The 70,999-nt window shown below is 45.4% G+C and overlaps 2 protein-coding genes across 12 annotated transcripts; both read left to right on the forward strand.

The window, feature by feature from the left end:
• The first annotated feature begins 11,005 nt into the window (after nt 1-11,005).
• Nucleotides 11,006-17,804, forward strand: LOC143270360 (CD209 antigen-like protein A). Of its 3 annotated transcripts, XM_076560122.1 has the most exons (7): nt 11,006-11,137; nt 11,218-11,304; nt 11,569-11,658; nt 12,346-12,432; nt 13,024-13,175; nt 14,417-14,526; nt 16,311-17,804. In XM_076560122.1, the coding sequence occupies exons 1-7, from the start codon at nt 11,092-11,094 to the stop codon at nt 16,459-16,461; spliced, it is 723 nt and encodes a 240-aa protein (XP_076416237.1). In that variant the 5' UTR covers nt 11,006-11,091; the 3' UTR covers nt 16,462-17,804. The 3 variants fall into 3 exon arrangements, with proteins under 3 accessions (XP_076416237.1, XP_076416238.1, XP_076416239.1); XM_076560123.1 differs by lacking the exon at nt 11,218-11,304 and having other exon boundaries at nt 11,025-11,137; XM_076560124.1 differs by lacking the exons at nt 11,218-11,304; nt 11,569-11,658 and having other exon boundaries at nt 11,068-11,137; nt 16,311-16,667.
• Nucleotides 17,805-39,203: 21,399 nt separating this feature from the next.
• Nucleotides 39,204-46,140, forward strand: Clec4g (C-type lectin domain family 4 member G). 9 transcript variants are annotated; one of them, XR_013047822.1, is made up of 10 exons: nt 39,251-39,320; nt 39,708-39,813; nt 40,434-40,537; nt 40,662-40,724; nt 40,867-40,971; nt 41,439-41,528; nt 41,713-41,861; nt 41,966-42,081; nt 42,721-42,942; nt 43,301-43,434. XR_013047822.1 is itself a non-coding variant. In XM_076561141.1 (10 exons), the coding sequence occupies exons 1-9, from the start codon at nt 39,266-39,268 to the stop codon at nt 42,857-42,859; spliced, it is 927 nt and encodes a 308-aa protein (XP_076417256.1). In that variant the 5' UTR covers nt 39,251-39,265; the 3' UTR covers nt 42,860-42,898; nt 43,301-43,439. The 9 variants fall into 9 exon arrangements, 8 of the variants coding, with proteins under 8 accessions (XP_006970228.2, XP_015864524.2, XP_076417259.1 ...); XM_076561141.1 differs by having other exon boundaries at nt 42,721-42,898; nt 43,301-43,439; XM_006970166.4 differs by lacking the exon at nt 43,301-43,434 and having other exon boundaries at nt 39,204-39,320; nt 39,703-39,813; nt 40,434-40,487; nt 42,721-43,219.
• Nucleotides 46,141-70,999: the final 24,859 nt, after the last annotated feature.

Below are 70,999 nucleotides of genomic sequence, written 5' to 3' on the forward strand. Positions count from 1 at the left end.
CCCTCATCAAGGAAACTTCTCTTTGCAACAGATGGAGACCACTTCAGGAAACCACAACCAATCAAAATGCAGAGTTGTGGAGTCCAGTCCCAGTGGATACATCTACAACATAACTCCTGCATCTAATACTTGGGGAACACTGCAGAAGATGAAGCAGAGAGATTTTAAGAACCAGAGAATCAGGGAGTTTGAAGTAAAATTGTGACTTATAGGAATGCCAGGAACTACACCCTTGAAGTCTCATCAACATGACCATCTAAACTTGAGGCAAGCAAGGAAGACACCAGTTTTTCCTGGGGGGATGAACAAGGAAGACACCAAGAACTCAGCAAGAAAAACAAGCCAGAGTGGGCTGGGGAAAGACTTCAAGGTCTCAATGCTATACAAAAAAATTTAAAAGCAACCAGGCAGTTGTGGCACAGGCCTTTAATCCCAGCATTTGAGAGACAGAGCCAGGAGAATCTCTGTGAGTCTGAGGCCAGCCAAGTCTACAGATTGTGTTCCAAGACAGGTAGGGTTACACAGAGAAACCCTGTCTCAGGAAAAAAAAAAAAAAAAGAATTAAAGGTTTTCAACTAAGGAATGCTGAGAGTGAGAGAAATTGTCTTATCCGTGGGAGAGCACAGCAATTAGTTGTCCAATAACCAAGTGGTCAGCCCTGAAAGCAATGCCTCCAAACATTCGCAAAATGTATTGTAAGCAACATGGAGGTGACTTTGTGTGCTCTTCTGAGTCAGGAAGGCTCATGAAACCTGATGTGCTGTCCAGCAAAAAGAGAGGATGGCCTTTGTTTAGGAGTACTTCCTAGATTAGACTCTCTTAGAATACATCTATGAAATTGCCAAGAGCAAAATTTAAAAAACAAATAAAATTAGCCAACTATGAAAAACAATAAGGTGCAGAGCAATTGAGGACACCAGGGTCAAGCCCGGCCTGAGAGTGCACTAGTACCTGCACACACGTGCTGTGGTGGTTTGAGTGAGGGTTTCCCACAAGGGCCTGTGTTTTTCTAACACTTGATCCCCACTTGGTGGCTTGGTTAGGGCTGGGAGTGTGGCCTTGCTCCCTCTGTTTCATGCTTGCAGTCCAAGATGAGTTATCTGCATTGTGCTCCAGCCACCATGCTGCCTCTGCCTTACCGTCATGGACTCTAACCCTCTGGAGCTATAGGCCAAAATAAATTCTTTCTTCCATAAGTTGCCTTTGTTGTGGGGTTTTCACAGTGACAGGAGAGTAACTAATCTATATGCACACACATATACATAGCAAGTACAGAAACACAGTGTTACTTGGCATGTTTGTGCTCCTTAAGGACAAGCAGCTGAACTTGGCTCACTGGGACCCAGGCTAAGGTCCTAGAAGCCAACAAGAGAGAATGAGGAGAATCATTAGTTCTTCACCTGCAGTTACAGCCGTTTCCATATATGCCCTTTCCAGCTGTTCGTAATTCTGCCCCAAGTTGCACATGGTCTTGGGGGTGCTAGAGTATGTACAGTGTTGAAGGCCAACTAAAAGGAAGATCTATCAATGTAGCTGTGGAGGAGCCTTTATCCATGGTGGGGTGAGACTTTTCAGTAATGTGGTGACCTAGTGGTCACCCATGCTCTTGTAACACTTCACTCACGGTCCTGTAAGTGGCCCAGTAAACTCCTTGGTTCACTAAGGCAGACTCGTGCGGAATCATTTCTGTGATCTGCCATTGTTACCATATTTGAGGTGAACAGATGTGTGCTCATATCTCCTCGAGAAAAAGTCATGCAACAGTGTGTGATGAGTCTCTTTTTTTCATACATAATGAGGTGACTCAGGGTATGTGTTAGTATTAATTATTTATCTTACTGTTGTGACGAAAATACTTGAAGAAAGCAACTTAAGGAAGGATTTATTCATTTATTATTTTTGGCTCAGTTTGAGGATAAAGCCCATCGTGGAGGGGAAGTGTGGTGGCAGGAGCAGGAGGCAGCTGGTCACGTTGCATTTACAGTCAGGAAGCAGAGAGCAATGGATGCTATGCTCGGCCATCTTTCCCTTTTTCATTCAGAACTCCAGCACATATAGCGATTGATGCCCACCACAGTTAGGTATCACACCTCAACGAACCTAATCTGGATACTCCCTCCCAGCCATGCCCAGAGACTTGTCTACTAGATGATGAGTCTAGATCTTGTTAAGTTGACTATATTAGGTATCACATTATTGATTCCTTATCTCGCCATTGTGACCAAACCTAACCAGAAGCCACTTATGATGGTTGGTGTTCATTATCAATTTGACAGAATCTGAATCACCTGGGAGATGGGCCTCAGGATAAGAAATTATCTTGATTGTGTTCATTTATGTGGGACAACTCGCTTTAATTGTGAGTAAGACCATCTTCTGGACAGGGGATTCTGACCTGTAAAAAGTGGAGAAAGTGAGCTGAATACCAACATTTGTTCCTTCCTCTCTATTTCTCGACTGCGGAGGCAATGTGAGCAGTTGCTCCAAGCTCCTGCTGCCTTGGGTCCCCTCCAATGATGACTCGTACCTTGAACCTTTCCTTCCTTAAATTGCTTTGTCAGACTATTTTATCATAGCAAAGGAAAAGCCTTAGTTACTGTCCTGTGCCTGTGAAGAGACACCATTGTAGACGAATTTCTAAACAGTCTTATTAAATAAAAAACACAGAGCCAAATACAGGGGTGAAAGCCGTAGAGATCAAAGAAATATTGATAGTCACCAGCTAACCTTACTCACCACGCCGCCATAGCTTTCCCCGAGAGAACCAGCTTCTTCCTGTCTAACCTGCGCCTTTATTGTTTTGATGTTCTGCCTTCTCATTGGCTCTTAGCCTAGCCACCTCTCTTCCTTGTCACTCACTGTCTATACAGACCTCCAGGTCTCTATGGTTGATACTGGGATTAAAGATGTGTGTCACCATGCTTGGCTGTGTCCTTGAATACACAGAGACTCTGCCTACCGTGTGATCGGATTAAGGGTGTGTGCTACCACCACCTGACTTCTGTTTATGGCTGGCTGTGACCTCTGATCTCCAGGCAAACTTTATTTATTAACATATAAATAAAATATCACCACATTTCAGCACAGATAAAATATCACCATACACCATGACCAAGGCACCTCTTATAAAAGAAAGCATTTAATGGGGGCTTGTTTATAGTTTCAGAGATCTAGTCCATTATCGTCATGGGAGGGGGAGCATGGTGCTGTAGATATACTTAAGGGCTACATCCTGATCCATAGGCTAAGAAAGAGACTCTGGACTTGGCTTGGGCTTTTAAAAATTCAAAGCCCAACCCCAATGACACACTTCCTCCAACAAGGCCATGTTTCTTACTTCTTTTTAAATAGTACCCCTCCCTGATGACTAAGCATTCAAATATATGAGCCTATGGGGGCCATTCTTATTCAAACCTTCACAGAAAAAGAAACTAAGAAATAAATTGATACCAAAAAAGGGGGACTGTTACTGTGAGAAAACTGACCATAGGGTTCTTTAGCCTTTAGAACTAGTTTGAAAATGAATGTGGAATATTTTGGAGCTTTAGACCAAGCCCTTCTAGAAGATTAAAGGACAGGGGTGCTTAGAGAGGCATGGACAGTGGAGGTCTGACTCTGCTTTCAGAGGAGGATGAGCAAAGACTCCATCAGAAATCAAGTTAGAAACCATCCATTTGACATTTTGGTCACAAATGTGGCTTTATTCTACTCATGCCCTGAAAACTTGAGTGAAGTTGAATTTAAAGATAATAAACTAATTTATTTTAAGGAAGAAAGTTGCATGAAAAAATTTTGGACAAGAAAGATTGAAGACAACAAAGCAGCTTTAACTAGTGGAGAGATTAACACAATTAAAGAGAACTCTGACATCCTGAACTGAGACAACAGGAATGTGTTTGTTTCCTCCTAATCAATTCACACAAGCTGATAGAGCAGTGGTCAAAGAGCCTGGGCTGTCTTGAGCTGGCAAATATTGAGAGCATCATTCACATGGTGCTGGTTTTGGAAACAAGAAAGATGAAAGACTTGGCGGTGGGCAGGGGTGGTTGTCGTGGAGAACATCTGAGAAAGGCCAGCACTGAGTGGCAAGACAGAGTCTCTGCTAAGAAGCCCTGAGATGCCATTGTGTGAGGCTGTGATGATGGAGTCTAAGTTGCCATGGAGACCCCAAGATACTGGAAATGTCAAGACTGTGGGTTATCTGCCAAGGAACTTGAAGACATGGAGTAGAGCCAGCCTAAGAGAGAATCTACGTTGCTGGCAGCAGAGCTGGAGGGATCAGGCTGCCTAAGCATTTTGGAGCCCAGCCAGCTTCATCACAAGCTCCAGATACCGCACATGGACCTACAGAATTTAGAGTTTTCCCTGCCGGATTTTGATCTTGCCTTGGTCTGATTCCTTCTTAAGATGCCTCAGTTCTTTTATTTTGGAATGAAAATGTTTATTCTTGTAAAATGTATATATCTTGGATTTTATTTTATCTTATAGAAGCTCATAGTGACGAGACTTTGGGCTTTTAAAATGTTGCAACTGTTAAAGACTTTGGGCACTTTTAAAGCTGGACTGAATGTATTTTACATTATAAGATGGCCGATCTTGCCTGGAACTCATGACCTTAAATGTATGACCCTCCTCCTAAGACCTGTGCTTACAATCATGTATCACCAATATCTAGATCCTAACAGGGATTTTCTACATTAAATTAATGCAGTACAGCAATAGATTTTTCTGATCATGAAAAATCTTCATGTTTTTGTCATAAAAACAGATATGGTCATTGGTGCAATAATGGCGTGAATATTATAGGGGTAACCAACCTTTTTGATTGTATTTAAGGCCACCCCACAGAATGGAACTAACAACTAATACTGCAAACCTGGGCAACACCTCCAGCTGGTGAGGTCAAAGATCCTAGGGGAGAACTATGTCTATTATTTTGTATTTTATTTTGTACTTTAATTATAATATAGTATCAAACTGCCTTCTAAATGTTTACCTTTATTCCCATAGATTAGTGCAGCTTTTCAGCTGTCATCAAAGAAGCCTATTCTGTGAAAGGGCTGGTAGTTAATACAGACGTTTATAACCGGTCAAACTGCAGTGAAGAAGTGATGGTGAAGAGCCCAGCCATAAATGGTCCATAAATAAAACTCCACATCTCCCAAGGGTTCTTGGAGCATCATAGAAAAGGCGGCAGAAACCGTGTAAGAGCCAGAGGTGGAAGGGGACTGCCGCAAACCAGTGTCTTCCGTGACAAATCTAAGGCACTCATGAACACACAGCGGCTGTGGTCATCGAAGAAAATCAAACCAGGAAACACTACAGTAAGTATGGGAGAGACATTCCCAAGGTCCTACCCCAGGCTAAAGCGCTATTGGCCCCTGATGTTTATTGTGAGAGGGAGAGCATTTTCTTTGTGATTACGCCCCTTGATAGGTTGCTCACGCTCCACTGGATGGTCCCAACCACATTCACAGCTGATGTTTATTGAGGGAGGCAGAGCATTTTCTTTGTGATTACTCCCCTTGATAGGTTGCTCACGCTCCACTGGATGGTCCCAACCACATTCACATATTGGCAGCACAAACTGGATTCCACAGGCTATAAAAAAAAAGTACACAAGGTTCGTAAAGAAGCATGTGCAACAGCTCCAGAGAGGCTAGCTAACAGGGAAAGACCCTAGGAGGGACACATGCATGACCCAGAGAAGGAGAAGTGGATGAGATCTACATGAGCAGACTGGATGTGGAGGGGTGGTGGAGGTCGAACAGTGGGGGGTGAGAACATAGGGAGATGGGAATGTCGAGCTGGAACAGGGACAGAGTGGGAGGGCAGGGAGGGAGATACCATGATAAATGAGGACATCATGGAAATAAGAAGAGGCAGGGTGTAGCTAGAGTTTTCCTGCCTTGCCCACAGTCAGGACAAATCTTTGTCACCCACCAGTCCCACAGCCGCTCAGACCCAACCAAGTAAACACAGAGACTTATATTGCTTACAAACTGTATGGCCGTGGCAGGCTTCTTGCTAACTGTTCTTATAGCTTAAATTAATCCATTTCCACAAATCTATACCCTGCCATGCGGCTCATGGCTTACCGGCATCTTCTCATGCTGCTTATCCTGGCGGGAAGCTGGCAGTGACTCCTTCTGCCTTCCTGTTCTTTTATTTCTCCTCTCTGTTAGTCCCACCTATACTTCCTGCCTATCCATGGCCAATCAGGTTTTATTTATTAACCAATCAGAGCAACTTGACATACAGACCATCCCCCAGCACAGCCAAATGCAGACCATCTCAGACACCTGCACTCAGGCCTATGGTCCTAATCATCCTCTATGCAGACCTGCTGGGTAAAGCCATGAGGAACCCGAGAACGGGCTCCCACAGGACATACAGTACATCCCACAGCACTTCCCCCCCCCCTCTTTTTTTTTTCAAAAAGAAAGGTTTTAACCTTAACAAAGTAAAATTACATATAATTTGGGAATTTGGACATAGCTTCTCTTACTACTTCCTGCTTGGGGGTGGGGCACTGTATCTTATGCGGATACAAAGAAAATTTTAGGATTATGGAATAGTCCATGAGGCTGTATTGTCTGAGCCAGTTGCCTTGAATCCAATCTGGACATTGGATCATCTGGGCCATGGTGTCATCAGAGACCTTTCAGGGGGTCTTGGCTGGTCAAACCTGATATATCTTAATCTGGAACAAATCCATAGCCTCTGGCTTTCTGTGAAAACAAAAGCAAAGCCTCTTTTCCAAAGTAACACATCCTTATATCCAAATTTTAAAGTTAAGGTATCTTTAATATATACATATTGGTTTAACTCAACATCTTTTATGATCAAATGTTTTTCTGCAGTTAAAAATCCCAAAGACAACACAATCCAGATTCTCTGTGTAATATTCATCTTTATGTGGCTTATTTTTTATATTAATTTTACTTTCTCTTTAAATACTTTATTTTTTAAAACTTTCTATTTCTTTATATATATATATATATATATATATATATATATATATATATATATATATATATTCCTTTTTCTCTCTCTTCCAAGCCTATGTACATTTTTACACACATTGTAAAGCATTTAAAGTCTTGTTCCATCTGAATCTGTCTTATTGTGAATCTATTGCTTTAAACTGCAGCATTTGTAAGCTGAAATGGCACTATGGCTGCTGGCTCTGCCCACCTCAGCTTCCCAACATGGCGGCGGTACGTTTACAGCCAGCTCTGGGAGCTATCGTGGGTCTATGCTTTTATCCAAGCAGCATGTAGCCCAGAAACCTTTTTTGTTTTGTACTAGCAAAGGCTAAATCCACCATGCAGCTTAATGTGCCACTTGCAGAGGCCTCATTCCCGCCATACTGCACGTCGAGCGCATACGCCAGAAACACACCAGTAGCTCAAACCGGCAAGCTGCAGCTCATTTGAGAGAGATAATTAGGAAGCTGTTTTTAGCTCTGTTCTAGAATCTTTTCTCAGGTTTTAGGTAGAAACTCTTGCCAACACGTTGGGCGCCATTTGTAGCTAGAGTTTTCCTGCCTTGCCCACAGTCAGGACAAATCTTTGTCACCCACCAGTCCCACAGCTGCTCAGACCCAACCAAGTAAACACAGAGACTTATATTGCTTACAAACTGTATGGCCATGGCAGGCTTCTTGCTAACTGTTCTTATAGCTTAAATTAATCCATTTCCACAAATCTATACCCTGCCATGCGGCTCATGGCTTACCGGCATCTTCTCATGCTGCTTATCCTGGCGGGAAGCTGGCAGTGACTCCTTCTGCCTTCCTGTTCTTTTATTTCTCTTCTCTGTTAGTCCCACCTATACTTCCTGCCTATCCATGGCCAATCAGGTTTTATTTATTGACCAATCAGAGCAACTTGACATACAGACCATCCCCCAGCACAGCCAAATGCAGACCATCTCAGACACCTGCACTCAGGCCCGTGGTCCTAATCATCCTCTATGCAGACCTGCTGGGTAAAGCCATGAGGAACCCGAGAACGGGCTCCCACAGGACATACAGAACATCCCACAGCAGCAGAGTGCTGGGGAAGCTCTCAGGAATCCACAAGGATGACCCCACCTTGGACTGCTGGCAGTGGTCCAGAGGGTGCCTGGACTGGTCTGCTCTGATGACCAGTCTAGTGAATACCCTAACCATCATCATAGCCAGGCACCAGGCTGAGCTCTGGGAATCCAATCAATGAGAGAGAAGAAGGATTCTGCAGGCAGGGGATGTGGAGATCATGATGGGAGAACGTGCAGAGATGACCGGCCACACTAGTGGAAGCCCATGAACTGTGGACTGGTGGGTGTGGAGCTCCCATGGGACTGGACTAGGCCCTCTGGATACAGAAGATGGTTGTTTGGCCCTAACTGTTTGGGGAACACCCAGGCAGGGGGATCAGGATCTGTCCCTGGTGCATGGGCAGGCTTTTGGGAATCTGGTGCCTGTGGTGTGATGCCTTGCACAGCCTTGGTGCAGTGGGAAGGGGCTTGGACCTGCCTAGGCTCAGTGTGCTGGGCTCTGCTGACGCCCCATGGGAGACCTTGATTTGGGGGATGTGGGGATGTGGGGTGGCTTGGGGAAAAGGGCTGAGGGGTGGGAGGAAGGAGGAGGGGGGAATCTGTGGGTGGTATGTAGAGTGAGTAGAAAATTTCTTAATAAAGAAAAATCTTTAAAAAGCATGTGCAGAGTGTCTGGGATGAGGCAGAGGCAAGGCAGTGAAGGGGTGGATATGATCCAAATACATTGTATAATCCATGAAATTCTCAAAGAATAAATACAAACATTTTAAAACATGTTTGATCCTGATGTGCATAGAGCATGACAGATTGCACACCTGTGAAGTCACCTAACTCCACCTCCTCAAGGACAGGTCACCTTAGTGCATTTACCCTAAATCAGAAAAAGCAACAAGAATGGGTCTTGTATTGGGTATTTTCTGTTGCTGTGGTAAATGCCATGACCAAAAAGCAACCTGGAGAGGAAAGGATTTACTTGGCTTACAGGTTACAGTCAATCTTGCTCCCTTCAATCTTGTGGGAAATCAAGACAGGAACTCAAAGAGGAGCAGACCATAGAGGAACACTGCTTACTGGCTCACTCTCATGGCTTGCTCAGCTTAGTCTCTTGTACTCCAGGCCCATCTGCCCAGGGTGGTACCACCCATGGCTTCCTGGGTCCCCCCACATCAATCATTATTCAAGAAAATCCCAGACAGACATGCCCAGAGGCAAATCTGATGAAAACAATTCTTCAGTTGAGTCCCTTCTTCTTCAGTGATTCTAGTCCATGTCAAGTGGACAAAAATTAACCAGCACCAGTGTGGTGGTTTGAACGAGAATGTTCCACATAGACTTAAGATATTCGAACACTTGGTTCCTAGTTGGCAGTGCTGTTTGGATAGGTTTAAGAGGTGTGGCCTTGCTGAAGGAAGGATATCACTAGAAGAAGGCTTTGAAAGTTAAAGGACCTGTGTTATTTCTAATTCACTCTCTGCTTCTTGCCTGGATTTAAGATGTGAACTCTCAGTTTCCTGCTCCCGCAGCCTTACCTTTACACCACCATCATGAACTCTAACCCTCTGGAACCATCAGCCCGAATAAACTCCTCCCTCTCTAAGTTACCTTGGTCATGGTGTTTTATCATAGCAACAGAAAAGTAATAATAATACAGTTGTTGGTACCAGGAGTGTGATATTGCTGTAACAGACCTGACCATCCTGTATTTTGGAGAAAAGTGGATGAACTCTGTAAGTGGGGTACAACGGGCCAGCCTAGTTGGAAGACGGAAGTACAGAGAACTGTGTGCACTGTGGAGGCCGGTATCAAGGTTTCCGAGGGGAGCAATATTAGCAAAGGGGCTGCTTTCTGCCCTTGTCCTCACAACTTGCCTGGTGCTAGATTTAAAGGAATGGACCAACGTCTTTGGTTTAGGAGATTTCAAAACAGCTCAATAGCGTTAGAGATTAAGACGAGGCCTGACTGGAAGGGGGCCCTCAGGAAAAGACCCCACCGAGCTAAGCTTCCAAGTTGTAAAAGTCTCTTAAACCCCTTACCACCTGCCAGTGAGGGGCTGGGTAGAATTCAAGAACGAGCACAAATAGAAGATTCTAGGGCCGGAAATCCCACTCTGAGGCCCAGGGTGCAGAGAATGCAAGAATCAAAGGATGGAACTGGAGGGACGGAGGGGTAGGGGAGTGGGGGGCGGGCTGCAACACTCTGTCTTCTGGACCTGACCCAGCCGTTGCAATCACGGACTCACAGCGACTGTGATCACCTACATACTAGCACACCAAAGAGAAGACATAAAAGTAGGAGGGAGACTGGCCAGGAAGAAGGGCGGGTCAACAACATGGGAGGGATACAAGGAAAGGACATAGCAGAGGAGAATACGATCACAGTGTATTTGTACAATTAAGAAATGGTCGAAGTATTTTAAAGGGCATTAAATAAAGCGTAGTGAGATCCAAATAATTTGTACAGTTTAATGACTGCACTGGAATCGACGCTGCGGGAGGGGATGCGGCTCAGTCAGTCCCAGCACTCGGGAGAAGAAGGGATGAGGCAGTTCAAGTCATCCCCTGCTGCACGTGGAGTTTGAGGCCAGCTTGGACTACATAAAACCCTGCCTCAAAAACAGGGGGAAAAAAGAGATCATGTGAGTGAGGCCATCAGTAAACCAATACCGCAACGCCTGGCATCCGTGGGGTGGTGTTTCTGGGAAGAAGACATGGTGTTACTAGCCCACACCCCATCATCCGTGAAAAAGACACAATGGTGTCACTTTATTTTACAAGTCACTGGTTTTTATGGAAGACGTTTCTGAACTGGCCATACTGGGAATGAATCAGCTCTCCCCACTGCGAAGCCCAGACCCTCTCACCCGCTCTGAAATTCCTGGAACATGCATCTCCCGCCTGGTGTGTCAGATGCTCAGCCCCCTCCCTCTGACTCTTCCGGCACCAGTACCCACTTCCCAGTTTCTCTTCCTAAGTAAGACTACGTTCAGGGAGGTGGTGAATAAAAGCTGCTGTCCCCGCCAGCTTCTGCACTGAGAAGTGGCTGTGAACCATGAGTGACTCCAAGGAAATGGGGAAGAAGCAGCTTGGCCCTCTGGGTGAGACTGGGCTGGTACTCTGGGAGCTTGGGGAAGGGGCAGCAGATGGGCAGTGTGTGACCCATGCTCTGTCCACTCAGATGAGGACCAACTGATAGCCAGCCCCACCAGGTACTCCATCAAAGGCTTTGGCTTCCAACCCAATTCTGGATTCGGTAGTTTCACTGGTAAGATAGGATGAGGGGCTGTGGAATGGACAGCTCCTGGCAGAAACTTGGGTTCCTGGGGAGGTGGAGGTTGGGACTCTGGCCACTGAGGTCCAGAGAGTTGGAAGTTCAGATCCTGCATCTGGGCCCTGGGCTCCCGGGAACTTAGAGGCTAGGATCTGGAATCCCGTACCTTGGGAATGAGGCTGTTGTATTTATCACCTGTTTGGGGCTACATTGAGTCAGGGACGCCAAGGTGCTGAAATTCCATCCTTGCCCCCACAGGGCACCTGGGCCTCGGCCATGTCCCCTTGGCACTGCAGGTTTTCTTCCTGGTTGTCTTCTCGGTGCTGCTGCTGGTCGTCCTTGTCAAAGGTCAGGCAGGACTGAGCTTTGGGGTCTGCAGGTCTGGTTCTTCAGCCAAAGGGATCTGGGAGGGAGGAGCGACTGACTGAGACTGTGTCCTCACGGTCCTCTGAGTAGACTGGGGAGACGCTGGCTGCACTCGCCTTAGAAACCCAACCTCCCTTGGGTGTTAGATCTCTTCATCATCAAACAGCACTAAGCAAGACCTTGGGCCTTGGAAATGGTGGTCCCTGGACTGGAGATGTCACCCGAGCGGTAGAACGCTAGCCTAGCAAACTCAAAATCCTGTGTTCCATCCCAGCACTGCATAAAAGTGGGTGTGGCTGTGCATGCCTAGAACCCCAATACTCAGGAGGCTGAGGCAGGAGAATTGGGAGTTCAAGGTCAACCTCAGCTACATAGAAATTTTGATGCAGCCTGAACTATATGAGACTCTGTCTAGAAAATAAAGGAAGGAAGGAAGGAAGGAAGGAAGGAAGGAAGGAAGGAAGGAAGGAAGGAAGGAAGGAAGGAAGGAAGGAAGGAGAGGGAAAGAAGAGAGGGAGGGAGGGAGGGAGGGAGGGAGGGAGGGAGGGAGGGAGGGAGGGAGGAGGAAATTGGAGAGAAAAAACGGATGTTTTGGTCCTAGGGGTCCAGTATAGGCCAAGAAATACAGTAAGCATCTAATAGTTACACTGACCCTTTCTCTTGTCACAGTGTTCAAGATCCCCAGTTCTCCAGGACAGGAGCAATCCAGCCAAGAGAAGGTCTACCAGGAACTGACCCAGCTGAAGGCTGGGGTAGGTGAGTAACTAGAAATGAGGGGTCTCACATTTCCTGAGGTTTCCAGAATCACTTTGCTTAAATAACTGCTTTTTGCTGAGCCTCGGTTTCCTCACCTGTGGAATGGGCATGCAGGGTAATACTAAGGAAGGCATCCATTGGTGTTGACTTGAGTCCACGCACATAATAGGCAGTCAGTGTTCACAGGGATTGTGGACAAAATAGGCACTCAAGATTTACAGGAGCCTGGACAGATTAGGCACTCAATGTTCACAAGAGTATGGACACAGTAAGCACTCAATATAAGCATATAATGTTCACACAATAGACACACAATGTCACAGGGGTTTTATGCACATTAGGCACTCAGTGTTCACAGAGGTAAACCTGTCGCCTGGCCTCCATTCTGAGCTCTAAGCTGCAACTTCTTCCAGTCTGGAAAAGACCAGGCTAGGACTCCTGGGTTCTCCTGGGTATAGAAGGGACTCAAGAAGTGGGGTAGGGAATGGTTCCCCATGGTGCTGAGTCAAGGCAGGGGGCCTGACTCTGGAGAGCTTGAAGGGTGGTCAGTCACAGGAACATGCATCCATCCTGACCTGCCTCCCCCAACAGATCGCCTGTGCCGCCCCTGTCCCTGGGACTGGACGCCCTTCCAAGAAAGCTGCTACTTTTTCTCTGTGTCCCAGAAGACCTGGAATGATTCTGCCACGGCCTGCCAGAATGTGGGGGCTCAACTTGTAGTCATCAAGAGTGATGAAGAGCAGGTATGCCTGGTGGGCCCCGGTCCTCATCTGTGGATGCATCTGGCCACTGGCTGAGGGGAAGAGGTATTGGGCTGGATTCAATGTTCTAGAACAGAGGCTGCTTGCCTGGAGAGGGAGGATAAGAAGATCATGAATAAGGCCAGGGCAGCTGCAAAAAGACACTCTAGGGCTGGAGAGAAGTCTCAGTGGGAAATGCACTTGCCAGGCACACATGAGGACCTGAGTTGGCACCCCTCAAACCCACACAAAGCCCAGCTTGAGAATACACACCTGTAATCCCAGTGTTCCTGTGGTAAAATGGAGGGGGCGGGGTAAGAGACTCCATGGAAGCTGGTAGGCAGCTCTCCTGGCGTACACAGTGGTAAACAAGATCTCCTGTCTCACACAAGAATCAATCTAACGTTATCCTCTGACGTACACACACTCATACATGCGTGCGCATGTGGAGGCAGAGCCCAGCCTTGAGTGTCATCCCCCGGGTGCTGTCCACCTTCTTTAAGGCAGGGTCTCTCATTGACCTGGAATTCACTGTTTAGGCTGAGCTGGCTGGCCAACAAGTCCCAGGATCCTCCTGCCTTTGCCTCCTCAGTGCTGGGATTACAAATGTGGACAATCACAGCTGGCTTTCCACATGCTTGCTAGGGGGTCGAACTCAGGTCCTCACACTTGTGTGGCACACACTTAACTGACTGAGCCATGTTCTCAGCCTCACTACTATAGTTTTTAATGTGATTGATGCTTTAGGGGAACACCTAAAATTTGTGGCCAGCACTCAACAACTTCCTCTGTTGGATTCAAAAAGAGTCCTTGTGTGTGTCTTTTGCTAATTGTCCTAGTATAAATATCACCAGCCTTGCTGGTTTGAAGCATCAATGAGACACAGCTCAGATCAGAGCTGAGCACAGGTCACTAACACATTCAGTAATCATGAACTTGTTTGATCTGGTGCAGCCAATTAAACCCAGTCATGAGTAAATTCATATGGACGTGTGCATAACTTTCAGATGGACAAGTGTGCGACGTTGCTAGGTATGCACATTCTGTGTGTGAGTGAAAACACATCTGCCCGTAACACACAGGTGTGGGGAGATTCAGAGCTCACGGTGCTCACAGCCTCATAAGGTATAAAGCTGAACCTCGGACTACAGGCAGGACTTCCCACCAGGAGTGTGGGGAAACACTGGCTAGAAAGAAGAGGGAGGCAGAGCTCCTCTCTGACTCTTCCTCTTCTGCATTTCTAGAAGTTTCTACAACAGACTTCTAAGAAGAGAGGCTACACTTGGATGGGGCTCATCGACATGCATAAGGAATCCACATGGCACTGGGTGGACGGCTCACCTCTGACGCTCAGGTAAATCCCAGAGGGATGGAACACCCTACAGAGTGGGGTGAGGTTTTAAGGCTCTGACTTGAGGCATTCTTGGAGTCCATCTCCTCTCCCTGGTCACCTGGGCATTTAAGCTTAGAACGTTGCTGAGTGGCGGGAGAGGAGGTTCAGATAGGATGGCACCCCATTCTGAGATCCCATCAGGAAAGGCTTGTGGGAAGAGAGGCATTAAATAGGAATAATTGTGTAGGAAACCCAAGACTGGAAATGAATCCATTGGTAAAGTGCACGCTCACAACCCACGTAAAAACAACTGGTGTTGTGGTGGCATGCGCTTGTAATCTCTGAGCTGGGAAAGCAAAAACAGAAGGATCCCTAGGCTTGCTGGACAGCCAGCCCAGCTAAATAGCAAGTTCCAAGCTAATGAGAGATCCTGTCTCAAAAATCAAGGTGGAGAGTGTCCTGAGGAAGTTGTTATCTGAGTCCCACATGCATATATACACACACGTGCACGCGCGCACACACACACACACACACACACACACATATACACACACACACACACACACACACACACACACACACACGAACACACAGAGACTGAAAAGGACTGTTGCCATTAACAACATAACTTGTAGGTGGAACTGGAGAGATGGCTCTGTAGTTAAGAATCTAGGAGTTGTTAATTCTAGAGCTGTAAAAATCCTGAAAGTTCCAGAGGACCTAAGTTTGGTTCCCAGTACCCACATCAGTTGTCTCACAACCACCTGTAACTCCAGCTCCAGGGAGTCTGGTGATCTTTGCATACATCTACACTGCACATAAGTTCACATGCACCTGCATACTCAGGAACATATATACACATACCACACACAAAAGAAAAGAATATGCATACAGCTTGTTGTACTCTGAGATCCAAAAAGAGAGCGTTTACTACATCACTTGATCACATGAGAGTACAACAAGGACCTGAGCAAGTCAGGATATAGAGGGAGCAGGAGATTCGGCAATGGCCTTGGTTGTGATGTCTAGGAAAGAAGCAGATGAAGTGGGTCAAGCAGGCTTGGGCAGGGGTGTTTTGAAGTGTGTTAGTGGGTTCTAGGTGCTGTCTTTCTTAGCTAGCCTTCTATTGATGTGATGAGCACCATGACTAAAAGCAGTGTGGGGAGGAAAGGGTTTATTTCACCTAACAACTCCCAGGTCACACTCCGTCACTGGGGGAAGTCAGGGAGGAACTCAAGGCAGGAGCCAAAGCAGAAGCCATGGAGGAACACCACTCACTGACTTGCTTTCCATGGCTTGCTCAGCCTGCTTTTTTATACTACCCAGGACCACCTGCTCAGAGGTAGCACGGCCCACTGTGGCCAAGGCCATATAGTATCTCTTATTAATGATAAAAACGCCCCCCACAGGCTGCCCTACAGGCCAATCTGATGGAGGAATATTCTCAGTGAAGGTCTCCTCTTCCCAGATGACCCTAGCTGTGTTAGGAGGAAACTGGTTAGCACACTGTCCTTAGCTGTGTGGTGTTTAGTCCTGGACAGGTGGGTACTGACTAAGTGAGGAAGTTGTGTGTGTAGAGTCTCTGTTTGGTTGCATCTGACAAACTGTACCCTCCTTGGAGCAAGCCCTCTCCATCATGGCAGGCATGGGTAAGGTGCAAAAGTCAGAGTGACTCAGGCATGTCTGTCATGTCATGTCATGTCATGGGGTCATGTCATGTGCAAGGCAAGTCTGCCACTCACATTCTAGAAAGGGGCTTACAGAGTTTTCCTGGGGCAGAATCTCATGTCCTGTGGTCTTTGCAGTTTCATGAAGTATTGGAACGAAGGGGAACCCAACAACGTAGGGGATGAAGACTGTGCGGAGTTCAGAGGGGACGGCTGGAACGACACCAAATGTGACAACAAGAAATTCTGGATCTGCAAAAAACCCAAAACTTCCTGCCCTAGCGAGTGATGGCCAGCCTCTCTCCACTACCCCCACAGCCCAAACGCCCAGTTTGTTACACCTCTCTGCAGCCATTGATGCTGCCACAGGATCTCTGGGACTTTCCTCTGGCAGGTAGCTTGTCTCCTGCGTGGCCGGACCACGAATGTGTAATCCTCCTTTGGGTTAGTGGCTCTGGTCCACCTTTGCCTTCTAATGGAGTGACCAGGTCTGAAATGTATCCAGGCCCCTGAGTGGATTCCTTTGGTCTCCTCTGTCTTCCTTTCTGAGTCTAGAGCAGGCGTTGCCATGTGTAACTGATGACACTGAGTAACTGATGGTACATCCTCTGTGGCTTCCTAACATCTCAGAGTACTTTCCTCCCACCTACTAAGTTTTTATCTACCTACCCTGCACGCCTTTCTATGGATGTCTTCCCTGATTTCAGGAACTCAGTCTGTAGGCTAGAAGCACAAGAGAACCAATTCCTCATCCATTAGTCATGATCAGGAATTATTGTGTTAATACCCTGGCTCTCTCTCTCTCCACCCCTTGGGCAACACGGTAAGCCTCAATGTTTTAGACCCTGAGATTGACCTCCCAAATATTTGGAAGATTTGTAAATTTTATTGAATTTGCTCATTGACAATTTTATATATAGTACATTCTGATTATTGTCACCCTCTGCTCATCCTGAATCCCTCTCTTTTTTACCTCTCCCTTCCCCCATTCATGACCTTTTGCTTGCTTTTGTGACCCATTGATGTTAACAAGGGACATGTGTATGACCATAATTTGAAACTATCCAGTGGGGTCTGGTAGGCTCATCATCAACTGAAGACAATGACTGTCCCTGTCCCCAAATCCCTCAGCAGCCAATTATTTATCGGGGAGAGATAGGGCCCTGTGAGCTCTTTCCTGATCTGTAACTGAACGCTGAGAGGCACGATTTCGTGCAGGCTCGGCTGCCGTGAAACCACGTTTGCGCTCACAAACCAGAATCTCACAGCCTGTCTCCATCTCCAGCTCTTACGTATGTCCACCCTGTCTTCCACACCATCACCTGGAATCTTCTAGTTCCTTATTCAGGGAAGAACATGTTGCTCCAGCTGCTGGGAGGTCTGCTGTCAGCTCCTTCCTGTCCTGTGTCACACAGCACTCTGCCTCCTCCAAGGCCAGATTTCCTGGTGATGAAGATGTAGCCATGTCTGGGTCAGCGTGGGGCAACTCGGCAGGATCGATCATTCAGGCCCCCATAGCACCCCAGGAGGTCACCTGTGACTGCGTCAGATCGCCTTTTCTAGGCCTGTCCCTTTGCTATTCTTGCTTCTTTTTTATGACATAATTAAAAAAAAAATTATCTTTGTCCATGGTGCCAAGTGACAGGTTTCTTGTTTACAATATGTACCTTTGACCACCGTTTCATTTATGCCAACAGGGTGACTTGGTGTAGAGCAGAAAATCTCAGCATGGAGTCAGGCACTGGGAAGACCAGAGAGGTGTTTAAAGCCTGGAATGTTCATCCACATCCATTCGTGTGGAGACTGAATTTGTCAGTCTCCAAGGTCACAGGACCAGTCTTCCCCTCCCTCCACTGGGGTGAGCACAAGAACTGCCCTCCATGAACAGACTGCATACTAAATTCTGACTTAAGTCAGCCTTACACATGCAGGGCAGCTCAGAGGCACTCCACAGTGCCTCCTGGGGCGCTTGGCTATTCCAGTCCTAATTGCCCACATCAATCACAGGCCCACACGTGCACCTGGCCCTGTGTCCTTCCTTCCCTTCCTGGCCCTCTTGGTTTTCTCCCATGTCCACTGCTGTGCTGGACACTTTCCTCTCAGATAAGTCATTGATATCCAGACACTTGCCTCAGGCTCCACTTCTAGGACAAGCCAAATCGGTAGTAGATACTGTCTGCATCAGTGTCTGCCACTGTGGTTCTCCACGTCATCCATTCTGAAATTTTCTTCTAGATGAAGTGTGCACACCTGTGTGTGTGTGTGTGTGTTCTGAGTGCTGTGTGTACATCCATGTGTGTGTGTGTGTGATGTGTGCATATGTGCTATGTATATATGTTTGTGTGCTTTGAGCATCCTGTGAGTGATGTATGTATACGTATGTGTGCATGTGTACTGTGTGTGTTGTGTGATATGTATGTGAATGTGTGCATGTGTGGGCTTTGTGTGTATGAGTGTTGTATATGCACACGTGTGTATGTGTGTGTATGTGTACTATATGGGTGTGTGATGTGTGTATGGTGTGGACTATGTGTGTATGTGTGTGAAGGGGTGTTTGTATGTGTCTGTGTGTGTGCATGTGTGTATATGTGTGATGGGGTATGTGTTATGTATCTCTGTGGGGGGTATGGATGTGTATCCATGTTTGTGTAGATGCATGCATGTGTGCACATGGGTATACGGCGGCCAAAGATCAAAATCAGTTGTCTCTCTCAGTTGCCCTCCGTCTTGATTTTTTGAGGAGGGTCTTTCACTGAACCTGGAGCTCCTGAGACGGCTAGGCTGTCTGGACAATAAGCTTCTGAGCTCCACTTATCTCTGCGCCCCAGTGCTGGGCTCACTGCAGCACTCCAGCACCACCTGGCTTTTACCTGGGTGCTGGGGATCCCCACTCACATCTTCATGCTCGCTCAGTTGGTGCTTTAGCAACCGTCTCCCCAGCCTTGGATGTTTCTGTTCGGTTTATGAGTATTTATTTTATTTTTTTGAGATTATAATATCACTACATCCTTTCTCCCTTCCCTTTCAAACCCTCCCATGTACCCCTCCTTGCTCTCTTTCAAATTCATGGCCTCTATTTAGTTTTAAAGGGAAAATGCACTTTTGTGTCAAATATCCCAGTATGTGGAACCAGAACAGAGTAATCAATCACCCCAGGGAGACTAAAGCTCCACCCTCCTGGGGAGCTAGGGAGTTGATTCCACTGTGACGGTGACGAGCTCTTGCTACACTTGCAGATGACCTGAGCTTGGTTCCCATCACCCATGTCCATCAGCTTACAACCACCAATAACTCCAGCCCCAGGGGATCCTACACCCTCTTTTGACTGAGGGCACCTGTGCTTACACATACACGTAATTTAAAAATGAAAATAAACCTTTTTTTTTTAGTTAAATAAAGGACCTCCCTCCCTGTTTTCTGCTGTCCCTAGGGCATCTTTATTACATCCCAACAATCTACTTGTCAAGTTGGTTTTATAATCCTGTGAAATAATTTTTTAAATCTCCTTGTGAATAGGTGCTGCATAGAGAGAGAGTTCTTAGGGTTGCAAAGCCATTCTGTGTGGTGTAATGATGGACATGTGCAAATACACACCTGCTCACTCCTATAAAATATATGACACCAAGAGTGAGCTCCAGTGCAAACTGAGGCTTTGGGTGATAGCTCTATGTCCATATGGCCCATCACTTAGGAGAAGAATCTAATGGGGCTGCAGAGATGGCTCCTGGGTAGAAGAAGCAGTTGCTGCTTTTCTGGAGGATCCATGTTCATCCCAAGCATCCACATCAGTCAGCTCACAGCCGCCTGTAACTCCAGCTCTCGGGGAGCCAGCTGCAACCCTGGCCTCCGTTGGAATCTGCATTCACATGCATGCAAACATGCATACCCTTTAAAATAAATCTTTTAAAGTGATTTGTCTTTGATTGCGTGAATGCATGAGGGTATGTGTCTGTGTGTGGGTATGTGCACCTGAGTGCAGGTGTCTGCAAAAGCCGGAGATGGAGTCAGGTCCCTCGGAGCTGCACTTACAAGCAGTTGTAAGCCACTTGACACGGGCACTGTGGAAGAGCCATACCCGCTCTTAACCACTGAGCCACGTCTCCAGCCCCAAAATAAAATAAAATAAACCTTTTTTTAAAAGAGAGGCTAAAAATATCTATATTCCAGTAGGAGATCTATTAGACCAGAGGTGTTTCAGATGGGACAGCATTGTGTGGGAGCTCTGTGACCTCCACCCCGCAATGTTTATTCTGCAGACCTGAAGTTTTGGAGGGATTCTAAAAAAGAATATCCTGTCTCAGTTTCATTTCCTTTGCCATGATAAAGTCTCCTGACCAAAATGTGGCTGAGAAGAAATGGAGTTTTACAATTCCCAACCCCAGGTTATACTCTAGCATTGCTGGGAAGCTGCAGAGACAGGCCTTGAAGCATTGAGCCAAAGCACACTCAAAGAGAGCAGAGAGACGTGAATGTTCACATGCTGGTGCTCAGCTCACTCTGTCTACTCATGTACAATGCAGGGCCCATGCCCAGGGAACAGTACCACCCACTTCCAGATAAAAAATAAAGCTATCAAGATAGCCCCCATAGACATGCCCCACAGGCCAATCTGGTCCAGACAGTCCCTCACTGAGACTCTCTACCAAGGCAGTTCTTGTCTGTGTAAAGTTGATAATCACAGACAACCCTCACATCCATTAGAAAGTCCAATTGGTTTTCATTCCAGATGGATTCCAATTAATAAATTCAGAAAGAAATAGGAAATCACCATTCTAATATCACATCTGTAATTACTGCAGAAAAGAGTCAACGACGGATGCTCTGACCAACGGGAAGCAGGGTCTCTGCAAAACCTCCCTGTATCTGGACCAGGGTGACAGCTGAGCTGGTCAAATGCTTGACTCACAAACATGAAGACCTGAGTTCATGCCCAGAACCATGTAAAAAGCTTGGCATCATGGCACACACTGGGCATCTCAGAGCTGGAGAGGCAGGAGAAAGAGGAGGGAACGTTTTTTGTACGATTAGCAGATTTCTCTTCCTCACTGACAAATATAAGACAGAAACAATATTCTGTGGTTTCTAAAGAACTTATACCCAAAAGAAAAAACGAGGGAAAGAATTGCAGAGGCTGTTTTCACGTTGACGTGAAAAGGCTGTCCTTTTTGGCTCGGTCCTGCAGGACCATTAACGAACTCAAACATTAACTCCTAAATTAGAACTGTCTTAGCTGGATGATGGTGGCTTTGACCTTTCCAATATTTATAGGATTTTCTTTTTGATTTTTACTTCATGAGGAAAAGAGTAAGAGGATGGTTGGTTTTTCCTGTATGTGTCCATGTTCCTATGTAAGTGCAGGTACATCATGCATGTGTGCAATTGGGGGCCAGAGGTCGAGATCAGATGTCCTCTATTGCTCTTCATCTTATGTTTTAATTTATAAGTATTATTAGTTATTAGTGCTTGTGTGTGTGTGTGTGTGTGTGTGTGTGTGTGTGTGTGTGTGTGTGTGATGCATACATGGGGGTTGCATTTATGTGCACATGCGTGTGGAGGTCAGAAGTATCATTCATCAGACACCATACACCAAGTGTGCGTGTGCATGTGTTTGCATGTGTGTGTTTGTGCACGCATGAAAGCGACAAGGACTGGAATTACAATGGTTGTGAACCACGATGCGGGAGCTGGGTCCTCTGCAAGAGTAACAAGTGCCACCTCTTCTCTGACCCTGGAGCTTGCTGCTTTACCTAGGCTGTCTGTGTGTCTAGCAACACCCTGGAATCTACTGTTCTCTGCTCATCCCCAGCACAGCAACCTAAGAAGTCAAATCTAGGGCCTTGTGGTGTGTGTGTGTGTGTGTGTGTGTGTGTGTGTGTGTGTGTGTATGTGCCATCATACAAGTGTGGAGACCAAAGGATAACTTTGTGGAGTCTGTTCTCTCCTTTGATATTTACATGGGATTGAATTCAAGTCATCAGGCTTGAGAGGCAAGTATATTTAAGTGCTGAGCCATCTGACTGGCCCTGTTTTGGTTTTTGAACCAGGGCCTCACACTATAGCCCGAACTGGCCTGTAACTTACTGGGTAGCCCAGGCTGATTACAGCAAGCTCCTACCTCAGCTTCACCAGCACTGAGGTAACAAATCAGAGCCAATGCTCCCAGTTCCTCACCACAACTTAACAACACCTGCAAAGACTCTCTAAATACGGTGGCAGTTCACAGATCCTAGCTTAAGGCTTCAATGTTTCTTTTTAAGGAAACTTACACTTCCTATACTTATACTTCCTATCCTTATTTTCTTCTTAAATTTATCAAAAACATTGTTTTCATATCACAAGATTAAGCAAAACATTCCTGTAACTGACTCTTTATCTAGCTAAGGAAGCTTTCTCTTATCTGTTGCTTGCTAAGGATTTATTTTTGCATGTTTATGGGTGTTGCATAGATGCTTCTCATAACTGAAATGAGGAAGAGACAAAAACAAGATCCGGAAGGATGTGGGCCACATGGTCACCTGTTTATGAATCCTCAAAATGTACAAAACAACTCAATAGACTGCCAATGGGTCAACACATGAAGTATTTTGAAATCATGAGCTCCAACTTTGGAAGGGAAACTCCTTGGAGACAGAAACCAGAGACTAAGACCAGACAGGGACTGGGCATCGTCTAAGATGTCCACTGTATTTGTTTTGTTTTCCTTATTTTTAAGGATATCTAGGGACTGGAGAGATACTCAGTGGCGAAGAGTACAAGCAACACATAAGTACCCATGTTTACTTCCCAGCACCAGCGTCTGGCCGCTCACAGTGCCTTAAACTCCAGCTGCAGGGGATCCAACACCCTCTTCTGTCCTCCATGGATGCCTGCACTCCCCTGGCAGACACACACACACACACACACACACACACACACACACACACACACAATAAATAAATAAATAAATAAATAAATAAATAAATAAATAAATAAATAAATTTTTGAAAAATAAAATATGAACTACATGATGTAAAAACTTTATAAAGCTGAAATGGCAGGCAAGATCTTTTTTAAAACTTTTTATTGATTCTTTGTGAATTACACATCATGTACCTCAATCCCACTCATTTTCTGGTCCCTCCATATCCACCCTTCATCCTCACAGCCCCTACCAAAGGGGGAAAAAATTAAAATTAAGACCAAAAATAATAAATCAAAAATTAAAAAAGAAAAAAAGTCTTGCTCTGGAGACTGCAGTGTGTCACAGTGTGTCCTACAACACGCCCTTCTGCCCAAGCAGCTTTACTTGAAAATGTTCATTACAATGAGTCTTCGGACTGGTCAAGACCTCTGGCCTCTGCTACACCATCAACACTGGATCCTCACCAGGTCTCCTCTCAGACATCCTGTTGTTGCCCTGCGTCATGCAGATCCTGAAGCTTCAGTTCTGCAGGACTGGCCCCACCATGCGCTCCAGCAGTTCACAGATGGGATAGATCTAACTCAGCGCCCTGGATCTATGCCTGGGTGGCAGCTGAGTTGTTCAGCCTGCCCACTCTCCTGCACCCAGGCTGCCACCTGGGCCAGCTCTCCCTCCCTGGCCAGGTTAAGGGCGGGGTCAGCTCTCCAGGTCTCCTGTCCTTGGGGGTGGCTCTCCTGTACCAATGCCACCAGGTCCAGCTCTACTTCTAGATGCCAGGGCTGGCTTTCCAGAGTGCTGCAGCTGGTGAGGGTTGGGGCCAGCTCTCCCACACCCACTCCACCAGGGCCAGCTCTCCCATACCCACTTCACCAGGGCCAGCTCTCCCACACCCACTCCACCAGGGCCAGCTCTCCCACACTGCCAAAGCAAGGGGCAGGGCCAGCTTACCCCAGGCAAAAATTTTTTATCTATAACTCTTACATGCTTAACTTTTTCATAATAAAAATCAAAGACGAGGAACTGGAGAGGTGACTCATTTGGTATAGAGCTTGCTATGCAAACATGAGAACCTAGTTCAGCTCTGAAGTACCCACATTAAAAAAAAAACAAAAAAAAAAAAACAGGCATTGTAGCATAAGCTGTAGTTTCAGCAAGGAGGAGGTAAAGAAGGGAGAAAGAATCTCTGGAGGTCACTGGGCAGCCAGTTGAGCTGAATTGATGAGTTCCAGTTCAATGAGAGACTTTGTCTCAAAAACTAAAGTGGAGAGTGATTCTGGCCACCATATGTACAAGCACACACGGCAGGGAATACAGAGACAGAGACAGACAACGAGATAGAGAGACAGAGACAGGAATTAAAAGAAACAATCGAATTGTTACATCCCCTTTTCAATGAACTGCCTCTGCAATCTCTGTCCAAGGTAACCACCAACCATCAGAAGGTATTCCTTTTTTTTTTTTTTAATTTTGGTTTTTGGCTTTTGGTTTTTTGAGACAGGGTTTCTCTGTGTAACAGCCCTGGCTGTCCTGGAACTCACTCTATAGACCAGGCCTGGCCTTGAACTCAGAGATCCACCTGCCTCTGCCTCCTGAGTGCTGAAATTAAGGGTGTGTACCACCACTCCAGGCCAGAATGTATTCTTGGAAAAGGATTGGATTAGAACTGATTCATCAGCTGTAAAGAAAGAGACTGCACTGGAGGATGGCTCAGTGGCTAAAGTGCTTGCCACACAATCATGCAGACCTGCCTCTAGTTCCAGCCCTGGAAGACAGAAATGGGAGATCACCAGAGCAAGCTGACCACTGAGCCCTGGCTTTGACTGAGAGACTCTGCCTCAGTGAATCGTGTGGACGAGTGACTGAGGATGATCCCAACATCAACCCTGGGCTTCCACATGCCCAGCACATACATACACATGTGAAATACATACAGAAAGTGACACATGAACACAGGAAGGGGTGGGGAATTCATTCATTCATTTGGAGAGTCAGAGGAGATTTTCTGAAAAGGATAGTAGTACTACAGTGGTGCTCTGGCCACAGAGCGCGAAAGAGAATGCAAGCTACATCTTTGCCTTGAGGCTCAATCCTGGGGTTCACTTCTTCCTCCATGAGTCCAAAGTCTCTGTGCTTGCTTTATACAGTCTGACCGCAGCTGACACCCGACCTCAGGTGATCTTGAACCTCCAGGAGGAGCTGTTCTTCTCAACCCCCACACCCGTGGTAGTTGACACTGGTTACCAACTTGACAGAATTTAGAATCACCTGATGGACAAGGCTCTGGGCACACCTGTGGGATTTTCTTGATTAGACTGAACTTGAAATACCCTAAAAGTGGGTGCCACCATTCCATGGGGTGGGGCCCTGGACTACATGAAAAGGAGAAAGCTGGAGACCAGGAAGATGTCTCAGTGGTTAAATAAATACACTTGCTGCCAAGCCCAGTGACCTGAGATCCACATGGTAGGAGAAAACCAACTTCTAGAAGTTGTACTTGACCCCCACACATGCAGCATGGCACACATGCTCACACACAACAACAACAATAGCAACAACAACTAAATAAAATTTTAAAGCAATAGACAGCCTTTAATCCCAGTATTTGGGAGCCAGAGGCATGTGGGTCTCTGTGAGGACTAGGACACAAGGCTACATAGTGAGATCCTGTGCACGTGTCCTTGAAGACAGCGTTCCAACAGTGTCTCTTTCAGAAAACTTCCTCTGATTCTGCCGAGTGCATTAACACGTTCTCCTTCATCAGAGCTGACGAATCAATTCCACATGAACCCTTTCCTCAGTGTGTCGAACAGATGTTGTGCAGTTCTCTCTCTCTCTCTCTCTCTCTCTCTCTCTCTCTCTCTCTCTCTCTCTCTCTCTCTCTCTCTCTCTCTCCTTCCCTCCCTCCCTCCCTCCCTCCCTCCCTCCTTCCTCTTATTAAGAACTGCTTGGGGTGTGCCCTGCCTGGAAGCTCTGATCCAGTCACGTCCTGCCTCTCATTTCCTGAGATGAAGGAAAGAGAAGTGTCATGCTCAACAAGAAGCTTCATGAGAAGAGGAGTCAGGCCTTCTGTTTTCTTGGAACAACAAGTCCCTGCCCCACATCACTCCTCTAAGCACTGCCACCCATGTCGTCTAACTCTTTATCCTAGAGGTCCGTGCTGATGTGCCTAATGCAGGTGCTTAAAATTTACACATAATCGTGCGTGTGCACACTGTGTGCAATTACATATCCTGTCATTTCTGTTACATAATCGTGCGTGTGCATGTGTGTGTGCACACTGTGTGTAATTACATATCCTGTCATTTCTATTAATAATCGTGCGTGTGCATGTGTGTGTGCACACTGTGTGCAATTACATAGCCTGTCATTTCTGTTACATAATCGTGTGTGTGCTTGTGTGTGTGCACACTGTGTGTAATTACGTCTCCAGTCATTTCTGTGACAGGAGGGAGATGGCTCCTGTAGTCATCCCATCCCAGTTACAGCAGTGAGTGACAATGTGTCTTCAGCTCCTGAAGGGGAAGAATTCATGCTGGGGACTTGTAGAGTGATCAAGAAGTCAAGATTTATTTTTAGGAGACACAGAGAGGAAAGGAAAGTCTGTCCTCCAGAGTGGCTGGCTCACTCAGCTCCGCTACCAGCCTCTGAACTTAAAAATCTTATCCTTCCATTTTCCCTCCTCTCCTTGGCCACCAGGAAGGTCTGTGGTGGTCTCCTCCGTGGAGCAGGTGGAGGCATTCTCAGGGTCATCCTTAGCCACAGTTCAGTCTGGTACGGTTAAATGTGCATGATCCAAGAGTGCATATAAAGGTATAACTATGAATAAAATCGAGACGTTAACTGCAGGGGAGGGCAATGGTGCCTAGCACGTGCTTGTCGGGGGGGGGGGGGGGGGGGGGGGGGGGGGCTTTGGGGAGCCTGCTGGCGCCCAGACGAGCCGGGTCTCAGTTAGGGTGACTATCTCCTCCGAGCTGCAAGCCCTCTTATTTATCTTCCTGTGGGCCTCTAACCTCACCATTTTAACCCTCACATTTTTTTTAACCCTGATAGGGTGTTTGGTTGTTTGTTTGGTTGGTTGGTTGGTTGGTTGGTTGGTTTTGGTTTGGGGGTTTTGTTTTGCTTTGTTTTTATGTTTGTTTTTGTTTGTTTGTTTGATTGGTTGGTTGGGTTATGGGTTTTGTTGTCATTTTGTTTTGTTGGGGGGTTGTTTGTTTTTCAAGACAAGGTCTCTCTGGATAACAGTCCTAGCTATCCTGGAACTCTCAGAGATCTACCCGCCTCTATCTCCCAGGGCTGGAATTAAAGGTGTATGCCACCACTCCAGGCTACCCTGGACAGTTTTTTAACTGTAGCAATTTCCATTTCTCCCAACCCTAGCTTTTTAAGATCTGGAAATCTTACATCTGAACTACTAAGTTATGTGGTAATATATTGTGTACTCCAATAAAGCTTGCCTGGGAATCAGAGGACAAAGCCAGCCACTATATTAAACATAGAGACCAGGCAGTGGTAGCACACACACCCCTTTAATCCTAGCATTCAGGAGGCAAACATCCATCTGGATCTCTGTGAGTTCAAGGCCACACTGGGAACAGAGCCAGGCATGGTGGCACACACCTTTAATCCCAGCACTAGGAAGGAAGGAAGATGGCAGGACACAGAAAGGTAAATAAGGTGTGAGTAAACAGGAAGTCGCTCTCTTGAGACTGAGGATTGTGCAGAGGTAAGAACATGGCAGTGGCTTGTTCTGTTTCTCTGCTCTTTCAGCTTTCACCCCAATATCTGGGTCTGAGTTTTTTTCTAATTAATAAGACATTTTAAGATTCGTGTGACAAAGTTATGATTGATCTGTTTTGAGCATGTCCTCATCAAACTTTATGGACTTATTCACCCCTCAGGAACAAGGGGATTACCCCAACTCTGGTTGGGGTATAAACAACTCAGGAAGAGCCCCTAGGGAGTAAATTTCCCCCTTGGAATGTCCTCTTCTTTAAGAATATATGCTTCCTAAACATCAGGAGCTAGGAAGATGACTCCATTAGTGGAGAACTTGATTTGACAGCATGAGGACCTAATTCAGATCCCCAGCACCCACATAAAAAGACTTGGTTCAGCAGTGAGCACCTATAACCCCAGCCCTGAGTGGAGACCGGAGGATCCCTGGAGTTCACTGCCCAGCCAGCCTATTGGAACCAGTAGTTCTACGTTCAATGAGAGATCCTTTTTCAAAAAATAAGGTGTAGTTAGACTGATGGGGTGGGTCAGTGGGTAGAGGTGGTGTGGATCAGTGGGTAGAGGTGGGGTGGCTCAGTGGGTAGAGGTGCTTACCTTGCAAACCTGGTGGCCAGAATTTATTTGATCCTTGTAGCTCTCATGAATGTGGAAGGAAACAACCAACAGACAAAGTTGTCTTCTGACCTCCACATGTGTGCACACACAGAGAGAATTTGGAAAAAAAAAATGTGACGAGTGATAGAGGAGAACATATGAGCTGACCTCTGGCCTACACACACACACACACACACACACACACACACACACACACATCATATACACACACTCAAACACATACATACACACAGAAATTTATCAGAGGACATCTATTGTTGCAATTTTACTACATACTTTCACCTTCCAAATTGCTTTCCCAAATGACTGAATTTGTACTCCAGTCATCAGTGAACAAGGATTCCCTTCTCTCCACATCCTCACCAACTCTAAAAACTACCCACCCTTTCTTCTACCTGTGGTGGTACACACCTATAATCCTAGAACTCAAGAGACTGAAATAGAATACAAAGCCAGCCTGGGCTACAAACAGGAAAAACCATCGGCTTGTTTTTAATATTTTAAAAATATATGTGCATCTATGCATATCCCTGTGTGTAATGAATGCAAGCACCTGAGGAGGCCAGTAGAGGGCGCTGGATCCCATCAGCGGCAGTTATAGGAGACTATGAGCCAACTGATGTGGAGGTTGAGAAATGAACTCCAGTCTTTGACAAAAGCTGTACACACTCTTGGCCACTGAGCCGTCTCTCTTCCCACTACCCACAAACTGCCCAAGCCACACAACTGTCACCCACATTCAGAGGACCTAGTTCTGTCCCCTGCAGATTCCCCAGCTGTCAGTGCAGAGTCCCTGAGCTCCCGCTAGCTCTGGTCAGCTTTCTCTGTGGGTTTCCCCATCATGAGCTTGACGCCCTACCTCCACCCCCCACCTCTGCTCATACAATCCCTCCTCCCTCTCTTCGACTGGACTCCAGGAGCTCAGCCCAGAGCTTAGCTGTGGATCTCTGCTGTGGGATGTTCTGTATGTCCTGTGGGAGCCCATTCTCAGGTTCTTTGTGGCGTTACCCAGCAGGTCCGTATAGAGGATGATTAGGACCATGGGCCTGAGTGCAGGTGTTTGAGATGGTCTGCACTTGGCTGTGCTGGGGGATGGTCTGTATGTCAAGTTGCTCTGATTGGTTAATAAATAAAACCTGATCGGCCGTGGCTAGGCAGGATAAAAGGACAGAAAGGCAGAAGGAGACGCTGCAGCCGCCGCAATGACCAGAGAGGCTGCAGCAGCCGCAATGACCAGAGAGGCTGCAGCCCCCGCCATGACCAGCAGCATGTGAAGACGCCAGTAAGCCACTAGCCACATGGCAAGGTATAGATGTATGGAAATGGACTAATTTAAGATAAAAGGAAATGGTTAATTTAAGATAAGGACAGTTGGCAGGAAGCCTGCCACGGCCATGCGGTTTGAAAGCAATATAAGTGTCTGTGTTTATTTGGTTGGGTCTGAGCAGCTGTGGGACTGGCGGGTGACAGAGATTTGTCCAGACTGTGGCCGAGGCGGAAATATCGAGCTACATTTGGCGCCCAACGTGGGGCCGCCGCAATGACCAGAGAGGCTGCAGCCGCCGCTATGACCAGAGATGCTGCAGCCGCCGCAATGACCAGAGAGGCTGCAGCCGCCGCAATGACCAGAGAGGCTGCAGCCGCCGCAATGACCAGAGATGCTGCAGCCGCCGCAATGACCAGAGAGGCTGCAGCCGCTGCCATGACCAGCAGCATGTGAAGACGCCAGTAAGCCACCAGCCACATGGCAAGGTATAGATGTATGGAAATGGATCAATTTAAGATAAAAGCACAGTTAGCAAGATAAGGACAGTTGGCAAGAGGCCTGCCACGGCCATACAGTTTGCAAGCAATATAAGTGTCTGTGTTTATTTGGTTGGGTCTGAGCGGCTGTGGGACTGGCGGGTGACAGAGATTTGTCCTGACTGTGGGCAAGGCCAGAAAAATCAAGCTACAATTGGCGCCCGAACGTGGGGCTAAAGAAAAAAAGGGCTAAAGAAAAAAAGGGTTAAAGAAAAAAAGGGTTAAAGAAAAAAAAAAGGGACTAAAGAAAAAGGACAAATGAACAGGGATAAAGGCTGGTGTTATGAAAAAAAAAAATACTAAAGACAAAGTCCCTTAACCAAGAGGCGCTCCAATAAAGTGTGATCTGAGAAGAATCCTCGAGTGGTGGTAAAGAGGATTCAGAACTCAACACACGGAGCGGTGACGTCGGTAAGTTCTCCAGGAACGGTGACGTCGGTAAACGCCCCACAGTTCCTAATTCTCTCTCTCAAATGAGCGGCAGCTGCCGGTTTGAGTTACTGGCGGGTTCCTGGCATGTGTGCTTAGATGGATATCACACAGAGAGTTTGGATTATATTGTCTTTGGGATTTTTAACTGCAGAAAAACATTTGATCGTAAAAGATGTTGAGTTAAACCAATATGTATATATTAAAGATATCTTGACTTTAAAATTTGGATATACGGATGTGTTACTTTGGAAAGGAGACTCTGCTTTTGTCTCTACAGAAATCCAGAGGCTATGGATTTGTTCCAGATTAAGATACATCAGGTTTGACCAGCCAAGACCACCTGAAAGGTCTCCGATGACACCATGGCCCAGATGATCCAACATCCAGAATCGTTTCAAGGCAACTGGCTCAGACGATACGGTCTCACGGACTACTCCATGATCCTAAAATTTTCTTTGCATCCCCATAAGATACAGCGCCCCCCTCCAGCAGGAAGTAGTTAAGAGAAGCTACGCCCAAATTCCCAAATATACCAAGCTGACTTTGGAGATGTGTAAAAGTTAAAACCTTCCTTTTAAAAAAAAAAGAAAGGGGAAGTGCTGTGGGATGTTCTGTATGTCCTGTGGGAGCCCATTCTCAGGTTCTTTGTGGCGTTACCCAGCAGGTCCGTATAGAGGATGATTAGGACCATGGGCCTGAGTGCAGGTGTTTGAGATGGTCTGCACTTGGCTGTGCTGGGGGATGGTCTGTATGTCAAGTTGCTCTGATTGGTTAATAAATAAAACCTGATCGGCCGTGGCTAGGCAGGATAAAAGGACAGAAAGGCAGAAGGAGACGCTGCAGCCGCCGCAATGACCAGAGAGGCTGCAGCAGCCGCAATGACCAGAGAGGCTGCAGCCCCCGCCATGACCAGCAGCATGTGAAGACGCCAGTAAGCCACTAGCCACATGGCAAGGTATAGATGTATGGAAATGGACTAATTTAAGATAAAAGGAAATGGTTAATTTAAGATAAGGACAGTTGGCAGGAAGCCTGCCACGGCCATGCGGTTTGAAAGCAATATAAGTGTCTGTGTTTATTTGGTTGGGTCTGAGCAGCTGTGGGACTGGCGGGTGACAGAGATTTGTCCAGACTGTGGCCGAGGCGGAAATATCGAGCTACAGATCTCTGCATCTGCTTCCATCAGTTACTGGATGAAGGGTCTATGATGACAATTAGGGTAGTCACCAATCAGATTACAGGGGAAGACCAGTTCAGGCACCCTCTCTGCTATTGCTAGGAGTCTTAACTAGGATCATCCTTGTGGGTTTCTGGGAATTTCTCTAGCACCAGGTTTCTCCCTAACCCCATAAGGGCTCCCTCTATCAAGACATCTCTTTCCTTGCTCTTCCTCTCTGTCCCTCCCCCAACATAACCATCCTGTTCCCTCATCCCCCCAGCTCCCGGTTTACCCAGGAGATCTTATCTATTTCACCTTCCTAGAGTGACCCATGCATGTCCCTCTTACGGTCCTCCTTGTTTCCTAACCTCTGTCTACCCACCTTTTTTACTGTTTGCTATTTTATTTAGTGTAAGTGACACCGCATTACTTGTGCTTCCAAGCCTAACGAACTTAAGCTTTCCTTAAGTGTTCAACATTCTGTTTTGGTTTTGTTTGTTTTTGTGAACAGGGTCTTGTGTGATCCAGATGGATCTTGAACTTGCAATTCTCCTGTGTGAGCCCTGAGTTCTGGAATCACAGCCTGAACCACCATGAAGCCACACATTCATGTTGGGTTTCCCCTCTAGGTCTTGTACTTCTTACCCTTGGCCTGCTTTCCTGCTAATGTCTGTGGGTTTTTTAATTTGCAGAAGTATTTTTGCAGAGTCCAGATAGCAAGTAACTGTTAGTTTTAGATGTGGCAATGAAGTCTCTCCATCCCACACATGCACCATGTAGACCCTTCCTCCTTCCATGAAGTCCACGTCTACTTTCACGTCAGCTTTTTTTTTTTTCTAAATCCAGATTCTGCAAAAGGGAAAAACCATGTGATATTTGTCCCTCCAGCTTATTTTACATAACATGACACTCTTCAGTTCCATCCATTTCCTTACAAATAACATTGTTTCATTCATTTTGATGACAGAGTAAAACTCCACTGTGAGCTTGAACCACATTTTCTTTATCCGTCCATCTGCTGACGACGCCTGGGCTGTTCCATATGTCAGCTGCTGTGAATAGTGTTGTAATGAGTATGGACAGCACCGCTTTGGTGTGCTAACACTCACAGATTCCTTCAAACATGCAGCCAGGGGTGGTGGCGCCGATGACGAGTCACACACTAGCGTTACTTTCAGAGAGTGTACTAGTTTTGTCTCCTGGTGTATAAAAATACCTGATGAAATCGAGTTGGAGGAGAAAAAATTATTATGCTCACAATTCCGGGTTTCAAAGTTCTTCCTGGCAAGGAAGTCAAGATGGCGGGGTGTTAAAATACATCCCAGTAAAGAGCGAAGAGAAGCAGTTCCCATGTGCTTCCTGCTCAGCTCACCCCCTCACAAGCCCAGGACAAATGAGACTGCTTTGTGTGCCAGCTGTCGCCCCAAAGAGCATCCATGTTTATTGCTTTACAATCCGCAATAGCTAAGATCAACAGATAAAGGAATGAATATATCTGTATTTATTTATACAACATGTGATGTATTTACAATAAAGTCTTGTTCAACCACAAAGAAAAGTAAAGTTGTGTTACCAGCTGTTACCGGCTGCACTGGAGACTGTCATGTCAGCAAAATAAGTTAGAAAACAGAGACAACTATCACATTTTTCTATCATGTGCAGATCCTGGATTATATATGAATACATAAAGCTAGGGGTGTGTGTGTGTGTGTGTGTGTGTGTGTGTGTGTGTGTGTGTTTTCACACGCATGTGTGCACATGTGTGTTTCCTGTGACACTACTCCTGAAGAGATGTGAACAAGCATATGCTCACCAGGATAGGAAACCAACGACAAACCAAAGAAAAAACACTGCCACTGAAGTCCAATGAGATGAACCAATGAACGTCCTGAGGTTACTCACAGGAATGTGTGTGAAGGGTCACTTACATGGACAACCCAAATGCAGCTGCATCGTTGAATGCCCATCCCAGCCTGGGTGCTGACTCATGAAAGTTGAAACCCTGGAGCTCTCTACATGCATTGAAAGCGCCTCATCATGCCTGAGACCCCATGAAATCAAGAACAAGGTAAGGGTGTCCACTATTCCCACTCTTTTTCAATATTGAGCTCAAAGTACTATCTAGAGCAATATAGAAATTAAAGGGAAAGAAGTTGAACTATCCCTACTCGATAGGATACTAGACACTAGAGATCCAAAAACATCTACCAGAAAACTTCCAGAGATGATGAACAAACTCAGCATTGTGGCAGGATACAGAATCAGCTTGCACAAACCAGTAATTTTAACAATAGACACAGAGAAGGAGATCGTGGGCACACACCCGCTCACAACAGCCTGAAGGAAAATAAAGCATCTGGGAATAAATCTAAGTAAGGGAGTGAAGGACGTTTACAGTGAAAACATTAAACCTGTGAAGAAATAAAGACACGAGAAAATGGAAAGACATCCCATGTTCATGGATTAGTAATACTAATATTGTGAAAATGACCATTTTACTGAAAGCTGCTTACAAATTCAGTGAAATCCCAATCAAAATCCTCATCTCATTCTTCACAGAAATAGAAAAAAACTATTCTAAAATTCATATGGAACCACAAAAGACTCCAAACAGCCAAAACAATCACAAGCAAAAAGAATGCTAGAGGAATTACCATTCCAGATCTTAAGACATACAAAGTCACAGTGATAAAAACCGCATGGTGCTGGCACTGAAACAGACGTGCAGACCAACGGAACAAAACCAAAGCCCCAAACATGAGACCCATAACTTCAGCCACTTAAAATTTGACAAAGATGGCAAAAAGGTAAGCTAGAGAAAGGAGAGCATCTTCAACAAATGGTGTTGTGAAAATGGGACACCCACACTCAGAACAATAAAATCAGACTCACATTTACCACCTTGCATAAAAACTAACTGCAAATGGATCAAAAATGTAAACAGAAAACCTGAAACTGCTAGAAGAAAACAGATGTAGTATGATGCATGATACAGGTGTAAGAGAGGACTTTCTGGATAGGGCTCCATTTGTCTAAAAATTAAGGCCAATAATTGACAAAACCAATAAATACAGCTCCTGTGAGTTCACAGCTGTTGTGGCCATGTCATGCATGAATGCATTCTGGTTGAGACGTCCATCACCTCACTGATGGCCAGGGTTGATTCAGTTGATGTGACTGGCTGGGTGGGTGCCTGCTTCCTCCCTCACCACTCCACAGGCATCCTTCCCAAAGCTGCGTGCTCAGCTGAAGAGGACAACCTTCCCTACAGATGCAGACCGGTCTTCAGTCAAGGGTGCACAGGTAGCTGTGCTCCCCTGCAAGCAGCCTGTTGAGAATATGACACGTGTCAGTCCTGCTCCGACGCTCTTCTTGCTCCTTCTCCACAACTTCCTGGGCCCTAAGGAAGCGTGTAAAAGTCTTCTTTAGGGTAGAGCTCTCAACTCTCCTTGATTTTCAGCATCTTTGTAGCCACAGGTGTCTGCATTCACTTCTCTCACTGAAAAGAAGGACTTCTCAGATTAGAGCTGACGACAGCCTTTCTCTGTGGGTATAAACACAGATGCTAGGAAGGTGGTTGGATGGTGCGTCAATCTATGTAAGCAGCAGTGTCAGGTTCTCTGTGGGTATAAACACAGATACCAGGAAGTTGGCTGGGTGCCGTGTCAATCTATGTAAGCAGCGGTGGCAGGTTCTCTGTGGGTATAAACACAGATACCAGGAAGGCGGCTGGGTGCCATGTCAATCTATGTAAGCAGCAGCGGCAGGTTCTCCCCCATAGTGCCTAAGATCTCCCCGGTTATGCTTTGTTGTTGCCCTCATCGTTTGCTTGTTTGTTTGGGTTTTCCAGTGGGTTTGGAGTATGAGGTGTGCATATTTGGCTTTTTGCCTCAGAGGCTTTCACTGGCTTGGAACAAGCCCCTGGGGGCCACCATCCCTCGGCACTAGGATGCACATGAGCCACTGCACTTGACTTCCTTTTTTTTTAAGAGTTATTTATTCTTGTGTATCTGTGTGAGCGTGTTTGTCTGTGCAGTAGGTGGGTGCCACCACATGGACATGTAGGTCAGAGACTTGTGGGGGTCAGTGGGTTCCAGGCATCAACCTCAGGGCATCTGCTTGTAGGCAAGGGCTCTTACCTGCTGAGCCATCTCCTGGCCCCTAGTCCTCCATCTTCTCCCCTCATTTCCATTTCCCTAGTAATGTTTCATGCCATTGCTCTTTTCTTCATGTTTGCTTGTTGAGAAAGGGTCTCACTGTGTGCAGTTTAGACTGTCCTAGGATTCCATAATGTGGGCCAGGCTGGGCTTGAACTCATGACCTTCTTGACACAGTCTCTCAACACTGGGATTCCAGAAGTTCACCACTACTCCCAGCTCTGGGGTTTTATTTTTAATTTTAGATTTTCATTGCACAGGTAACATGTTACATGAGCACATTTTCGTGCAAGGACGTACTGTGCGTTGAACACAGCCCTCTGCCTTCCCATTTCTCACAGCTCCCCTTCCTCTTAGTCCCTTCCTCTCCTCCAGGCAGTCTCACTTCTACATTCTTGTCGTGTAAACATTCGTGATCTTTGTGTAACCATATAAAATCTAGAAACCACAAAAGAGAGAAAACACTCAATATTTGTCTTTCTGAAACTGACTTATTTCACCTAATAGGATTGTCCCCAGTTGCTTCCATTTTCCTGCAGACAACATAAATTTATCCTTCATAACTTTATAAACCGCATTTTCTCCATCTATCCCTCTGTTGCCGGACACAAAATTTGGCTTTATAACTTAGCTGTTGTGGTAAAGATCTTTCTGTTAACTTGCTTCTAATTTTTTCATGTTTATTTTTAATTTATGTGTACGGAGGGAGGGTGTGTGCACTTGAGTGCAGGTGCCCAAAAGAACAGAGGCATCAGATCCCTGGAACTGGAGTTACAGGCAGTTGTGAGCCGCATGACCCGCATGCTGGGACGGAACTGGGGTCCTCTGCAAGAAGAGGCCCCCGTAACCACTAAGCCATCTCTTCACACACACCACTACCACCCACCGTGTGCTTTTTAAAATAGTTCTAATTGTTTGAAAGTTTCATATATTCACACAGCGCATTTCAGTCGGCCCCATCCCCACCCCCCTCCTCTCCCACTGGAAGCCTTCTTCTCAGCAAGCTCCCCCTGTGGCCACTGAGTTTAACTAGGGTTGCTTCCCTGAGCACAGGTGCGAGGTTATTCATTTATAGGAGCAGGGCAAGGAAGCAGGAGCCACAGCATGAAGAGAACGGCACTTCCTCCCCCAGCAACTGCTCCTGGCCCTGGCATGTGGCCCTCTTGGCCCCTTTCCCATCCATGATAAATTTAACATAGTGTCTGTTTCCCGACCATCCCCCAGAAATATGAACACCCAGAAGGAAAGAATTTGTGCTCTGGTTTAACCCAATTCTCAGAGAAATTTCTGTCAAACATCAGATATCCAATATTTGTTTAAAGAATACATTACATTTAGTAGTTGGGGAGATGTTTAGTGTTGATTTGGGCTTGGGTTTGAGTTTGTTGTTTCTTTGTGACAGGGTCTCGGGTAGCCCAGGCTGGCCTCAGACTCATCTCGGTAGCTCAGATCTTTTTGACTTGCCCTCCCAAGTGCTAGGGTTACAGGTGTACCACTGCATCCAGTTGGTTCCCGACTGGGGATCCTGTCCAGGGTTTTGCACATGACAGGCAAGCATTTCCCTGACTTTACCACAGCCCCAGGTTCATCTGGTTACGTTTTCGTTTTTTGCAGGGAGATTTTCTTGGGTTTGGATTTGTTTTTGAGACTTGGGTTCATTATATTGTAATCCAGGTTGACCCTTAATCTCTGAACTCCAGATATTCCTGTGTCAGCCAGGGGTCAGCCAAGGATGTTCTTCCTCAGGAGTTGTTCTCTCTCTCTCTCTCTCTCTCTCTCTCTCTCTCTCTCTCTCTCTCTCTCTCTCTCTGTGTGTGTGTGTGTGTGTGTGTAAATTTTCAATTACATTTATTTATTTACTTTGTGCATAGGTTTCCATATGCATGTGAGCCCACACAGGCTATGGCACATGTGTGGAGGTCAGAGGACAGAGGTCAGAGGAGTTGGTTTTCCTTCCATGTAGGTCCTAGACTCAAACATCCTAGTCATCAAGCACCGTGGCAAGTACCTTTGACATGGCCTCTCACAGGACCTGGAACTCACAGATGCTCCAGGAATTGCCTGTGTCCACTTCCCCGGTGCTGGGATTACAAGTGCATCCCACCTCGCCCAGCCATTTCCTGAGTACTAGGAATGAGATCCACACCCGCGCGTGTTCTCACAGCGGCACTCTATGGACTAAGCCATTGGTTGCCAATCACAGTATCCCTTTGGGAGAGGCCCAGACATGTTCCCCCTTTTTCACAAAGGAGAAAACTTCTAAGCCACAGACCACCTCTAGCCCCTCCCGCTCTCCCCAGCAGGAGAAACTGCTACCTTCGTTAACAAGCTCCCACAAAAATGTTTGATCCCTTCTGACCAGTGTCAGCTGAGTTCACATTAAGGTGTCTGACCAACACTTTCAGGTCAAGGTCACACCTAAGGAGCTTTTTCAGGATCCAGTAAGGTCCTGAGACACTTGCCTGGGCTCAGTGTTTTTCTCATCAGGAGAAACCTCAGCCCTGAGCCCAAAAGAGACAGAGACCAGAGCTGGAGGAGAGAGGGCAGCTCAGTCAGTAAACTGTCCGCCTTGCAAGCCTGAGGCCCGAAATTGGGTCCCCAGGAGCTGCACTGACAGAGACGGTTGGTGGGGTGAACCCCAATGCTGAGGTGAGAGTCACGGGGGGGAGGGGGGGGGCTCTGGGGCTTTGGGGCCAGCCTACAGTACTTAGCAAGTTCCTGGCCACTGAGAGATCCTGTTTAAAAAAAAAAAAAAAAAAAAAGATGGATGAGGGCCACCGAGGCAGCTCAGTAGATAAAGGAGCTTGCGGCCGAGCTTTAGTCCCAGGCCCCACACGGCAGAGAGAGAGAACCAACTCTCACAGGCTGTCCTATGCCAGCACCCCAAACACACAGTGTAACTAAATAAAACGCAATACGCTCTTTAAAAAGGTAGATGGTGCCTGGATAACGACACCCCAAGCTGCCCTCTGATTTCCACAGGCACAGAGAGGGAGAGGGAGAGACAGAGGGAGAGACAGAGGGAGTACAAGCTCTGAAGAGAAGGTCCCGGCACCTAGGGAACACGGCCGGCCGGCCGCAATGACGAAGCCCCAGGGGTCAGAGCTTGTCCGTCCCCGCTTGTCCGTCCCTGCCCCAGCCTTGCCCATGCCCAGCACTGAATGGCCATTGGCCCGATTCCTACACACACAGGAACTGAGGCCACAGGAATGGGAAGGAAGGAAGGAAGGAAGGGACATAGGGTGGGGATCAAAATTTATACCCCTGTCCAGGGCTGCATGCCACCACCATCATGGACACTGGTGGATACAGCAAGCTGGATACTGCAGTCGAGGAGGTCCCCAGAGGTATGAGCAAAGAGACCACCTCGTCATCCTCCATGAGTCCCTCTGTTCTAACATCTGGGGGTTTTGTGGGTTTGGGGAGGAGAAGAGACAGGACCATGCAGGAGACACCAGTGTGTGGACAGGACTGCAGAATGGTGGTGTCTGCACCCTGGGCAAGGACTCCTCAGGATCCAAAGGGCTGGATCCTGGACTTGGGAAAGGCATCCCTGGAGTCTCCCCCAGGACACCTGGTGGGAGGGGGGCAGCTGTTATTCCAGCCATAGTTACACTGGCATCGTAATTCTAACTCTGTCACTTAGGGACCACATGGTGGTAGGGAGGGTGATTAAGCTCTCTGCACCTCCACCCTGGAGGAATCAAGAATCCATCCGTGCTCTGCTAGGGCAGCTGGGACGCTGGAAGCACTACAAACAAAGGCTTTTCTTCCTGGTCTTGGCTTTCCTGGTGGCCACAGTGCTATGGGCTCTCATTCTGAGCACCCTATTGTCCAAGGGTGAGTGATTCTTTTTATGTGTACATGTATGTGCCTGTGTGGGGGTGTGACACGCGTGTACAAGTAAGTGCCCACAGAGGCCAGATGGCATCAGCTACCCTAGAGCTGGAGTTACAAGCAGTCGTGAGCTATCTCATGTGGGTGCTGAGAACCGAACTCAGGTTCTCTGGAAGAGCAGCTCGCTCTGACCCTCGGAACCATCTGTCCAGCCCACGGGAATGGTCCTTTAACCGCGGGACAAGTTGTATGTGGCCGGGAGGGGAAGGCTCAAACCTGTTCCCTCTGTGTGCACCAGATGGGGTCCTGGATGTCAGGGAGCATAAACTGGGGGTTCTCAACCTGTGGGTCTCGACCTTACAGTGATGAAGTAGCAACGACAATAGTTTTATGGTTGGGGGGGGGGTCACCACAACATGAGAAACTGTATTAAAGGGTCGAAGCATCAGGCAGGTTGAGAACCAGTGGTATAAACCAAACATGCACCCGTTGGTTCTGTGTGATGCATTATGTATGTCTCCTATCCGTATTCCTGACCTGTGCCTCTGTGGATACCAAAACACGGGTCCTCACACCCTCTGGGAAGGTGGAAGGTTCCCACCTCCTGTGGCTTCTCTCTGCAGCCTCCAGCGAGCGCAGGACGCTGCTCAGCCGCCAGGACCTGCTGAAGACAAACGGTGCGTGCGGAGCTGCAGAGCACGGCGTCTGCGCCCCCTGGCGGTAGGAGGTGGGACTGCCAGGGAGTCAGAGACCGGGTAGTGATTGGCTGAGTCCCGGGAAATGGGGCTGATCCTGGATTGGAGAAGGGTGTCCCCTGACCTAGTGTGTGTGTGGTGGGGGGGTCATTCCAGCCTCAGAGCAAAAGATGATGTTGAGTACCCTGAAAGAGGATGTCGGAGCCTGCAGGAACTGCTGTAAGAAACGGGCTTGGTGGAGGCTTGAGAGCTGTGGGGCTGGGAAATGGGACAGGTGGGGAGGGGTGTGGGAGGGGAGGGAGATAGAGGCACGTGGGGGAGGGGCTGGCTGGCCTCAAAAGGTGGCCCCACCCCCACATAGGCTCCGGGATTAAAGCGCAGCTGCAAGCCACACTCGCTGAGTTTAAGGACACACAAGCAAAGCTGATGGAGCAGGAGAGTACCCTTAAAGAACTGCAAGAGCGTGGTGAGAGCTGAAGCTGAGCCCTGACCCCTGACCTTCCCCGACCCCTGACCTTCCACGCCCGGCCAGAGCCACGCCCCTTCTCGGCAGAACAGTCCTGGACCCTCAGGTCCCTGATGACAGAACCTAGGGCTTCACATGCTAGGCAGGCTTTCTTCACTGTCCCCCAGCCCCTCACTGGGGGAGTCTAGGCAGATGCCTAGAATACCAACACTCGTTTTACATTTTATTTTGAGACAGGCTCTCACTAAGTTGCCCGGGATGAACTTAAACTCTGTAGCCCAATTTAGCCTTGAACTTGCAATCCTCCTCTGCCTCAGCCTTCAGGAGTAACTGAAACCACCCCACCCAGACTGAAGTTGTTCTTGACCCTGATACCAACCACGAACTGACAATGGACATAGACCTTGACCTATACGTAAGTCCCAACCTTAACCCAGCTCTAAATGTCCACCGTTCTGACCCTGTAGTGACCCAGGGCTTGGCTAAAGCAGGCAGAGATCGTGAGGACATCCGCAGTGAGCTGCTCCAGGCGCTGGAAGCTGTCAAGCAACAGAACAGTGAGCCAGAGAGGAGACCAAGGATGGGGAGGAGTGGACCCTGCCTGGGGCTTTCAAGGCTTCAGTTTCCACCAGACATGCCCTTTGACCTAAACCATGTTTCTCCGGTGTGTAACACCCTCCGTGGCATTCCATTGACCCCATTCCATAACAATCCATCTCTCTGACCCTCACTACCCAACAGGATCCTGTGAGCAGTGCCCCACATCATGGCTATACTTCCAAGGCTCCTGCTATTATTTCTCTGAGACGCAGGCTATATGGAGCACAGCACAGAGCTACTGTTCAGTCCATGGTGCCCACTTGGCGATTGTCAAAGGCCCGGACGAGCAGGTATGCAGCTGGGACTTGGCAAAGGAGAATCAGAGTTCACCTGAACTGGTGTGGCCCGGGATGTCGGGCAGACTTGGCCAGCTGACATCCCCACTCCCTTCCAGGGCTTCCTGAGTCAGCATACACATGGCCGAGGCTACTGGTTGGGTCTGAAGGCAGTTCGCCGCCTTGGCAAGATTCGGGGCTACCAATGGGTAGATGGAGTCTCACTCACCTTCAGGTAAGGAGAAGGCTCCAAGAGAGATTTGAAAGGGGAGTTAAGTTTGATCCTAGGGAAAATGTTTTCAGATATGTCTAAAGACTAGATTCCTGGGAGAGGGTGTTGCTGATGCTTTGGTGGGTGTGTATATGGTGTGTGTTTAGCTGTGCACACACTCATGTACGCTCATACAAAGGCTAGGAGAGAACTCTGGATACTCTGTTTTACCATTCCTTGCTTTATTCCATTAAAACAGTGAACCTAGATCTAGGTTGACTAACAGCCAGAAAAAACCAGAGACTCTCCCATCTCTAAACCCCACCCTGCTAGGATCATAAACACATGCACAGCCATACTTGGATTTTTATGTAACTCGTTGGGATTTGAACTCAAGTCCTTATGTTTGTACAACCAGCATTCTTTTCCGCTGAGCAATCTCCACTGTCCCTAAACTAACCTTTTAAGAATGGAAAAGCTAGATCCTGGGAATTGGCTAAGAGTTAAATTCTGAGTCCTTACAAATGTGCACTGCAGATATAAACTCAAATTGGACATTTAAGGTATCTATGCCAGAGCCAAGCAACAAAGGAAGGAAAGCTGAACCCTAGGTCTATTGTCAGCCCAGACTTCCAGTAACACACCCATACTGAACCACCACAGCCACTGGAACTCTGGAGAGCCCAACGATTCCAGAGGACATGAGGACTGTATCATGATGCTGCACTCGGGGCTGTGGAATGATGCACCATGTACCAATGAGAGGGATGGCTGGATCTGCGAGAAGAGGAGCAGCTGCTGATCCTGCCCAATGTCCCAGTGCCATGCCCATTGCCTCAGGGTGAATCAGAAGTGTGGCTCATGTTCCTTGAGCCCACCACCAAGGTTTTTTTTTTCTAATGCACCATTACTAAACCTCACCAGTACATGCTTTGGAGACCCCAGCTCCAACTCACAAAATACCCTAAACCTCCCAGCTAACCTGACTTTTGTCAGTTTCAAAATCACTGCTCTAAAGCCTTGGTCATCTGACCCCCCCACCTACCTTCCTAGACAGTGTTAGAGCTGTTGTACCTTCCTGTATCCTCCTAGACTATCCCTCTGACTTGAGCTGTCTCCACAGAGAGAAGGAGATCAATAAATGTCTGAGAGATGAATCCAAGCTCTAGGTCTGTGTTGGAAAAGAGTGATCTTGCTATCCCACAAGGAACATACAAATTAAAAGTAATTTATTTTTTCCCAGGAAAGATGTTCCAGAACCCAAACTGGGCTACAAGCAGCACGCTTGGCCAAAATGGCCAATGTCTTTCATCCCTGATGGAAGTGATGACTTCATCTCATCCCATTGGTGGAAGCTCAGCTTTATTCTCTGGCATGATTGACTAATTGGCACAAAAAGAAAGAGGGGGGTCCAGAAGATGTGGGCCTTTGTCAAACTGACGACCTTTGATATTAAAAAGGGGTTCTCACAATTCCCATCTCTTCATTATGCAATTTTTAATCATCCTCCATTTTTGAAGAGGTAACCTTAACTGCCATTATGGAATCAGGACAATGACTGATCTGTTTTGTTTCCAGCTGGAAGGGGTCATTGGGCATAGCAGTCAGGGTACCCTTCCAATGGGGCTACCTAAAAGACCCCAAAGTGTGCTGGTGGTTTCATTTGTATGACGCTCAGGTGTAGGGAGGAAAGGAGGTCCTTGTCTGGTGCCCGGACAGAGACGTGAAGGAGAAGTGAAGACGAAAAGTTCCCAGCATTAGAAGTCTGAGGCTGGGCCAGGTGGTAGTGACACACGCTTTAATCCCAGCACTCAAGAGACAGAGGCAGGTGGATCTCTATGAGTTTGAGGCCAGCCTGGTCTACAGAGTGAGTTCCAGGACAGCCAGGGCTACACAGAAAAATCCTGTTTAAAAAAAAAGTCTGAGGCAGGGAACCAGGAGAAATCACAACAGAGGCACTTTTTAAATGTCCAGATCAAAATCTATTAAAATAGTTTGATAGGCTCACAAGTGCCTCCATCTATGAGGCCCACTATTGTGCTTCTTTGGCCTCTAAAGCCGGTCTTCAGAGTGCCAAACCTCGGGTCTGCTTTCAGATGCGGTGATAGCTGTTGGTGACTAGAATCACAGTGTGAGCTCCCTCTCAGATGGCTTCTAGAGAGGGAGAGAGAGGAGAAAATTAAGCATCATTTGGTTTTTAGGTTAAAAGAATAGTGGACCTCACTGTCTGGGTTCCAGATAAGCACTGCAGTGTTGAATTGAGCCAAGGTCTGAAGTCTCTGATATCTGGGAAACATTTTCCCTGTTAAGAAGGCAGTCACTAGTGATTTACATGAACTTACATCTGGTGTCTGAAGAGTACAACCTCTTGGACCATAACAGAAACACCAGTCATTCAGTCTTTGGTTGTTCATTCCTGACAAGTATTTAAGACCATGTAGTTGGCCAAAATCAACTGCTTTTTTTTTTTTTTAACTGTCAAGACCAGTTAAGGATCTTTCCCTCAGGAGTCACTGGGCCTTGGAAGAAACCTCTAGGCTCACCTAGACTTTATTGGATCAGCTGTTCTGTCTATGTAAGCTTAGTCAGAGGCCTTGCTTGACCACTGCTTCACTTGGAGGCATGATTTTCCCTGTGCTGACCCTCCTCTTTATAAACTGGACACTGGTTAGAGCCACTGGGTGATGTCTCCATGGCCTCCATGAACAAAATTACAGAACATTTTGAGGGATACCCTGCAGTCACTGGGACCTAGATGACTTTTGAGGCAAGGGAATTAGAATTCTCCCTTTTAATCCTTCTGATCACATCAGTGTAGCCTTCTAGTATGGCTATTGAACACTCAGCAGGTACTTCTCATTGCTGTGTAACATTTAGGTAAAGCTTAGGCAAAAAACAAACACTTTTACCTCCATTGATTTAAGCAAGATTCAATGTATTGAACTTTGACATAAATGTACTTAACTTTAACCTTAGAAATTTTAATATCATGCATATCATGTCTACATCTCATCTTTAACATATCTTAAATAACTTATTCAGACCTTCATAACTCAGATAAACTTTCTAGTTTTTTTTAAATATCATAGGACATAGTAACAGTAACAAATCTACCATCTGTTGTGAGAACTTGGGAGGGGAGTAACTAAGCGACGTCTACCCTTTCCTTATAAAGTCCCAATGACAAACAAAGTTTTAGTCACCAAAGTCCACCATGCAGAACCAATGAGTTTTTTGGACTTACTTATGGGGAATCAAGGTGCTATGGATGATTGATTGATAAATAAAACACTGCTTGGCCAGTAGCCAGGCAGGAAGTATAGGTGGGACTAGCAGAGAGGAGAATTGAGAGAACAGGAAGGCGGAGAGGAGGAGACACCAGCCTGCCGTCCAGGGAACATCATGTAAAGACAGCAGGTAAAGCCACAGAACATGTGGTGACATATAGATTAACAGAAATTGGCTGAGTATAAGAGTAAGAGCTAGACAGTGGTAGGCCTGAGCTAATTGCCAAGAAGTTTAAATAATATAAGTGTCCGTACATTTATTTTATAAGTGGGCTATGGGACTGCTGGTGGGACCTGGAGAGAAAAACTCTAGCTACATCAAGGTGTTTATTGGGCTTACTTATCAGCATGGATGAGAGATGAATAGGTAACCCAAAAGTAGCCTCTCTGGAAAGTCTTCACCCAGCATGGATGATGGCTTTCTCACAGCTGCATGGGTGGGTCCCTCTCTCCCTATCCATCCCCTGCTTATATACTCTAGCGGTTTCCCAACAACAGTGGATCAAGTGCAACTAAGGTAGAATTACATACAACTGGCTATGAGGAGTGACTGGGGGTCCAATGACCCTGCCCATCCCCCACCTTCCAGGAAGGAACAGCAATAGTTAAGAAGTCCAGCTGTGATCATCTTTTGTTAGCAAGTACAGTGGACACGATGAAGATGGCAGATATTCAGCTCAGAAGGCAGTGCTGTATAATATCACCTTAATAAAACAAAGTTGAATCTGAACTACAAACTTAGGATATAATGTAGTAGCATTACCTTATACATACTGTTCAACTAGGGGCTTTGTGTGGTCCCAGGTAAATCTTATAGAAAACACAGACAGTCTTTGCTACAGAGTGACCTACTGTAATGGTGCCTTTGGTTTTGAATGAGTGTAAATGCTGGGGGATATCCTTCTGTATGCTGTGAATATGTATTGTTCTCATTGATTAATAAACAAGCTGCTTTGGCCTGTGGCAAGGCATCTTAGAGGTAGGTGGGAAATCCAAGGAGAGAGACAGGAAAGAGAAAGGCAGAGTCTGGGGAGAGACGCCAGCCTGCCACCCAAGGAACAACATGCTAGCAGATCAGTGTGAGCCACAGAACACATGGCAAAGCATAGATTAATAGAAATGGGTTAATTTAAGATATAAGAGCTAGCTAGCAAGAGGCCTGCCGTAGACCATACAGTATGTAAATGATATACGCCTCTGTGTGTTTACTTGGGTCTGAGCAGCTGCGGGACCCTGTGAGACACAGGAAAAGTTACGGGTATAGTAAGAAGCAGGCAGAGCATCAGATACACAGCAAAACATCATCAAACTGATGTTTGCAGAATCCAGAAGAATTCAGTTAAGGAAGCCCTGTTAAAACTATGGCAAGAGGGGCTAGAGAAGTGGTTCAGCAGTCAAGAGCACTGGCTGCTCTTCTAAAAGACCTAGATTCAATTCCCAGCACCCACGTGGCAGCTCACAATTGTCTGTAACTCCAGTTCCAGGGGATCCAACAGCCTCACACAGACATACATGCAGGCAAAACACCAATGCACACAAAATAAAAATAAGTTAATTTAAAAGTTTTTTTAATAAAAAAAAACTATGACAGGACCTAAAAGAACTTAGAAAAGGTGGGCATTAGCTTGCTCTTTCCTTAGCTTATCCATGTAAGTGTAACTGGAAAGTAAAAACAGAAGCCAGGGTAGCAGGGCTCAATGGGACAGAAACAGAAGCCAACAGCTAGCATGGGGGAAAAGGAGTCTTAAGAAGAGAAGAACATGCCGGGCACAGTGGTGCACGTCTTTAATCCCAGGACTTGGTAGGCTGAGTCAGGTAGATCTCTGTGAGCTCAAGGCCAGCCTGGTCTACAAAAGGAGTTCCAGGACAGCCAGGGCTGTTACACAGAGAACTCTGTCTCAAAAAGTGAGGAAGATGAAAAAGAGGATGGGAAAAGAACATTATATTTCAATGAGACAAACCAGGACTGGAGATGCTGGGCAGAAAGATCAGACATGAAGCCCAGAACAGCCAGCATCTCTAGCCTCTAGCCCGGGCAAGCTGATTTCTCTTGGCCTCCAGCTATTGTAGTCGCCTACTGGCAGCAGCTTGTCTAGGACTTGGCCATCTGTCCTCTGGCTCCTGGTTAGACCTTGGTGCCTTCCCAGCTTCTCTCCGGGCTGTTGCAAATTCCCATGAGCTTTCCAAGTGTAGCTCTCAAAAAGTGTCAGCTCCTTTTAGTAGTTGGCTAGGTACATGACTAGGAAATCTCTTAAGTACCCTGCACACAAGAAACCAGTAAATGCACCATGCAAAACACTGTGCAAAACCCACCATGAAGTCTAGTATTGCCTCCTTAGTCTGATATAAAAACACATTGACCGGGGCTGGAGAGATGGCTCAGAGGTTAAGAGCATCGCTTGTTCTTCCAAAGGTCCTGAGTTCAATTCCCAGCAACCACATGGTGGCTCACAACCATCTGTAATGAAATCTGGTGCCCTCTTCTGGCCTGTAGAGATACATGCAGACAGAACACTGTATACATAATAAATAAATAAATCTTTAAAATAAAATAAAATAAAAAATAAAAACACATTGACCATATGGAAATACAGCTCATGCTGATGTCTCCTCCGGGTCTCTCATTTCTGAGATACAATTATGCATCAGAAAGATGAAAAACAAAATAGAAGAAAAAATGGGAGATTAGGATACCTGAGTGGATGCCTGTGATTCAAGAAATTTGAAGAGTGCATTGGCTCCCTGAGAGCTCAATGGTATGTGGAAGTTTCATGAATGATGTGATTTTTGATTCATAACATGTGATGCATTAACCAAGATGGTGACGAAGTCACAGAGTTTTCACGTCTTGATGATGTCACTAACCAAGATGGAGTCCAAGTCATATGGCTGTCCCCATCTTAATGAGGCCACGAGCCAAGGTGGTGACAAAGCATGATTACTTTTTGCTTACAGTGAGTTCAGCTCCATAATATGAGCCTGTCCCCCAGGGACCAAGTCCCTGTGAGATCTACACATCTCACAGATTCAATGTAGACAGTTACCTCTTTTCTTAATAAATAAATAAATATAAAAAATAAAAGAAGCACCAATTTAGGATAAGACAGCACATGTGAGACCACTAGAAATGTGGACCAAAAAAAAAGCAAAGCAAAGAAATAGAGGAAGCATACAGTGACCTTGGCACCATTTTACCCCATCTGAGCCTGTCTTGACTGACATCAGTGGACACTGGACATAGAGGAGCCTCTAGGCAGGCTGGAGGAGTTGGTCCCCCCATCTCCAAAATTCTGTCTCCTTAAGAACACTTTTTATATAAGTTATTTCCCATCTGGCATTGTGAGAATCAAGCTATCAGAGGTTCAACCTCCCTAAAGCGAGGTTCCTTGGGCTCTGATAACCATCAGAGTTTCAGCTTCCCACAATAGAAGTTTTTTGTACTCTGATCTCAAGAGCTTCATCTGTCTCCAATCAGTCTCCACATGGGGAGGTGTTCTATGTTAAGTGTGTCTTAGCAATCAGAAGTCGCCAAGGACGCCCACAGAGCTATGGATCAGGACTCTTATTCAAATTCCAGGATGACTGACCAAAGAAGTGCTCTGCATTTCCTTCCTTGGTCTTATCCAGAAGAGTTAACTGGCTGCCACAGCATTTTCTTAGACCCTCCTGCATTGCCAAGAGACTTCCCATCCTAGGATCTTTACTGATCTTAGTGAGTGTTGTTCACCCAAGATCCTGGAGACCACAACAGCGGTGGCACCTTCCCCAATGGAGGGATCAGAACACTGTTGTGGATGGATTTGAAATCCTGAACAAGCCCAAAATTGTCAGAAAAGAATAATCTCAATGTCTCATGAAGGAACACACAAAGAGGAAGTAATTTGCCAAGGCGATTTTGTTATGATTTATTACATGGAGGGACCCGAGAGTATCCTGCACATGCAGGGAAACATGCTGGCATTCTGGGCAGATGCAGCGGTGGGCTGGCGGGTGACCCACTCCATGTGGGCATGGTGGTGGGGTGGCGGGTGACCCACTCCATGAGGGCATGGCGGTGGGGTGGCAGGTGGACATTCACAACCCAGGTGCTACATCTGCAGGGAGAGTTTATTATAGTATAGAAATAGAGAGAGAGAAAGAGAGAGAGAGAGAGAGAGAGAGAGAGAGAGAGAGAGAGAGAGAGAGAGAGAGGAAGGGAGAGGGGAGGGCACACCTCGTGGGAGTAGAGGGAAAGGAGAGAGAAAGAGATAAATGAGCAGAGTTTTTCCTTAAAAAGAGACTTGTATGGCAGGACACAGGGTGGCACCAAGAGGTGGGATCAGAATATTAACACATTTTTCTTTTTAAAAAGAGAACACCTGAGACCAAACCGGGCTAACCAGCAGCATACTTGGCCAAATGGTCTCTGTCTTTTCTCACTAATGTAGATAGTAACTATATCTTACTCTATTAGTGGGAGGCTGACATTACATCTGACATGACTGGTTAATCAATGCAAAGGGGAGGGAGAGGTTCAGAAAATATGGGCCTTCGCCTATTGAATTACCTTTGATAGAAAAATAAAACAAACAAACAAACAAATGTTTCTCACAATCTCTTAAAAGCTTTATTCCAGAGCCTTTGGTGTGACCCACTCAAATGATTACTGACCCCTGTAGATACTCTGTGATATTCCCCCAAATTCAGTGGGTAGCCTATACTAGACCAAGAGGGCTTGAAGACAGGAACCATTTCCCGCTCCACACTGTTTCCTGCTTGCCCCTTGCACAGCACAAGACTGCATTCAGAAAGTGCAGGGAACATAAACAGGTCTTAGATTGTCAGTATCTCGATTTCATCCTCAGTTGGTTATAGCTGGACACAGAAACCTGACCAGGGATATAACGGAGGAATGCAAGGAGTAGAACTCAATGAGAGGATGTACTCACCTGTGAATGTGTGTGGAGGTCAGAGCTCCACATAGGTTGTCCTCCTAAATTACACTCAACTTTTATTTTTTGAAACAATCTCTCACTAAACCTAGAGATCACCAGTTCAAACTGACTGGCCAGCCAGCCCCTGGGATCCAGCTGTCTCTGCTCCCCAGTACCAGTGTTATAGGTACACAATACCGTGGTAGGCTATCTGCTAAGTGTGCTTAACAACTCTTGATCTCTTCCTAGGGGGGCTCTGAGCTGCAGCATGGTGGTGCACACTCATAATCCCAGCACCCCCGAGGCAGAGGCAGGATGTCTGTGGATTTGAAGGCAGCCTGGACTACATAGTATGAGGCCATTACAGGGCTTAGATGAGACTCTGAAATAAAAAAAATAAAAAAGTAAAAAAAAAAAAAACAGAACAAAACCAAAACCGCAGAAGGAACTGCATTCCACAAAAACACATGCAATCAAACACATGTTACCACTGCTTCCTGTCTCTCCCCATTATCTGCTTCAACTTCTGGTTTCACTTCCTGCCTTTCTTCTCGTCTCAAACCAAACAACTCCAGCTCCACCCAGGCTGCAGAAGTACACAAACTCTGGGATAAAAGAAAATCCTCCTGGAGCAACCAGGTGCCCATGCTTTGCCCGTGGGAGGGTCTCTTTGCCCCCCCTCATTTTTCTCTTACTTCCACTACGTTTGTTCTCTCAGGCTGACAAGATGGCTCAGCAGGTAAAGGTGCTTGCCACCAAGCCCGATGACCTGAGTTTGAGCCTTGGGTCCTGCATAGGGGAAGGAGAGAATGGACTCCCCAGTGTTGTCCTCCGACCTCCCAAGGTGTGCCCCCCCCCATTAATACATAGTAAAAGATCGATTTTGTTCCTTCACAGTTTCAGACATGTACAGGTGTGTTTTGGTCACTTGTCTCTGAATTCCTTAAGTCTCTTTAGCCCCCTCTCCTCCAGCAAGTCCCTTTCCCCCATGCGTGGCTTTTGTTTTATTTTGTGACCTGCTGAGTTTAACCAGGACCATCAGTGTGGCCCATAGGTTCAGAACTGTTCATTGCTGGGGCCTGATGACCTCAGAGGTGGGTATGTCATGGAAGATGATGTCTTCCTCTCTCCCAGAATTGGACACTAGCCAATAATTCAGCAGGGAGTGGTAGGGCTCTGTGAATGTCCCCTTGATTCATGATTGACTATTGACAGGCCTAGTCTGGTGTAGACCCAGTGCAGATAACTTCTGCTGCTATGAGGTCATGCCTACAGTGTGAGGTCATACCTACAGTGTGAGGTCATGCCTACAGTGTGAGTTCATGACTACAGTGTGAGTTCATGCCTACAGTGTGAGGTCATGCCTACAGTGTGAGGTCATGTAACAGTGTGAGGTCATGCCTACAGTGTGAGGTCATATAACAGTGTGAGGTCATGCCTACAGTGTGAGGTCATGTAACAGTGTAAGGTCATGACTGCAGTGTGAGGTCATGCTGCAATATGAGATCATGACTGCAGTGTGATGTCATGCCTACAGTGTGAGGTCATGCCTACAGTGTGAGGTCATGACTGCAGTGTGAGTTCATGACTACAGTGTGAGTTCATGACTGCAGTGTGAGGTCATGTAACAGTGTGAGGTGATGCCTACAGTGTGAGGTCATGCCTACAGTGTGAGGTCATGTCTACAGTGTGAGGTCATGATTACAGTGTGAGGTCATACCTACAGTGTGAGGTCATGCCTACAGTGTGAGTTCATGACTACAGTGTGAGTTCATGCCTACAGTGTGAGGTCATGTAACAGTGTGAGGTCATGCCTACAGTGTGAGGTCATATAACAGTGTGAGGTCATGTAACAGTGTAAGGTCATGACTGCAGTGTGAGGTCATGCTGCAATATGAGATCATGACTGCAGTGTGAGGTCATGACTGCAGTGTGAGGTCATGTCTACAATGTGAAGTCATAACTGTAGTGTGAGGTCATGACTACAGTGTGAGGTCATGACTACAGTGTGAGGTCATGTCTACAGTGTGAAGTCATGACTACAGTGTGAGGTCATGACTGCAGTGTGAGGTCATGCCTACAGTGTGAGGTCATGACTGCAGTGTAAGGTCATGCCTACAGTGTGAGGTCATGCCTACAGTGTGAGGTCATGCCTACAGTGTGAGTTCATGACTACAGTGTGAGTTCATGACTACAGTGTGAGTTCATGACTACAGTGTGAGGTCATGTAACAGTGTAAGGTCATGACTGCAGTGTGAGGTCATGCTGCAATATGAGATCATGACTGCAGTGTGAGGTCATGACTGCAGTGTGAGGTCATGTCTACAATGTGAAGTCATAACTGTAGTGTGAGGTCATGACTACAGTGTGAGGTCATGACTACAGTGTGAGGTCATGTCTACAGTGTGAAGTCATGACTACAGTGTGAGGTCATGACTGCAGTGTGAGGTCATGCCTACAGTGTGAGTTCATGACTACAGTGTGAGTTCATGACTACAGTGTGAGTTCATGACTGCAGTGTGAGGTCATGCCTACAGTGTGAGGTCATGACTGCAGTGTGAGGTCATGCCTACAGTGTGAGGTCATGACTGCAGTGTGAGTTCATGACTACAGTGTGAGTTCATGACTGCAGTGTGAGGTCATGTAACAGTGTGAGGTGATGCCTACAGTGTGAGGAAATGCCTACAGTGTGAGGTCATGTCTACAGTGTGAGGTCATGACTGCAGTGTGAGGTCATGCCTACAGTGTGAGGTCATGCCTACAGTGTGAGGTCATGACTACAGTGTGAGGTCATGACTGCAGTGTGAGGTCATGCTGCAATATGAGATCATGACTGCAGTGTGAGGTCATGACTACAGTGTGAGGTCATGCCTACAGTGTAAGGTCATGCCTACAGTGTGAGGTCATGACTGCAGTGTGAGGTCATGACTGCAGTGTGAGGTCATGACTGCAGTGTGAGGTCATGTCTACAGTGTGAGGTCATGTAACAATGTGAGGTGATGCCTACAGTGTGAGGTGATGCCTACAGTGTGAGGTGATGCCTACAGTGTGAGGTGATGCCTACAGTGTGAGGTGATGCCTACAGTGTGAGGTCATGACTGCAGTGTGAGGTGATGCCTACAGTGTGAGGTGATGCCTACAGTGTGAGGTCATGACTGCAGTGGGAGGTCATGTAACAGTGTGAGGTCATGCCTACAGTGTGAGGTCATGTAACAGTGTGAGGTCATGCCTACAGTGTGAGGTCATGTAACAGTGTGAGGTCATGACTGCAGTGTGAGGTCATGCTGCAATATGAGATCATGACTGCAGTGTGAGGTCATGACTGCAGTGTGAGGTCATGACTACAGTGTGAGGTCATGACTTCAGTGTGAGGTCATGACTACAGTGTGAGGTCATGACTACAGTGTGAGGTCATGACTGCAGTGTGAGGTCATGACTACAGTGTGAGGTCATGTGTACAGTGTGAGATCATAACTGTAGTGTGAGGTCATGATTACAGTGTGAGGTCATCATTACAATGGCTGTGTCATGCCAAGAAGACAGCAATTCAAAGCCTTGCTCCCAATATTCTTTTTTTCCTGCTGTCTAAGCACTGGTAACTCTTTTTTAAATCTTCTCTCATACAACAGATCCCGACCACAGTTTCCCCTCCCTTCACTCCCCCCAGTCCTCTCTCTCACCTCCCCTTTCTCCCAGATCCACTCCACCTCCATTTCAACTTTTTTAATTAGTCTGATTTTACAAGTTCTTTTTTTTAACATCTTGACCTCAGTTTCCTCTCCCTCCTCTCCTCCCAGTCCCTCCCCCTCACTTCCCTTTCCCCATCCACTCTTCCTCCTCCATTTCTCTTCAGATGAGAGCAGGCCTCCAATGGAAAGCAACCAAACATGACGTATCAAGTTGCAGTAAGACTAGGCACTTCCCCTCATATTAAGGCTGGACTAGGAAACACAGTAGAAGGAAAAGGTCCCAAAGGCAGGCAAAAGAATCAGTGACAGCCCTGCTACCACTGTTAGGAGTCCTGCAAGAAGAACAAGCTACGTAACTGTCACATATATGCAGAGGGCCTGGGTCAGTCCCACACAGGCTCGTGGTTCAGTCTCTGTGAGGCTCATGAGGCCCGGTTAGTAGATTCTGTGAGTTTTCTTGTGGTGCCCTTGATCCCTATGGCTCCTACAATCCTTCCTCCTCCTTCTTTTGTAGGATTCCCCATGTTCCATCTGATGTTCGGCTGTGGGTCTCTGCATTTGTTTTCTTCAGTTGCTGGATGAAGCCTCTCTGATGACAATTGAGTAAGGCACCAATCTATGATTATAGCAGAATATCATTAGGAATCATTTCATTGACTTGTTGTTGTTGTTGTTGTTGTTGCCAGTCTTGTTTGGTTCTATCCTAGGTCTCTGGGCTGTCCCGCCTCTGGGTCCTGACCCTCCAGGCAGTGACAGCGTGGGACTTTGGCATAGGTCTCAGGCTGAACCAGTCATTGGTTGGCCACTCCCTCAATTTCTGCACTACATTTACCTCAGCATATCTTGTAGGCAGGACAAATTGTAGCTCAAAGGTTTTCTGGCTGGGTTGGTGTCCCTATCCCTCCACTGGAAGTTACAGAAGATGGCCAGTTGTAGTAATATATTGTGTACTCTGATAAAACTTGCCAGAGGATCAGAGGACAGAGCCAGCCACTAGATTAGACATAGAGGCCAGACAGTGGTGGCATATACCTGTAATCCTGCCATGTGAGAGGCAGAGATCCATTTGGATCTCTGTGAGTTCAAGGCTACACTGGAAACAGAGTCAGGCAGTGGTGGCACATACCTTTAATCCAAGTACTGGGAAGCACACATGCCTTTAATGCCAGAAAGTGACAGCAGGGTGGAGAAAGGTATATAAGGCGTGAGGAAACAGGAACTAAGGCAGTTTAGCTGAGACCCTTTTGGGTAAGGACTCAGAGGATTTCAGCCAGAGGATTCATGGAGTTAGTGCAGGTGGTGGCTGTGGCTTGCTCTGCTTCTCTGATCTTTCAGCTTTTACCCCAGTATCTGGTACTGGGTTTTTTATTAAAAGACCATCTAAGATTCGAACAACAGCCAGTTTAGGCTCCAAATCCTCCACTGCTAGGAGTCTTAGCTAGAGTCACCCTGATGGACTCCTGGGGGTTTCCATTGCATTAGGTTTCTAGTCATTCCCAAGATGCCCCTCAATTCCAGTTGTCTCTTCCAGTACTCTCTCCCTCCATCCTCCCCCCAACCAGACTGTAGTGAGCCACAAGAATATGAAATAGAAGTCCAGCTGTATATTATAAGCTATACCTTGACCAGACCAAGGGTCAGTCGAGTGGGAAGCCAATCAGCAGGGACTATTGGTGTTATGCAGCTTAATATTCAGTTGTACCTTGCTATGAATTCCTTGTGTTCATAATTCTCCTAAAATGTGTGTGTGTGTATGTGAATCTCTGCTTCAAGGTACCTGGATAGTCATGTAGACAGAACCTTCTGCCTCTGAGCTCCAGGCCTCTCTTTAGCATTTGTTTTGGGTATCTGCCTTTTGCAAATACCCTCCTTGAGCTACTTCCTAAGATAGAATCAACCCCAAACAAAGCCTTAAAAGACAAGCAAGGAACAGATAGCTACCAGGCCATCTGTTAGAGGCCTGAAACACACAGATCCCAGCTGAACTAAGGTAAAATACCCTTTCTGAGACAACCTGTCTCACAGGCCAAGTGCCTGCCCACTAGACAAACAAACTTTGTTTCTTGTGCCAATCAAGCCCCCCCCCACCCCTCTCACTACCCCAGAGAACTTCTTAGATCAAAGGGGATTCCTCTCACCAGGCATTTCAAGCTGTGATGCAGATTGACTAGCTATCAGTGCTTCTCCCCTGCCCTGTCAGGAAACTGGCAGCAGAGGAAAAAAGTGACAGTTTTAACTTTTAGTGACCTACAGACTTTTCCTACCCTATCACCTGTAAGTTTATAGCTGAACACATTTATGATAGACTTGTAATGCCTTCACCTAACCACAGTAAGGATATACTTCCAGGACATAAATTTCTTTTCTGAATTATTCCAACTGCTGACTCCACTCTTATCTCTCCCCTTTTGGGTTGCAAATAAAATGGCCAGGAAGACCCTAGTGGGGACCCTACAATCTTGTGCTGTATACAAAACATGAGGTGTTGCTATTTGGGATAGGATATAGACCAATCCTGAGAGAAGGAGAGAAAGAATGAAGGGAATTGTGAGAATTGAGAGAGTTGAATGATGGTAGCAGATGAATAAATGAATTGGACCAAAGAGCTTCATGCATCCGGATTCATTCCCATGCTGATGGTAGTGTCTCTCCTGGGCCCCTGGAATTGTATGATATTAAGTCTGAACCATTAAATATTATACAAAACCTGACCCCTCCTGTTCCCATCCCCACCTCACCCCCACCCCACATGACCCATTCACCCTCAATGTCTGTTGTATTTCCCCTTCCCAGGGAGATTCATGCTTCCCTCCTTCAGCCCTCCTTGTTATTTAGCTTCTCTGGGTCTGTGGATTGTAGCACGGTTATCCTTTCCTTTATAGCTAATATCCACGTATAAGTACATAGCATGTTTGTCTTTCTGGGTCTGGCTTACCTCACTCATAATGATTTTTTCTAGTTCCATCCATTTGCCTGCAAATTTCATGATGTTATTTTTTTAACAGCTGAGTAATACTCCATTGTGTAGATGTCCCACATTTTCTTTATTTATTCTTTGGTTGAGGGACATCTAGGTTGTTTCCAGTTTCTGGCTACTATGAATAAAGCTGCTATGACCATAGTTGAGCAAATGCCCTTGTGGTTTGGTGGAGCATCCTTTGGGTGTGTGCCCAGAAGTGGTATACCTGGGTCTTGAGATAGATCAATTCCTAACTTTCTGAGAAACCACCATATTGTTTTCTAAAGTAACTATACAAGTTTGTACTCCCACCAGCAATGGAGGAGTGTTCCCCTTGCTCCACATCCTCTCCAACATGAGCTGTCAATTGTGTTATTAATCTTAGCCATTCCAACAGGTGTAAGATGGAATCTCAGAATCCTTTTAATTTGCATTTCCCTGACAGCTAAGGATGTAGAACATTTCGTTAAGTGTTTCTTGACCATTTAAGATTCCTCTGTTGAGAATTCTCTTTTATATCTGTACCCCATTTTTAATTGGATTATTTAGTTTTTAGATATCTAGATTCTTGAGTTCTCTGTCAGATGTGGGTTGGTGAAGATCTTTTCTCATTCTGTAGGCTGCCATTTTGTCCTGTTTACAATGTCCTTTGCCTTACAGAAGCTTTTCAGTTTCATGAGGTCCCGTTTACTAATTGTCAATATTAGTGCCTATGCTATTGGTGTTCTGTTCAGGAAGTGGTCTCCTGTGCCAATTCATTCAAGTCTTTCTCTTCTATCAGGTTCAGTGTATCCGGATTTATGTTGATGCACTTGGACTTGAGTTTTTTTGAGGGTAATAGATACGGATTTATTTGCATTCTTCTACATTTTGACATCCAGTTATGCCAACACCATTTGTTGAAGATGCTTTCGTTTTTTCTATTGTATAATTTTGGCTTCTTTGTCAAGAATCAGGTGTTCATAGGTGTGTGGATTATTGTCAGGGTCTTCAATTCAGTTCCATTGGTCCCCATGTCAGTTTTTATGCCAGTACCAAGCTGTTTTTATTACTATAGCTCTATAGTAGAGCTTGAAGTCAGAGATAGTGATGCCTCCAGAAGTTCCTTTATTGTATAGGATTGTTTTAGCTATCTGTTTTGTTTTTTTTTTTTTCATATGAAGTTGAATATGGTTCCTTTGAGGTCTGTGAAGAATTGTGTTGAAATTTTGATGGAGATTGCATTGAATTTGTAGATTGCTTTTGGTAGGATAGCCATTTTTACTATGTTAATCATAATGACCCATGAGGATGGGATATCTTTCTGTCTTCTGATATCTTCTTCAATTTCTTTCTTCAGAAACTTGAAGTTCTTGTCATACAGATCTCTCATTTGCTTGGTTAGAGTTACCCCCCAAGATATTTTATATTTTTTGAGATTATTGTAAAAGGTTTTGATTCCCTGATTTTTTTTTCTCAGCATGTTTATCGTTTGTATATAGAAGGGATACTAATTTTTTTTTAGTTAATCCAGCCACTTCACTAAAGGTGTTTATCAGATGTAGGAGTTCCTTGGTAGGATTTTTGGAGTCATTTATGTATACTACCATATCATCTGCAAATAGTGAAAGTTTGACTTCTTTCTAATTTGTCTCCCCTTGATCTCCTTTTGTTGTCTTATTGCTGTAGCTAGAACTTTGAGTACTATATTGAATAAATATGGGGAAAGTGGATAGCCTTGTCTTATTCCTGATTTTAGTGGAATTGCTTTGAGTTTCTCTTCATTTAATTTGATGTTGGCTATTGGCTTGTTATATATTGCCTTTGTTATGTTTAGGTATGTTCCTTTTATCCTTGATCTCTCTAAGACTTTTATCATGAAGGGGTGTTGGATTTTGTCAAAGGCTTTTTCAGCATTTGATAAGATGATCATGTGGTTTTTTTTTTTTTTCTTTCAGTTTGTTTACATGTTGCATTACATTGACAGATTTTCATAGTTGAACCATCCCTGCATCTCTGGAATGAAGCCTACTTGGTCATGGTGGATGATCTTTTTGATGTGTTCTTGGATTCAGTTTGCAAGTATTTTGCATCTACGTTCATAAGGGAAATTGGTCTATAATTCCCATTTTTTTTTCTTTGTGTGGTTTGGGTACCAGAGTGACTGTGGCATCATAAAATGAATATTGGTGTTAACTCTTTCTTAAAAGTCTTGTAAAATCCTGCACAAAAACTGTCTAGTCCCTGTAGCATGAATCTTAAAAAGTTCTTATTAATAAGATCAAACCTGAGGCCAGTTATTGGGGTGAACACTGGAAGATCAGAGAGCCAGAACAAGCCGCAGCTACCTCACCTCGCCAGATCCTCAGCTGGTCTTGTTTCCTCAGACTGGAGGCCTCTGAGTCCTCATCCAGAATGGGTCTCAGCTGAACTGCTGCTGCTCGAAAGCCTGAAGCTTAACTAGCTAAAAGCTTAACCAGCCAAATGCTTAACCAGGCCAAATGCTGCTAGTTTCTGATCTCCATGCCTTATATATCTTTCTGCTTTCTACCACCATTCCCTGGGATTAAAGGCTCGCTTTCTGGGATTAAAGGCGTGATGAGTCACCATGCTTGGCTGTATCCTTGAACACATGGATTTCTGCCTCTGAAATTCTAGGATTAAAGGCATGTGCTACCACTGCCTATCCTTTATGTTTAATATTGTGGCTGCTCTGTCTCTGACCCCAGATAAGTTTATTAGCATGCACAATATTTGGGGGAATACAATACCACAAGCCCCCAGGGTTTTCTTGGTTCAGAGACTTTTTATGTAATTTATTCATTTTTCTTTTATGTGCTGTGGTGGCACAGGTATTTGGGTTCACGAGGGTCTCTTGAATAAAGACTCAGAGGCACTTTAAGAATGAATCTAGACTTTCGTTGGCTGGAGGAGGATTCAGTCTCTAAGGATTGAAACACTTTCCCTTCACCCAGGGCATTTTTATTTTTCTCCATATTTACACGTTAGCCAGTTGATTTCCATATGCTCAAAACAACCGGAAAGAAGCTCCCAAAAACACAACATCACTGGACAGTGGAGGCACATGCCTTTAATCCCAACACTTGGGAAGCAGAGACAGGCAGCTCTCTTTGAGTTTGAGGCCAGCCTGGTCTACAGAGTGAGTTCCAGGACATGCTCCAAAGCTACACAGAGAACCCCTGTTTTAAAAAACAAAAACAAAACAAAAAAATACAATGCAAGTTTCTTGATTAATCAAGTACCACAGTTTTCCGGGGTTCCTGAACCAAATTTTGCACAGGCCTTTGTATCCTTGGGAGGCTCTGAGACAAGATTCACACAGGGCAACAAGAGAAACAAAGGGTATTAAACAAAACATGAATTAGAGCGAGGTGCTGCTCTCTGGATTCCCAGCAGGAATGCTGCCACACTGTGTATTGGGGCTTTGCCAGCATGTGTCTGTGTGAGGGTGTCAGATCTCAGAGTTACAGACACCTGTGAACATATGTGTCTGTGTGAGGGTGTCAGATCTCAGAGTTACAGACACCTGTGAGCATGTATGTCTGTGTGAGGGTGTCAGATCTCAGAGTTACAACACCTGTGAGCATGTGTGTCTGTGTGAGGGTGTCAGATCTCAGAGTTACAGACACCTGTGAGCATGTGTGTCTGTGTGAGGGTGTCAGATCTCAGAGTTACAGACACCTGTGAGCATGTGTGTCTGTGTGAGGGTGTCAGATCTCAGAGTTACAGACACCTGTGAGCATGTGTGTCTGTGTGAGGGTGTCAGATCTCAGAGTTACAGACACCTGTGAGCATGTGTGTCTGTGTGAGGGTGTCAGATCTCAGAGTTACAGACACCTGTGAGCATGTGTGTCTGTGTGAGGGTGTCAGATCTCAGAGTTACAGACACCTGTGAGCATGTGTGCCTGTGTGAGGGTGTCAGATCTCAGAGTTACAGACACTTGTGAGCAGCCATTTGGGTGCTGGGAATTGAACCCGGGTCCTCTGAAAGAGCAGCCAGTGCTTTTAACTGCTGAGCCATCTCTCCAACCTCTGGTTGGAAGACTTTTAATGACTGCCTCTATTTCCTTAGGGTATATGCATCTATTTAAATTGTTTATCTGGCCTTAATTTAACTTTAGTAAGTGGTATCTATCAAGTAAATTGCCCACTTATTTTAGATTTTTCCAGTTTTGTGCAGTACAGGTTTTTGAGGTATGACCTAATGGTTCTTTGGATTTCCTCAGTGTCTGTTGTGATGCCCCCTCTTTTGCTTCTAATTTTGTTAATTTGGATATTCTCGCTCTGTCTTTTAGTTAGGTTGGGTAAGAGTTTGTCTATCTCGTTGATTTTTTTTTTCAAAGAACCAACTGTTTGTTTCATTGATTCTTTGTATTATTCTCTTTGTTATTTTTTTCACCCCTGAATTTGATTATTTCCTGCTATCTACTCCTCTTGAGTGTGTTTGCTTCTTTTTGTTCTAGAAATTTCTGGTGTGCTGTTAAGTTGCTAGTATGAGATCTCTCTAATTTCTTTATGCAGGCTCTTAGTGCTATGAATTTTCCTCTTAGCACTGCTTTCATTGTGTCCCACAAGTTTGGGTATGTTGTGCATTCATTTTCATTGAAGTCTAGGAAATCTTTAATTTCTTTATTTCTTCCTTAACCTGGTGGTCATTCAGTAGTGAGTTTTTCAGTTTCCATGAGCTTATGGGCTTTCTGTTGTTTCTGTTATTGTTGAAGTCCATTTTTAATCTGTAGTGATCTGATAAGATACAGGGGGTTATTTCAATTTTTTTAAATCTGTTGAGAGTTGCTTTGTGACTGAGTATGTGATCAATTTTGGAGAAGGATCTGTGAGTTGATTAGAAGAAAGTACATTCTTTTGTGTTTGGGTCAAATGTTCTGTAGATATCTGTTAGGTCCACTGAAGTCATAATATCTGTTAGTTCCATTATTTCTTTTTTTATTTTCTGTCTAGATGACCTGTTCATTTATGAGAGTGGGCTGTTAAAGTCTCCCATTATTAATGTGTGGGGTACAATGTGAGATTTAAGCTTTATTAATGTTTCTTTAATAAATGTGAGTGCCCTTGGATTTGGGCATAGATGTTCAGAATTGAGATATCATCTTGGTGGATTTTCCTTTGATAGGTATGAAGTATCCTTCCCCATCTCTTTTGATTAATTTTTGTTGGAAGTCCATTTTGTTAGATATTAGAACGGCTACACCAGTTTGCTTCTCGGGTTCATTTGCTCAGAAAAATCTTTTTCCAACCTTTTACTCTGAGGTAATGTCTGTCTTTGAAGTTGAGGTGTGTGTCTTGTATGCAGCAGAAGGATGGATCCTGTTTTCACATCCATTCTGTTAGCCTGTGTCTTTTTATTGGGGAATTGAGTCCACTGATATTGAGAGACATTAATGATGAATGATTGTTCATTCTTGTTATTTTGTTGGTGGTGGTGGTTTTGTGTGTGTGTGTGTGTGTGTGTGTGTGTGTGTGTGTGTGTGTACATGTGTATGTTTCCCTTAAGAAAATGGCAGTTTATAAGGGTAAAAGGGAAAATCGTGTTAAAATGAGGTATTTAATTTTAATTGGGCATGTAAATTAGGGCAGCCAAAGGGGGCTTCTGATTGCTGGACTTCAATATTTTGATAGCTGGACCTTGGTAGTCAGCCTCAGGAGGAGGAAGTGGCCAAATAAGGGAATAGACCTTGGGGGCTAGCTTTAGGAATGTAGGCTAATGTTTTTAACAAAGCAGAGGGAATGGAAAGTTGGGGAGGGCAAGGCCTGCCAGAGCCATGCTTGCCACACACCTGGTTAGAGTCCCTTCACTTAGGTTTGATCTCTTTGTAGTGTCCCAGATTTCATGGGTATTTTGTGTCAAGAATTTTTTATGTTTAACATTTTCTTTGATGTGTATCAGTTTCATCTACCATATCTTCTATGCCTGAGATTCTCGCTTCTGTTTCTTGTATTCTGTTGGTGATGATTGTGTCTGCAGTTCACATTCACTTACCTAGATTTTCAATCTCCAGGATTTCCTCAGTTGTGTTTTCTTTATTGTTTCTATTTCCATTTTCAGGTCTTTAACAGTTTTATTCATTTCCTTCACCTGTTTGTTTGTGTTTCCTGGATTTCTTTAAGGGATTTATTCATTTCCTCTTTAAGGGCCTCTATCATCCTCATAAGATTGGATTTAAGGTCATTTTCTTGTGTGTCAGCTGTGTTGGAATATTCAGGACTTGCTGTAGTAGGACAGCTGGGCTCTGGTGGTGACATATTGCCCTGGTTATTGTTGATTGTGTTCTTTTTTTTTCTTTCATTTTTCTTTATTAAGAAATTGTCCACTCACTCCACATAGTATCCACAGATCCCCTCTCCTCCCTCCTCCCATCCTCCAGCCCTCTTTCCCAAGCCACCCTGCATCCCCACATCCCAAATCAAGGTCTCCCATGGGGAGTCAGCAGAGCCCAGCTCACTGAGCCTAGGCACGTCCAAGCCCCTTCCCACTGCACCAAGGCTGTGCAAGGTGTCACACCACAGGCACTGGGTTCCAGAAGGCTGCCCATGTACCAGGGACAGATCCCGATACCCCTGCCTGGGTGCCCCCCAAACAGTTCCAGCCAAACAACCGTCTTCCGTATCCAGAAGGCCTAGTCCAGTCCCACTGGGGCTCCACAGCCACCAGTCCACAGTTCATGGGCTTCCACTAGTGTGGCTGGTCTTCTCTGCACATCTTTCCATCATGATGTTGACGTCCCCCACCCGCAGAATCCCTCCTCTCTTTGATCAATTGGATTCCTGAAGCTCAGCCTGGTGCCTGGCCGTGGACCTCTGCATCTGTTTCCACCAGTCACTGGACAAAGGCTCTATGATGACAGGTAGGTTATTTGCTAGGCTGGTCACTAGAGTAGACCAGTCCAGGCATCCTCTGGACCACTGCCAGCAGACCAAGGTAGGGTCAACCTTGTGGATTCCTGAGAGCCTCCCCAGCACCCTGCCTCTTCCTATTCCCATGATGTCCTCATCTATCATGGTATCTTCCTCCCTGCCCTCCCACTCTGTTCCTGTTCCAGCCTGACCCTCTCATTTCCCTATGTTCTCATATCCCACTCCTCACCCTCTGCCACCCCCCTACACACCCAGTCCACTCATGTAGATCTCATCCATTTCTCCTTCACAGGGTCATCCATGTGTCCCTCCTAGGGTCTTTCCCTGTTAGCTAGCCTCTCTGGAGTTGTGGGTTGCAGTCTGGCCATCCCTTCCTTCACATTTAATATCCACTTATGAGTGAATACATACTATTTTTGTCCTTCTGAGTCTGGGTTACCTCACTCAAGGTGATATTTTCTAGTTCCATCCATTTGCCTGCAAATTTCATGATATCATTGTTTTTTACTGCTGAGTAGTATTCCATTGTGTATATGTTCCATATTTTCTTTATCCATTCTTCAACTGAGGGGCATTCAGGTTGTTTCCAGGTTCTTGCTATTACGAATAATGCTGATATGAACATGCTGAGCATGTGTCCTTGTAGTAAGATTGAGCATTCCTTGGGTAAATGCCCAAGAGTGGTATAACTGGGTCTTGAGAAAGACTTATTCCCAATTTTCTGAGAAACTGCCATACTGATTTCCAGAGTGATTGTACAAGTTTGCATTCCCACCAACAGTGGAGGAGTGTTCCCCTTGTCCCACATCCTCTCTAACATAAGCTGTCTTCAGTGTTTTTTATCTTAGCCATTCTGACAGGTGTAAGATGGTATTTCAGAGTTGTTTTGATTTGCATGTCCCTGATGACTAAGGATGTTGAGCAATTCCTTAAATGCCTTTTAGCCATTTGAGATTCTTCTGCTGAGAATTCTCTGTTAAGCTCTGTAGCCCATTTTTTAATTGGGTTGTTCAGTATTTTGATGTCTAGCTTTCTGAGTTCATTATATATTTTGGAGATCAGGCCTCTGTCGGATATGGGGTTGATGAAGATCTTTTCCCATTGTAGGCTGTTGTTTGGTCTTATTGACTGTGTCCTTTGCTCTACAAAAGCTTCTCAGTTTCAGGAGGTCACTATCAGAGTCTGTGCTACTGGTGTTATATTTAGGAAGTGGTCTCCTGTGCCAATTCATCCAGACTAATTCCTACTTTCTCTTCTATCAATTTCAGTGTAACTGGATTTATGTTGAGGTCTTTGATCTAATGACTTGAGTTTTGTGCATGGCAACAGATATGGATCTATTTTGCAATCTTCTGCATGTTGACATCCAGTTATGCCAGCACCATTTGTTGAAGATGCTTTCTTTTTTTCCATGGTACAGTTTTGGCTTCTTTGTCGAAAATCATATGTTCATAGGTGTGTAGATTAATGTCAGGGTCTTCAATTTGATTCCATTGGTCCACATGTCGGTTTTTATGCCAGTACCAAGCTCTATATTATTACCATATACTATATTATTACCATAGCTCTATAGTAGAGCTTGAGGTCAGGGATCATAATGCCTCCAGAGTTTGCTTTATTATACAGGATTCTTTTAGCTAGCCTAGGTTTTTTGTTTTTCCATATAAAGTTAAGTATTGTTCTTTCGAGGTCTGTGAAGAATTGTGTTGGGATTTTGATGAGGATTGCATTGAATCTGTAGATTGCTTTTGGTAAGATTGTCATTTTTACTATGTTGATTGTACCTATCCATGAGCATGGGAGATCTTTCCATTTTCTAATATCTTCTTCAATTTCTTTCTTCAGAGACTTAAAATTCTTATCATACAGGTCTTTCACTTGCTTAGTTAGAGTTACCCCAAGGTATTTTATATTATTTGTGGCTATTGTAAAGGGTGATGTTTCTCTGATTTCTTTCTCAGCCCCTTTTTCATTTGTATATAAGAGGGCTACTGATGCTTTTGAGTTAATCTTGTATCCTGCCACCTTACTGAAGGAGTTTATCAGCTGTAGGAGTTCCCTGGTAGAATTTTTGGGGTCACTTATGTATACTATCATATTGTCTGCAAATAATGAAAGTTTGACTTCTTCCTTTCTAATTTGTACCCCCTTGATCTCCTTATGTTGTCTTATTGCTCTAGCTAGAACTTCAAGTACTATATTGAATAAATATGGGAACAGTGGACAGCCTTGACTTGTTCCTGATTTTAGTGGAATTGTTTTGAATTTCTCTCCATTTAATTGGATGTTGGCTGTCAGCTTGTTGTAAATTGCCTTTATTATGTTTAGGTATGTACCTTGTATTCCTGATCTCTCTAGAACCTTTATCATGAAGGGGCGTTGGATTTTGTCAAAGGCTTTTTCAGCATCCAATGAGATGATCATGTGGTTTTTTCTTTCAGTTTGTTTATGTGGTGTATTACATTGACAGATTTTCATATGTTGAACCATCCTTGCATCCCTGGGATGAAGTCTACTTGGTCATGATGGATAATTTTTTTGATGTGTTCCTGGATTCGGTTAGCCAGTATTTTACTGAGTATTTTTGCATTAATGTTCATGAGGGAGATTGGTCTGTAATTCTCTTTCTTTGTTGCATCTTTGTGTGGTTTGGGTATCACGGTAACTGTAGCCTCATAAAAAGAAGTTGGTAATGTTCCTTTTGTTTCTATGGTGTGGAACAATTTGAAGAGTGTTGGTATTAGCTCTTCTTTGAAAATCTGGTAGAATTCTGCACTGAAACCATCTGGTCCTGGGCTTTTTTTGGTTGGGAGACTTTTAATTTCTATTTCCTTAGGGGTTATTGGTCTATTTAAATAGTTTATCTGGTCTTGATTTAACTTTAGTATGGGGTACCTACCCAGAAAAATCGTCCGTTTCTTTCAGATTTTCCAATTTTGTGGAGTACAGGTTTTTGAAGTCTGACCTGATCATTCTCTGGATTTCCTCACTGACTGTTGTTATGTCCCCCTTTTCATTTCTGATTTTGTTAATTTAGATGCTCTCTCTCTGCTTTTTGGTTAATTTGGATAAGGGCTTATCTATCTTGTTGATTTTCTCAAAGAACCAACTCTTTGTTTCATGGATTCTTTGTATTGTTCTCTTTGTTTCTATTTTATTGATTTCATTCCTCAATTTGATTATTTCCTGGCATTTGTTTCTCCCGGGTGAGTTTGCTTCTTCTGGTTCTAGAGCTTTCAGTTCTGCTGTTAAGACACTAGTGTGAGATTTCTCCATCTTTTTTATGTGTGCATTTAGAGCTGTGACTTTTCCTCTTAGCACTGCTTTCATTGTGTCCCATAAGTTTGGGTATTTTGTACATTTTTTTTTCATTGAATTCTAGGAAATCTTTAATTTCTTTCTTTATTTTTTCCTTGACCCATTGGTGATTTAATTGGGCATTATTCAGTTTCCATGAGATTGTAGGCTTTCTGTAATTTTTGTTGTTGTTGAAATCTAACTTTAAGCCATGGTGGTCTGATAAGACACAGGAGGTTATTTCAATTTGTTTGTATCTGTTGAGATTTGCTTTGTGACCAAGCATGTGGTCAATTTTGGAAAATGTTCCATGGGATGCTGAAAAGAAGGTATATTCTTTTGTGTTAGGGTGGAATATTCTGTAGATATCTATTAAGTCTATTTGAGTCATAGTGTCTGTTAGTTCCCTTATTTCTCTGTTAAGTTTCTGTCAGGCAGACCTGTCCATTGGTGAGAGTGGGGTGTTGAAGTCTCCCACTACTAGTGTGTGGGGTTTGATGTGCAATTTAAGCTTTGGTAATGTTTCTTTTATGAATGTCGTTGCCCTTGTATTTGGGGCATAAATATTCAGAATTGAAACTTCATCTCATCAGATTTTCCCTGTGATAAATATGTAGTGTCCTTCCCAATCTCTTTCAACTGATTTTAGCTTGAAGTCTATTTTATTAGATATTAGGATAGCTACACCAGCTTGGTTCTTAAATCCATTTGATTAGAAAGTCTTTACCCAGCCTTTTATTCTGAGGTGGTGTCTGTCTTTGAAGTTGAGGTATGTTTCTTGTATGCAGCAAATGGATGGATCTTGTTTTTGTATCCATTCTGTTAGCCTGTGTCTTTTTATAGGTGAATTGAGACCATTGATATTGATGGATATTAATGACTAGTTATTGTTAATTCCTGTTATTTTTTGGTGATAGTGTTGTATGTATCCCTTCTTTGGTATTTGTTGGTATGGGACTATCTATTGCCTGTGTTTTCATGGGTGTTTCTAACTTCCTTAGGTTGGATTTTTCCTTCGAGTGCTTTCTGTAGGGCTGGATTTGTGGAGAGATATTGTTTAAATCTGGTTTTATCATGGAATATTTTGTTTACTCCGTCTATGTTGATTGAGAGTTTTGCTGGATATAATAGTCTGGGTTGGCATCCATGGTCTCTTAGTATGTGCATAACATCTGTCCACAACCTTGTGGCTTTTAGAGTGTCCATTGAGAAGTCAGGTGTTATTCTTATGGGTCTGCCTTTATATGTTACTTGGCCTTTTTCCTTTGCAGCTCTTAATATATTTGCTTTATTCTGTATGTTTAGTGGTTTGATTATTATGTGGTGAGGGGGCTTTTTTTTTTGGATCCAGTCTATTTGGTGTTCTGTAACCCTCTTGTATTTTTATAGGCATTTCCTTCTTTAGGTTGGGAAAGTTTCCTTCTGTGATTTTGTTGAATATATTTTCTGTGCCCTTGAGTTGGTATTCTTCTCCTTCTTCTAACCCTATTATTCTTAGGTTTGGTCTTTTCATGGTGTCCCAAATTTCCTGGACATTTTGGGTCATGACTTTGTTGGCTTTAGTGTTTTTTTTTTTTTTGACTGATGAATCTATTTCTTCTACCGTATCTTCAATGTCAGAGATCTACTCTTCCATCTCTTGCATTCTGTTGGTTATACTTGCATCTGTAGTTCCTGTTCATTTACTCAGATTTTCCACTTCCAGCATTACCTCAGTTTGTTTCTCCTTTATTGACTCCATTTCAGTTTTGAAATCTTGAACTGTTTCCCTCACTTGTCTAATTGCTTTCTCTTGGCTTTCAAGGGATTTACTGAATTCTTCCCATTTTTTTGTTTGTTTGTTTGACTTTTCCTCGATTTCTTTAAGGGAATTTTTCATTTCCTCTTTTAAGATCTCTAATATCTTCTTAAAGTCATTTTTATGGTAGATATCTTCTGTTTCTTCTGTGTTGGGATGTTCAGGTCTTGCTGATGTAGGTTCTGGTGGTGCCATATTGGTTTTTATGTTGTTGACTGTATTTTTGCACTGGCATCTACCCATCTCTTTCTCCACTTGGTGCAAGTGGTGTCTGTTTCTGGGGGAGCCTCTCTTGGTCTGATTGATACTCTTGATCCAGTGGGAGCTCTTGGTCTAGTTGATGCTGGTGGACTTTTTGTCTTAGGGAGCAGCTCTTAGTCCAACTGGCACTAGTGGGCTCTCTTAGTCCAGTCGGGTGCTGGCAGGCTCTCCTATTTATTTATTTATTTATTTATTTATTTATTTATTTATCTAGTTCAGGCAGTGTTTCTCAAGATAGGGGGTCATGGCTCCCAAGTCATGGTTCTCAGCTCGGCCATGCTCTCTGCTCAGCTCCCTGCAGAAGGACTCACAGCACACCACACAAAACTGCTAGCACGAGCTCTTCTTCAAAGTTATTGATTGTGTTCTTACACTGGCCTCTAATCATCTGGGTTTGGGGTTATTATCAGTTTAGATGCTAATTTCTGAGTTTATCTTGGTTGGATGGATGTTTTGAGATATTTTTTCCCTTGGTTTCTGTTTCCTCTCTAGTCTTCTGGCCTCAGTGACCTGTGGTTCTGGTGACCAGAGATTTTGGCCACCTGTGTGACCTCAGGGGTTCTGGGTACTAATTTACTCTCTGGCATTCCTAGTACTGACTTGGCCTCTGGCAGAGCAGGGCTCTTTAGCCCAAGTTGTGGGGTGGGGTATGGAGCCCAGGGGTGGGGGTGCTGTTGGGCTTTAAGGAGTGTTAGCAGGCAATGGGCGATGTCTTACCTGAGGCTTCTAGTACCAGCATGGTCTCTGGTACAGCAGGGCATTGTGGGCCAGGATATGGAGCCCCGGTGAAGGGTCCTGCCAATATTCTTGCTCTTAAATTCTTTATCTTCTGGAATGTTCTCTGAACCTCCCAGTGGGAGGTGGTGGGAGTGTAGGATGATGCAGGAACTGTGGAAACTGCTTGGCAGTTTCTTTGTAACATTAAGCACTGACTATAACAGAACATGTTGTATGAATTTCTTTTTTTGATTAAAAAGATAAATAAAAAACAGATTGCTGGGGAAAGAGAGATGGTTCAGCGGATAACAGCACTTGCTGGAAAGGCACAAAGACCTGAGTTCAAGTCCCCAGCACCCACATAAATAGTGAGCATATTCACCTGTGTCTCAATCCCCAGCCCTATGGGGGGTGGGGACATGGAGGAATCACTGGGGATCTCTGGCCTCTAGTCCAGCTCTAGGCTCAGAACCTATCTTGAAGTAACAAGGTAGAAAGTGACAGAGCAGGGAACTCAATGTCATCCTCTGGCCTCCACACACATGAGCACAGATGTGTGCACAAACACCACACACACATGCACATACACATGTCTGCACACAGAAACTAGATTGCTTGCAGTTTTTTTTGTAATGTAAAAGTTCCCATCAACCCTGACACTAAGCCAGCCAGGAAGAGGGTTCCATGGGTGAAGTGCTTGTCTTGCAAGCATCAGGATCTAAGTTCAATCCCCAGCGCCTGTATTTAAAAACTGAGTATGGTGTCATGTGGTTGTAGCCCCAATGCTGGCAGATGGAGACAGGAGGACTCCTGGATCTTGCTCCTCAGCCAGCCTGGCCTAATCGATGAGTTCCAGGTCTGGGAGAAACAATGTCTTAAAAACCAAAGTAGATGACATCTGAACATCATCCTGAGGTTGACCTCTGACTCCACACACAAACTCACATGTACATTGTAACAGTTACTTTTTGTCAACTTGACACAAAACAGAGTCTCCTCCAAGAGAGAACCTCAATTGAGGAGTTACTTTCTGTCAAACTGGTCTCTGCGCATGTCTGTAGGACATTTTCTTGATTGATGGTTGACGTGGGATGGCTTAGCACACCGTCAGTGGTACATCCCTGGGCTGGTGGTCCTGGGGTCTATAA

This window comes from Peromyscus maniculatus, chromosome 23, assembly GCF_049852395.1.
Source record: "Peromyscus maniculatus bairdii isolate BWxNUB_F1_BW_parent chromosome 23, HU_Pman_BW_mat_3.1, whole genome shotgun sequence".
In the NCBI taxonomy this organism is placed as follows: Eukaryota; Metazoa; Chordata; class Mammalia; order Rodentia; family Cricetidae; genus Peromyscus; species Peromyscus maniculatus.

What these genes read in the sequence shown, in the direction of transcription:
- Clec4g (XM_076561142.1), top strand. Translation starts at nt 39,266, where the DNA reads ATGGACACTGGTGGATACAGCAAGCTGGATACTGCAGTCGAGGAGGTC. An exon ending in CGGAGCCTGCAGGAACTGCT is followed by an intron (nt 40,725 to 40,866) that starts GTAAGAAACGGG and finishes ACCCCCACATAG; the next exon opens with GCTCCGGGATTAAAGCGCAG. An exon ending in TAAAGAACTGCAAGAGCGTG is followed by an intron (nt 40,972 to 41,438) that starts GTGAGAGCTGAA and finishes CTGACCCTGTAG; the next exon opens with TGACCCAGGGCTTGGCTAAA.
- LOC143270360 (XM_076560122.1), top strand. Translation starts at nt 11,092, where the DNA reads ATGAGTGACTCCAAGGAAATGGGGAAGAAGCAGCTTGGCCCTCTGG. An exon ending in GAAGCAGCTTGGCCCTCTGG is followed by an intron (nt 11,138 to 11,217) that starts GTGAGACTGGGC and finishes CTGTCCACTCAG; the next exon opens with ATGAGGACCAACTGATAGCC. An exon ending in GGCTCACCTCTGACGCTCAG is followed by an intron (nt 14,527 to 16,310) that starts GTAAATCCCAGA and finishes TGGTCTTTGCAG; the next exon opens with TTTCATGAAGTATTGGAACG.